The 71,911-nt window shown below is 46.5% G+C and overlaps 2 protein-coding genes across 4 annotated transcripts; both read right to left on the bottom strand.

Moving 5' to 3' along the window:
• Nucleotides 1-12,320: 12,320 nt before the first annotated feature.
• LOC117849444 (scarecrow-like protein 34) lies at nt 12,321-15,134 on the bottom strand. Its single transcript, XM_034731001.2, has one exon. The coding sequence runs from the start codon at nt 15,004-15,006 to the stop codon at nt 12,811-12,813; it is 2,196 nt and encodes a 731-aa protein (XP_034586892.1). The 5' UTR covers nt 15,007-15,134; the 3' UTR covers nt 12,321-12,810.
• A 14,132-nt stretch (nt 15,135-29,266) lies between these two features.
• Nucleotides 29,267-35,607, bottom strand: LOC117850421 (uncharacterized). 3 transcript variants are annotated; one of them, XR_011897850.1, is made up of 9 exons: nt 35,448-35,607; nt 33,871-34,176; nt 33,694-33,787; nt 33,032-33,150; nt 32,853-32,957; nt 31,753-31,812; nt 31,185-31,270; nt 30,019-30,160; nt 29,267-29,501 (listed from the first exon to the last, which is right to left on the bottom strand). XR_011897850.1 is itself a non-coding variant. In XM_034732248.2 (8 exons), exons 2-7 carry the CDS (start codon nt 34,174-34,176, stop codon nt 31,211-31,213), a joined length of 744 nt encoding a protein of 247 aa, XP_034588139.1. In that variant the 5' UTR covers nt 35,448-35,607; the 3' UTR covers nt 29,267-29,501; nt 31,185-31,210. The 3 variants fall into 3 exon arrangements, 1 of the variants encoding a protein (XP_034588139.1); XR_004639257.2 differs by lacking the exon at nt 30,019-30,160 and adding an exon at nt 30,352-30,429; XM_034732248.2 differs by lacking the exon at nt 30,019-30,160.
• Between the last annotated feature and the right edge of the window lie 36,304 nt (nt 35,608-71,911).

The raw sequence follows: 71,911 nt of genomic DNA on the forward strand, positions 1-71,911 counted from the left end.
AGAGGACATGGTTGAAGTTAGCCACACCACATGATGCAAGTTGAGTAACAAATATGATGAAGAAACTTACCGTGATGTCGAAGTTGACGTCCCTCGATCGCAGGTACGTCTATGTGATAGACGCGGTCTCCGTCAGTGGCTGACTCGGAACGTACGTGACCCCCGTCTTGGTCCTCGGCAAGAACCACCAAAGGTACGCTGCGAATGCGTCATTGTCGTGCGCACGGTCCTCCTGCACCACCTCATCTAAAGCGGCCGTCCACATCTCAACCCACTGAATCATCCTCGGAGCCCACTAGATCCCGTTTTTCCTTCGGCTCATGCTCAATCCACTGTGAGAAGCTCTTGATGGACCTTCCCCGTCTTCGCCTGACAGTCGAACCATTGAGTCCCACATCCTCCAGAGAAATAGGGTGGTCCGCCTCGCTATTCACTAGCCTCTTGCTTAGTTCTTCGGACTGTTTCTTTGTAAAGTCGTCAAGTTTCTTCCATAGTAGGTTGAATTTTCTCTCCTGATTCTGGTTGCATAGACACTTGAACATTGTCATAAGGGACTTGTTCTTGAATTACCTATGAAAGTTTGCACCCATATGCCTTATGCACCACCTGCTCTTCAAGTCTAGCCATATCGCCAACCTGAAACGCTCCTAACTTCCATTCTGTAGGTCTTCGTTGCTTGTAGAATACCTTTGTGCCGATCATGAATGACGCAAACCCCCTCCACGTCCTTCACAATCATGTTCTTCACCCTCTCCAGGAACCAATACCAGCTTTCTCCAGACTCCTTCTCCACAAATATGATCGCAAGCGGCAACAATCACCTGATTGTTGCCGTCGCACCCAATAGCTGTCAATATTGTTCCTTTATACCTTCCAGTCAGAAATGTGCCACCAATGCAAATGACTGGTCGACATCGTTGGAAAGCCTCAATGCAAGGATCCAAGGCTAGGAATAACCACTGCAGGACCTGTTTCCTTGGAAACTGAGCACATGGATACGCTTTCACGTCGTAGAAACTTCCTAGGTTCCTCTGGCATATGGTGTGCAATAGGATGGAGAGGTTGTCATATGATGCTTTGAACGTATCCCACTTCATCTCCAGTACCTTTTGCTTCGCTCGGTAAGTTTTGCTGTAGCTAATCTTATACTTGAACTTTTCCTCTATGGCACAAACAATGGACTTGGGCTCGAAGATAGGATTCTGCACTATATGAGGATACATGTATTGAGCAACAAAATCAGCAGTGAGGTTGCGGTGTGTTCCTTCCAATTCATCCAGCAAGTATTGATGCTCAACCACTCTATTCACCTCCCAGTAATCCTTCCACTTCCCCTTATACGCGTGCACCCTGAACGGGCAACCATTTCTCACACAGCGGACATCATACACCGCCGGGTTGCTCTTCTCCACCCTGAACTAATGCTACAAAGATAAAGTAGACCGTCTCTTCATAGTTGCCTTCACCTCATCCCCACTAGGGTACAAAGCACCCACGTATACCTCATTCTCCCTATACTCCCAAGGGATATTTTCCCCTACATTGACCTGTAGGGTGGAATGGTCATAAGTTGACCAGTTCCGTGGGATAGGGTAAGCATCTTCCTCATTCGACGAGTCATCATCCATGGCACCATTGGCCTACTCTCCTAACCTCTGCACCAGCTCAACTAGCTCAGCAATTTCTTCCCCCTCATCAGCCTTCCCATTTGGCTAACGGGCTGCAATATCATCCTCTGCATCTCCCCCTTTTGCCCCATCATTATCAAGTTCTTCATTTGCCCCATCAGTACTCTCCACATCTTCCTCCACTTCAATTTCAGCACCTCCCACTTTTTCTTCTATCTGACTGTTAGATCCAGCCTTCGTGATAGTTGAACATACCATACGAGCGGTAAACCGTGCCTCGTGCAACCCTTTACATAAGCTCGGTAGCTCAAGGTTCCTTCAAACAGGAGCAGCTCCCAAAAGTTTATGTCGGTCCATCTCTTCACTACAGCCCTCACAGACACATCCACTTGATCTCTATCAACACCGAAATCCTTACCAAGCCACCTGCATATGCCCCCCAAGTTCTCTCTCTTACTCTTGGTAAATACTTGCAGAAATATGGAAATTCACTCAAATCTACCCCTTCTGGACCATATCTAACCTCCCCCGGACCATAAAAGACTTAGAAATATAAACTATCCGACATACCTACCAACATACACAAAACAAGCAGTCCAAATTACTCTCAATAACTTAAATCAGTTAACTAGAACGGCACCTTCATTTCAATAAACGGTGGAATCATTTTATTCTATCATCCACATTAACAGCTATTTAAGAGTAAACCAACCTTACGAACTAAATCATAGGCATCTACCCAGGACAATATACGCGACAAGCACAAAGGTTCTCATTAAATCTAATAATTCTAACTACCCCTATAACAACTACATTGTCAATACCTAAACAAAATATAACCATAGCAATGCAAATAATATTCATCTAAATTTAATATACATAAATCAACAAACTAAATTTACTGAACTAAATATCTAAGCTAAATCCACTATACTAACTAAGCTACATTTTCCTATGTCTAAAATCCGCTAGATTTTTTCTAAGTTTCAGATGCACTAAACTAACTACTAGATCTATATACTTTTACATCTATCCACTACACTATCTACATTAACTAACCTACGGGATTTAAAAAAATACCTGAAAGGAAGCGACGATCGAAACTTCAATCTCCCCCTCACCCTCCCCCTCCTCCTCCCCCTTCTCTCCTCTCCTTTCCCTCGGTCTCCCGCTGGCTCCCTCGCTCCATCTAGTGCTGGTGCTTGGGGCGCGGAAGCACGCGCTATTTATAATGGGAAGCCCCGCCGGCTCATCCGGCGGTAAGGATGTGATGGAACCGTCCAAATTAACTTGGCTAAAGTACACTTAAGCTGCTTAACACGCGATCATGTACTTTAAACAAATCAACTTAGTCATCCGTCGGATTTCATCCGATAAACCACGTATCTCAGGATCGAGAAAGCAAGACTCGCACGAAGGCGAGTGGTTACAGAGATTACAATAGTCCATCTCAATTAAGCAAGTGCATTAAGTTATTACAACCTCAAGTTCAAAATTCAAGGAAAGTTTGCAGAGTTCTCAAAATAACAGAAATAAATAAGCGGAAGCTAAAAGTCGTTGCAGGATATCATGACGAAGCCGATCATGACATCAATGATCCCGATCCTTGCCGTCCGAGGAGGGATCTCACTCAACCGTCCAACCAGGAGGAAGTTGAAGAGGCCAAGTGCCACTTGCAGCAAGCTCAGAGGCATCAACCTCACCTGAAAAGATGTGCCACAACAAGGCTGAGAGACTACGCTCAACAAGACTTAACCGACCGATGGTGCTACTCCACCAACACCTAGACATGCAAGCTTTTTGGCTCTGGGGTTTTATTTTTGCCAAAAGCGACTAGTGTAGGTCCTTACTTTCAACATTTTAGCCACAAGTTCTATTGTTGTTTTACCATTCTAAGTTAGCAACTATACTAAACCAAGCATAGTTTCCACGCAATTAGTACAAGTAACCATATTAGATCATCATCATCTTTTATTCTTACTCAGTGTAGCATAGCGATCAAGCAGTCCCAAACTGTGAGAGGTAGACGAATCAATTCAAATTTCTTAACCATGCATGGCAAACCTAATCTCACGATATCCGCGTACTGCGAAGGGTCGCTTCATTTGTCAGCCGTCCCCATCGATTCCCAGACCCGTGTCGGCCCACTTCCCTTGGTACAAGGCTCCATAGACCCGGCCTCTGCCGCTCTATGACCGCACTTGTCACCACATGCAGCCACAAGGGAACTCCGTTCCAGAGATAGTGGACGATCCGCTTACGTTCCGGTTTAATCAAGTACTAAGATTCCCCATCCCATACTAGGTATGAGATTAGTACTTTCAACACTTGATCACGAACACTATCACATTTCGACCTTAGTCCAATTTCATGTAGATAGACGGGGCAATCCCCCGACCACCAAAATAGTTCACAGAGCCCTGCCCCGTCCAGCGTCCTTATAGTTGTAACAAAAGGAAAGCAAACAACTCATATAACTCGCGAGTGACAGTCAATCACTCGACTTTTACTGAGTGCTATTAAGTATTGCAACTACTCAGCCTATCATACTACTCCCTCCATCCCAAATTATAAGTCATTCCAAGAATCTTGGAGAGTCAAAGTATCTCAAGTTTGACCAAATTTATATGCTAATATAATAACATTTATGATATTAACTAAGTATCATTAGATTTTTTTATCAATTATATTTTCATGGTATACTTATTTTATGTCATAAATCTTTATAATTTTCTCTATAATTTTGGTCAAACTTGAAATGCTTTGACTCTCCAAGATTCTTGGAACGACTTATAATTTGGAATGGAGGGAGTAGTGTTCAGATCAAAGGGCACTAATTCATGCATCTTCGGTTCCAAACAATTCCTAAAAATGTAAATGCACAATCAAGCAACCAAATATATTGCAAGTAGTTAAAGATAGGAATTTATGCTCCGGGACTTGCCTTCACACGAGGAGTTAGCGAACTGTTCCTCGGCTTGCTCCGGTATGGGCTCGGCTCCGACTTGCTGCTGATCGGCTACAGCTTCTTCTGGCACCGGGTGAAGCTCGTATGTCCTGTCAGCGAGGTTCAGCTCTATACGAAATGCACATGCATGAAGTTTAATTTCCAAGCTTTCTCATAGGATGCAAAACATGAATTAGCACTGAAGTAGAAATTACATCATGACCACATTCCCCTAAACAAGATGCTACACCTTCTTTATCTACAAAAAGTAAGGTGTGTTGTGGTACAAAATCTGGGGTTGATTTGATGGTAATTGTATCCATATATGCACATAACTTTATTAAACTTTAGGTCGGAAAGTTATTCTATTTCTGAATGTTCTTTTGTACCTCTTCCAAAAAAGACTATTACCTTTACTTAAGATTCCTTCTTCCATTTAATTTGGTTCATATCCCAAATTTTATTTCAATCTTCAAATAGTAAGCTATGAAGCCACAAATTTAACAAAAAATAGCTTTGTCATAGATAAGCTACTGCATAAATTTGAGGTCCATTGGAGGTGCATAAAAAGAATTATAATTACTTCATTACCCCAAGGTAGCATATGCTTAAATATTTTTAAAACAGAAACCATAACGAATTTGGGGATGAAATTTTAACAGTAGGTCCCGAGATGAAATAAAGCCTTTGGTGAATTTTTCATAATTTTTAGTGAAGGGCATCTCTTTTCCATACATGTACCCTATTTATTCTTCCCTAAAAAGGAAAGTGGTTTTCTCTCTGCTTCTGATCAGGTTACACATTTTTCCTACAAACTACACTACACCACTGACTTATTCCAAATAGTTTCACATTTTTATCATCTTTGGTTTAATTATTGTGCAAAAAGACAAAAGCAACCTTAGATTTCCATGATAAAACTAAAATAGAGATTTAAACATCTGAGCTAGGCTCCACATCATTTTTATAACCTTCCATTCTCTGAAACAAACACTTGAGAGTTGGATTCACTATTTTAGCATTTTTCTACAATTTATGATGATTTAAATGGCTTTAACAAGGATTAAAATATATAACATTAATCCTAGCAGCGACACGTGCCAAAAGTATTTTTATTAGAAACTACACTTTATACTAAGTCTAGAAAAATTGGTTTGACATTTTTTTGAATTTTCTATGAGTTTTGGTGAATTTCCAAATTTAAATACATTTTCTACCAATTATAAAAGAAAAACCTCAGCAAACTTACGGTCTAGCCCCTAGGTCTATAGGTTAAAGATGCAGAGGTCCCTAACTTTTAGCGCTAAGGCCCCTAGAAGAAGGGAAAAGACACAAGTGTGTCCCTGGCGGCGCACCCGGCGGCGGTCCGGCCAAATTCCGACAATGCGTCGGCCAATCCAGGGCAAGGAGTTGCGGGGGAGGTGCGGGGCTTACCGGAAGTTGATTGGCAGCAGTTGGAAGCGCGGAGAAGGTCGGGTGGGGGTGGAACGGTGACGGGCGACGAGCGGTAGGGACGGCGTTAGGCAGCGGGGGTTCCGGCGGCGTTAGGGCCTGGAGGCGGCGACGGGCGAGAGCCTGAGCTTCGCGAGGTGGCAGTGAAGCTGGTGGTGGTGTTGGTGAGGTGCGGGGCAATACGAAAGAGGGAGCTCCATGGAGAGGGTGCGGAGCGGAGAGTAAGAGCAGGGGAGCGTGGCGAGGTTCGAGGGCAAGCGGGGAAGGGGGCACAGGCGGCGTTGCGCCTCCATTTATAGGGCCGGGGTGGAGCGGCGAGCGAGGTGGAGTCGCGGCGCTGGCGGACGGGACTAGAGGGCGTCGGGGTGCTACGACGGCCATTAATGGCGGCGGCGCCATTGGTGGACAGAGGAGGAAGAGTGGCGCAGCAGGCGATGCGAGCATGTGTCGGGCGGAGCGAGCGTGTGCAGCTATATCGGCTTTGCCGGGCTGCGTCACTAGCGAGGCGGGGTGGGGCGATCGCGGTCGGGCGGCGGTTGGCGGAGACGGTGCTGCCGAGCAGGCGTCCGCGGGGGCGCGCGTGCCCTCGAGCGGAGCGGGGTGGCGCAGGACAACAGAGTGACCGCGCGCTCACGAGCCGCGGGGCACGCGAGGCGTCTCCCTACCGCGGCCGGAGACCGGGCGGAGGCGCTGCGCGGGTGAGTGGCGTCCACGCGGTGAGCGGTGAATGGAGCGCAGCGCGCGCGTGCTCTAGCGTGCTCTGGCCGAGGGATCCGCGGGATCGTTTGGCTGGGTCGGTCTTCAAGCGCCTAGATCTCCCTTTATAAAAGTTGTAGTCCTCAGATCCAAGTTCAACTTTCATAATTGAACTGAGTTCAAATTCACAGCAGATTTGAAGATACAAAGCTTCAAAGTTTGGAGGAACGTCGGATTTCAGACTTAGGCAAAAACGGCGGTTTGGCTGATTTTTGGATTTTTGGCTGACTTGAGACCAAAATTTGAAAAGCTTCTGATGCGAATTAGACTAGAGTCCAATTGACAAAGTTGTTGTATAAACTTAGTTCTCAAACTCTTATAAAGGTTTTTTGATGTTCTGTTCAACTTTTGAGAGATAAGCTCACGCCAAAATGCCTGGTTGAGCTGCTTCCAGACTTAGGGGGTGTTTGGGAGGAGGGGGCTAAACTTTAGCCCTGCCACATCGGATATTCGGATACTAATTAGAAGGACTAAACATAAGCTAATTACAAAACTAATTGCAGAACCCCTAGGCTAAATCGCGAGATGAATCTATTAAACCTAATTAATCCATCATTAGTGAATGGTTACTGTAGCACCACATTATCAAATCATGGACTAATTAGACGTAATAGATTCGTCTCATGATTTAACCTAGGGGTCGTGTAATTAGTTTTGTAATTAATCTAGGTTTAATACTCCTAATTAGTGTCCAAACATTCGATGTGACGGGGGCTAAAATTTAGGCCCCCTATTCTCAAACACCCCCTTAGCCTAGATTGCTGATTGAAGGCTGGGTTGACCGTAGCTGACTTTGACCGGGGTTTTGAAAGCCTTCTGTGCGGATTTAGACCTCACTCCTTTAGTCAAAGTTGTTAAGGACTTGAAGCTTTAAAACTTTTGTACAGAGCTCAGCTTGAGTTTATTTTGGAAAAATCTAGGTAAACAACTCCAAAGTTGGGGCTTTACTTCTTTTTCTTAAATGGACATAGTTGGAACTTCAAGTTTTTTTTAGGTCTTCTGCTCAGATTCAAACAAAACACCAAAAATAAAAGTTGTTAGAAAATTTGAGTTCTACAACTCTTATTGGACAGATTTTTAAGTTCTTAAGCAAAAATTTGAGTTAAGGCTGAAATAGTGGTTTAGCTTGTGAGGGCAAAAGTGTCTTTTTACATGTCTTCACACCTGCCAATTGTTCTTCTTTATACTCTAATGGCTTTATTTAAGATTAAACATGGTTTAATTAGGCTAGGTTGTTACAAAGGGATGCCTCCCGCCATAGCGCCCTTACCACCAGATGAAACGGCAAAACTTCCTCGAAACCAGCGCTATTCGAATCCGTGGACGGCCCGTGGCGCTAAGAACCCTTACCGCACCGCCGTTTCAACAGGCGTTAAGTACCTACCGCCGTTTGGTCCGGCAGCATAGGTCCATTTTTGCAAATTTTTTGTTTGACTATTTATTGCTGCAAAATCGTAAAAAAAATATAAAAATTATCTCATAGATGATTTTATGCATTGACACGTAATCTTGAGACGACTTAACAAACAACCTGTACGATGGGTTGTCTTTTTAAGTTGTCTCATAATTCCTTAATTTGTGTATAGAAAAAAAGAAATACTATGAGTTGCATGTAACCACAACTCGTACAATGGTGGGATAGTCGTCTTATGGTACTAAAATCTAGCCTATGAGGCGCTTGTTTCGCGAAACAACGATCCCTTTCTCTTTCCTTATCCTTTCTCCTCCATATGAGAAAAAATCCTGCGTGGCATTGCATGAGACGACCTATGCGACTGTTGAAGTGTAGCGATGTACTCGCTCTAATTGGCAGGGCCTACTGTGTATTTGAAAATGTGAGACACGGTTGAGTCGGTTTGACTTACTAAACTAAGCTTGGAGACGTGGCTCATGTAAGAGCCTGCCGTAGGATGAGAAGAGGGCCCACATTCAGCAGTTGCTCAAAAAAGTATACTGCACTCTCATAATTAATTTCACTCCATCCAAAAAAAAATTAGCCTCATTCGTTGAACTATCATGTCAATGGTGCACGGACGCATAGGCTTCAAGTTATCAGACAGAGTCTGGCGATCTTAACAGGGCTAGCTTGCAAGCACTGGTTGGCTGACCTCTTCTTCCACATGAACCAGCATCATCGAGATCAGAAAGACTCTATCGGATAACTTGAAGCCTGCATTTCGTAGCTTAACAACTGTGACGTCCATACCGAGAAGAATTCTCGTATTCTTCGAGAGGAAGTCTATTTAAACTCCGGATAGACCTTAATCCTTTTAGGGAATATAATGGCGCCCGAATATCAGGCATAACAATTTGTAGATTATGTTATACTGAATCGGAACCATGGATTCATAGATTAACCTTTACTATTGATTTGTGTGTGTCATGAGTACTACACCATAAGTGAAATATCAAAGTTTAGTTTAGTAAATCAAACCGAGTCAACCGTGTCTCACATTTTCAAATACATAGGCCCTGCCTTTCTCTGATCTTCTTATACGACAAACTTCATATGCTCACCAACTTAAATTAAACCGAGCTCTGTCAACTTCTGGAAGTCGCATTCTTGCACAAGAAGCCTGTCTAAACCTGTACTGTCATACAATCTCACAAGTCAAAAAGCCTCGTATCCTGTCGGGACAGTTTTCTCTGAATGCCACCGTCAGCCATTTTAGTAACCTCACCAGGTCAGGGGTCAGCCCATCTGGTCTCCCAGGCCCCCAGTTAGAATAATCTCTGACTGTCATCATATTCGTTTTGGTCTCCAATTGATAACTCGGAAAAATCACACACAAGATCGCCATCCCAACTGCATGTGTTTGTCTTGCGTGAAGATTCCCATCGATACGGATTAACCCGTGGATCGTCAGCTTGGGGTCAAAGTCAAACCACTTGTTTTCTCCCAGTCGAGGATCAGTGGCAGGTTCTCTGATAACTTTTGCTCATCTTCTGCAGGTAACTTTTGCTCTGAAGTCTGAACTCTGATCGTTTCAGGCCTCTCCAGCTCAGTGCCATGTGTGAGGAGATATTCCCATAATCTTGCCCAGGATTTTTTTTTCAGGTATCCTAACGCTGTACTAGTATAACAAACCTGACACCCTTCCTACTTATATTGTATGTAAAAGAAGAAAAACTGGATACTTTGACCAATTAAACCTTCTGATCTGTCTATGATTAATTTGTTGAAGGTTCCATATGCAGACTAAAATTGATGGACTTCTATCTTGTGTAGTCAGACCCCTTTATTTTGGCACTTATATTCCAGGATCAGACAGGTTCTCTGAATGTCCCATACTCCCATGCTGCTCATGTTTTGTATCACTGACCCTTGGTCTTCTTTGGGTGGTTTCAGGTCTCAGCAGCTCAGTGCCATGTGCAAGGATCTTCAATGATATCCTCTCAATCCCATCCTGTATTTTCAAGGGCTGTGTTCAGCAGTTCAGGTGCGCTCCTGCTCTGTCCGTATCCGTATCTGGTAGTGTCCATTCTTTTGTTCCGAAGATATATGTTTAATACTGACATAACAAACCTGAATCCTGAATACTTTGACGAGTTCCAACTTTGTGAGCTTGTGCATGGCCGCTGCATGTTCAGCCACACCTAAAGTGGGTGTCGGGATGATCGGAGCGATGACGTCACGCATGGGATCATCACAGATCTCCTGATTAGGAGTGGAAACTGCATGTCTTCCTCAGTGCAGGAGTAATACCATTCAGTGACAGTATTCAGCATGAGGAAGAAGAAACGTCCTCGTCACACTGACACTGCCTGAACTGACAACAGGTGAACACAGTTGATTGTACAACTGATGAGTGCATCCTGATAGCAGGTGCAGTCTGATAACTGAACAATTCCAAGAATGTGATTTTTGGGGGAAAATATCTTATTTCTTTACAACACTAATATGTAGATGAAAACAATTGATCTATTGAACATGGATTATCATTCCCATGTGCAGAACAGCACTAGGCCAGACATCACTGCATATGCAGCATGAACGGGCAAAGGCGCTTGTTTGTACAGAAACAGAGCGGTGTCCTGGTAATTGCCTAGTAGGTGTAGCCTGATTACTGAAGAATTCCTGCGCAGGCAAGCTTGCGGCAGCCCATGTGTATCTTAGTTTAATTACGTTAGCTTTCTTTATCTGAGTTAATGAGGTGTTTATTAATCTATATAATAGAACCTATTGTAAGCTTGAACTTCTTCTCCCTTAAAATGATACGGCAGTGCTCCTGCCTTAATGTTCAAAAAAATTACTGAGCAATTCCAACCACAAATCAGAAAATATCCTAATTTCCGCACTGCATCAAACCAATGTGTGGGCTGCAAAAGTACATGATTCACTGAACATTAATCGTGTTTGGATGATAACACTTGGACAGTTGGACATCTGGATTCTGGAAAGAGCTCTCATGTACTCCCTCCGTCGCAAATTATAGGTCGTTTTGGCATTTCTCGATTCATAACTTTTACTACACATATAGCTATAATATATATTTAACTGCATAACAAAAATTATGAATCTAAAAATGCTAAAACGACTTATAATTTGGACCAAGGGAATACGAAACAGCATAGACAGACAACCAGGCCTCGTCACTTTTATCATACGATGCTATAGTCTGACCCGGTGCATTAGAACCGGACACAGAGCAACAACTGATCGACTGGATTGATCACAATAACAACTGATGCTGCAGCGAACGTAATCCAGACCATGATCGGAGTCCAAATTCTGCGTAGCATTTAGAAGAAACACGACTAAATTCTACATAGCATTTAGAAGAAACACGACTACTCATGCTTTGTATTTCTATTCATTGGTCGTCTTTGGTCAGGTTCAGGTCTCATCAGCTCAGTGCCATGTGCAACGATTTCCACAGATATTCTCGCAATCCCGTCCTGCATTAGGTACACTCTTGCTCTGTCAATATCTAGCACTATTATTTTTTTTTCTCAATTAATATATAATATTGTTATGGTATCGTACAGCAAACATGACACCTGGCTACTGCTTTTGACGAATTCCTACTTTGTGAGCTGTGAATGCGCTTAACCCGGTGCTGGGATTTGCAGATACATGGAATCATCACAAATCTCCTGATTAAAGCTGATAGCAGGCGTTTCTTCCTACATTCAGTGGAGTAGTATCATTCAATGTCAAATTTCGTGACAAAACGTCGTTGTCAAAGCCACACAGGATTGGAACAGACAAAAAAAGAACGGTAGCCTGTTTTGCTGAACTCACAGGTTGCACAGGTGAAGAGACTGGATGGATGAGTCCTGCACAGATCCTGAAAATGTAGCGCTAACACTTGTTTGTACAACAGATGATGGCATCCTGATGCTAGGCACATAATCTGACCAATGAACCATTCCAAGAATTCGCTGCTGCCACACAATTCGCGATATATCATTATGCCTTTACCACAACCCAGCATGTAGGCATCCTGAAAACATTTGATGCACTGAACATGAATCGTGTATGAATGTGTAGCACATGCCCATCAGGAAAGAGCGCCTATGTACAGAACACCATCTAGACAAAAACACAGGCTTCATCGCTTTATCATACAAGGCCATTGTCTGACACAATGCAGCAAGCACCGGATACAGAGCAACCCATTACAACCTGATCAACTGACTGGATTGATCACAACTCGCAAGTGATGCTGCAGCCAACATGATCCAGCGGGACCCTAAGTCTAAATTCTACTAAATAGCATTAAGCAGAAACATAATGGACATCTATTTCACATTACATCAAACCACGGATTTCTGCATGCCTTCTGCCATCTGATCCCCCACATCTTCTGTTAACCATGTTCCTCAGAACCTGAATCGGATGAATGAGCAAAACAATCTACCCATGGAAAGAACAGGTCCATGTTGAATTCTGATTAGGCGTACCTTGGGTAAGGAACCCACTGAACCATGGTTATTCACTGGGCCATACAGAACAGAGTCACTAGATATATCTAGATGACATACCTAAACCTACATATGTAGATAACTGAGTGAAAAAAACAGCTAAAAATAAGAGCCAGCATCATCATTTGCCACCCATGTCGAGATGGCATAGAGGATGCGGCCCTTCCATCCCTGCAGAAGCCAATTGTGATCAATATCGATCACAAAGTCCTTGTGGTAGCAACCATCGACCTTGTCTCGCACTACCTGCACGACATCAGGGTTCAATGGCAGCTGCTTCAAGCCTGCTCGCTGATTCCGCACCTGCCATTGCTTGTATGTCTCAGGGCGCTCCACCCGATCTGTACCCTCACACGCAATGACATTCAGGGCGGCCCTCCCAAAGATGTTCTGCTCAATCAGCATCCTCTGGTTGCTATCTCTTGGGGTGGTTGTGTCCAGAACATCAAACAGGGCCGAGTAATAGAACAGAGCCTCCCGGAACCTTGTCACAAAGAACGGTGCACTGAAGGAGCCATTTACGATTGCATGGATGAAGGCATGAGGCCTCATCTTCCTGATGTTATTGAGAACAATATCCCTTGGGCTTTCAATCAAAACACTCTCATCCATCAAGTTCTTAAACTGGTATAAGCAGTTCACAATGAGCACCTCCTCTGGATCAAGGTTCAGATCCTCGGCACGGATGGTCTCCATCTTGGATGCTGCAATCACCTGGTACTTGAATGGCACGCCAAACTCTTGGGCATACTTGCTGAGCCGGCGCCCTGTCTCCTCAATGCGCTGAGTTGGGCGGAACCCAGGCTGCGGAAGGTCAATGCCTGTAATCCTCACCTCTGGAGGCCCACCCTCCCTGCATGCTATCCTTCGCAGGAAGCATGGCCACTGGAAGCCATAATGTATGCCATAATCCACGATATGTATCTTCTTCTTACCCAGGGAGGCATTGTAGATGGTTTGGTTCGAGAAGATGAAAACCACCTTCTTGAAGCAGATGGCGGCCATGTACAGCTGGTACGCCTGGAGTATGTCGACGGCGGAAGTGCGCTTGGCCATGAGCGACTGATACACCATGCTGCCCGTGCCGGCGAGCCGCGCCTGCAGGCCCTCGGCGAAGCAGTGCGCCAGGCGCTGCGTGGCGTCCCCCTGCGGACTGGCATGCTGCTTGATCTGCTTGAGCAGCTCAGTTGCGTTGCGGCGGTCGTCACTAGCGACGGCCTGCGCGCAGTGGATGAGCAGCGTGCGAAGGTCCACCACCTCCCTCCCGCCGCGGCGCCCTCCTCCCTTGGCCTTGGCCTTGCCGTTTCCGTTGACAGCCTCCTTCTTGGCGGCCTCCTCCTGCATGGCGATCCGCAGCTTCTCCATCTGCTCGACGCACATCTCGTGGGAGGTGATCATGTACTTGTCGAAGACGTCCCGGTCGTCGCCGTCCCCCTGCAGCGCGCTCTGCTTGCTGCTCCGGCGGTCCATCTCCAGGTCCTCCTCGTCGTCGTAGAACCGGTTCTTACGGCCGCGACCCCCCACGCCGCCGCCGCCTCCAGGCACCGCATCAAGCGCCGCCACGGCCACCACCTCCTCCTTCACGGCCACCGCTGCGGCGACTGGGGCGGAGCCGTTGAATCCGGCAGCCGCGAACTTGTTCTCGGTGGGGAGGACGAACCTCTTGGCGTCCTCGGGCGGGTCGAGGTCGATGACGAGCTTGTCCTGGCTGGGGAGGAACTTGTTGGCCTCCTCCATGCCCTTGAGGAAGGCGGAGCTCATGAGGTCGGAGTTGGCGCCGTCGCTGAAGAAGGCGGCAGGGTCGAGGTCGAAGCCGTTGAACTGGGCGCCGGGGGCCGAGGCGTAGGAGTCGACCGCCGCGGGGGTGAGGGGCGCGTTGGCGGCGTCGGAGGAGCAGGAGGAGGCGGGGTGGGAGACGCTGGCGCCGCTGTGGGTCGCGGAAGGGGAGGTGGAGGTGTCGTCGGAGAGGATGTCGAGGAAGGGCTGCTGCGCCTGGAGCAGCGCCGGGTGGTCGGGGTACTCGTAGAAGAACTTGTCGTCGATGTCCTCCTCCATGAGCATGCGGGAGATGAAGGGGAGCACCATGTCCTCCGGCGACGCCGCCGCCCCGGCCCCACCGTTAGGTTGGGGGTAAGACGGCTGCGGCTGAGGCTGAGGCTGAGGCTGCTCGTGATGCGGGGTGGGCGGGAGGTCGAGGTAGGCGGAGGGGGAGGTGGGGCCGAGGTCGGAGAGGTAGAAGGAGAGGTCGTCGGCGATGGCGCCGGGGGATGGGGAGGGGTCGTAGGAGGAGCCCATGGCGGCGGCGGAGGGAACGGGTGGTGGGTGAGAGGAGTGGATGAGGACGAGGAGGGTTTAGCGGCTGGCTTTGTAGGGGAGGGGCGGGGAGGGGAGCGAGCGGGCGACGAAGGTTCGGGGAAGGCGGCGGCGGCGGAAATGGATTGGGGGATTGAGAGGAGATGGTGGAGTGGAGGAGGAGACGGGGGAAAGGGGGATCGGGAGCCGGGTGGCCCCAGGCGGTGGGCCCGGTCGGCTGGGCTGGACCGGGCCCGGCGGCGACTTTCCCCTGGCTCTCTCTCTATCGGTTTGACGGTTTCCACCGTGTCATAGCTCAGAGGCTGCCTGCGACTGCAAGTGATGGGAGGCTCGGTAGTGTATCCCGGGGGTGCAGAAGAGTTTAATTTCTGTTTTTCCTTGTTGTAAAACGATAATAATTGGTAGGAAAATAATGTACTTCTATTTTCGATAGCTCAGTCATCCGATGGATCGCTACGAACACGACAAACTTGAGTGTCACACATGGTGTACGCATACGACGAGTGCGTTCTCGATAAGGGTTTGACCTTTTCCACGCATAATCGGTTGTGGCTCCTGACGGATCAAATCGTTCGCGGTGAGTTGTCGCAAGCGAAACGTGTGAGTGTGGTTGCATCCCATTTCCTCACCGCTCTCCAGCTGCTAGCCGCCTTGCCAAACTCCCTTTCAAACCAACGGCTCAAATCTCACCCGCCTCCATGTTTGATTTTTTTTTATACCGTTCGTTTTGTTTTCCATTGGTAATATTGGTAAACGCAAAAGGAAACGATGGAGGTTGCATGTGAGCATGGCCGATCGAAGGAGACCATTGTAGAGAAGTTGGGCGATAGTTTGTTACGCGTCGCGTACGTGCTGCACCCATGAGCCCAGCCCAGATCCGACACTAAACGATTAATGTACAGGAAGCCGTTGAAGCGAGCCTAGAAGGCACAGAGAAGGTTGCCTGGCATGGCATCATCGTCGTAAGCGGCATGGGGTGGACCCTGATGACCGTGCAGCCGTTAGGGACAATAATGGGGGTGCACGTATCCGAGCAAGCACGTACAAACAGGCAAGCGCCTTCCACGTCAGCGTCGCCCGTTTATACTTGGCACGCATGGAGGTGGAGCCGCTCGTGGGTGGTCGATCGGAGAAGATCGTATCCCTAACGAAAGGGCCGGCACTACTGTGCTCGGTATCCTGGACATGTCCTGTGGATCGGATCATTGAGTGCATGCAGGACCATTTTTATTCCAAAACTGAAAAAAGAATAGAGAGTGCAGGACCATGTCGTCTTATACGTGTACAGCTTGCAACGTCCAGCCATGGATGATTTAGCTAGCCTTTCTCTCAAGCACGCTCAGCATTACTAAATTACACAAACGTGCATACACACACACACACACACACACACACACACACACACACACACACACACATATATATATATATATATATATATATATATATATATATAAACAATATACAATACATGTTGATCGATCATCTTAAACGTCATATATTTAAGAATGAACTTGGTAGGCATGACATCGTATCCACAAGGGATAAATTCAGCACCGTGCATACACTACTGTACACAGATGCACATGCCGTCGGTTCTCCTGAGCAAGGTACCTGCAGCTCATTCTTGAACCGACACAACCATCCTCCATCGATCCCTAGCGATATATAGGACTCTGTAGTTGCCTAGTTGGCAAGTGCTTCCAGAAGGATGCCCAACATCTTTTTTATTTTTTAGTCCTTTTTATGAAAGATTCTCACAAATACGTCCCTGACGGAACTAATTCTAAAAATGAACCCTTAGCTTGGCGCCATCCACGCTGGCGCCAAGCTTACACATCTCAGCACCAGCCATCCTAGCGCCCATGCGCAGCTGCTGACGTGGATGCCGACGTGGTGGGGGCTTGGCGCCGTAGACCTTGACGCCGAGCAATTTACCTTTCGAACGAGTTTCGAATAAAACAAGTATAATTATTCCGAGGAGTGTGCAACAAACTATGCTTTAGTTCAACTAGTTAGGACGTGAGCTTCTTATCCTAAAGACCTGAGTTCAAACCCCTGAATCTTTTTTCCTACATTTTACTTTTTTTAGCTAATCGGTGCTAATAAGAGTTCTGTATAAAAATGATTTTCTACGTAAGTCTGCAAGGAGATTACTCATTGCTAGCTGTACCATTTCCGCGGGGCACGTAGCTGTTGATCGACATGGTCCAGGCGCTTAGTTCGTACGGAGTACATTTTTGTTACGACCAGCGTAGAGTCTTGGTTATCAGCATCGGTTTTATTCAGGCTTCAAAATTTGAAATGAAATATGGACCGCGCTGATCAACAGTTCAAAACCGCGTACCTAGGCTTAGGCTTACCTGTCTCAAAAATAGTAAGAGGTGAAGAACTGACCCGATCTTTTTTTTTGGCGCGGTTGATCTCAGACATGGGTAACGAACTATAAATCCATCATGCATGTTGATTAAAAAAAATAAAATGTAGGAAAAAAATTCAACACAAGAGTTTGAACTCAGTCTTTAGGATAAGAAGCCCACATCCTAACCAGTTGAACTAGAGCATAGTTTGTTGCAAACTCCTCGGAATAATTATATTTGTTTCGTTCGAAACTTGTTCGAAAGGTAAATTGCTCGGCGCCAAGGTGTACGGCGCCAAACTTGGCGCCAAGATCTACTGGCGCCAAGCCCCTGACACGTCGGTATCCGCTTCAGCAGCTGCGCATGGACCTTGGTGCCAGAATGGCTGGCGCCGAGACGTGTAAGCTTGGCGCCAGCGTGAATGGCGCCAAGCTAAGGGTCCATTTTTGGAATTGGTTCCGCCAGGGGCGTATTTGTGAGAATCTTTCACAAAAAGGGCTAAAAAATAAAAAATTTGGGGATGCCTACATGTGGCGCGCGAGAGCTCACGCGAAAATGTGTTATCCATGTTAAGGTGGTGTTTGGATATGAGGTGCTAAACTTTAGCAGGGTCACATCGGATGTTTGGATGCTAATTAGGAGGACTAAACATGAGTTAATTACAAAACTAATTGCACAGATGAAGTCTAATTCGTGAGACGAATCTATTAAGACTAATTAATCCATCATTAGCAAATGATTACTGTAGCACCACATTGCCAAATCATGGACTAATTAGGCTTAATAGATTCATCTCGTGAATCAGACTCCATCTGTGCAATTAGTTTTGTAATTAGACTATGTTTAATACTCCTAATTAGTATCCAAACATCCGATGTGATAGGTGCTAAAGTTTAGCAGGGGAGAAAAAGTGGCCCGAAGCTGTTTCGACAACGCATTTATATGCGGGCGCTCGGACAGTCATCATCATACCGAGTCCTTTATTAATTTAATCACATTCAACTTGGCCTTTTTTTTAGAGAAATTACACTTAATCCGCATCGATCCTCAGGATCCTTGGGCCCACCACCAACCAAACACCGCACTTCATTTTTGGGATTCTTATAAGGTGAGATTTAATATGTAACTCATACTTTTAGGCCTTTGGATATGGACTTAAATCGAAATATCTATGCGAGTATCTTTTTCTTTAACTATATTTGTAAAGTGATTTAGATTTTTCTTTTTACTAAGGGACATTTTGCAATAAAAATTCACGTGTGTGTCTTTAACATATTCCTATTTAAGCTAGAATTATTTTTCCTTTTTTGCTTTGACTTTCAGAGACATCCAATGGTCAAGGGTGATAAATAAAAACTTATAGAGATAAGCAAAACCTAAGAAAGGCTTTCACGGAATAAACCATAATAGCACAAATAAGAAAAAACGCTTTCTTATCACTATGAAATATCTCGAAGAAAACGAACCATATGCAGTGGCTGTATATATTGCATTGTGATGTAGAGGCCGGAATATTGAACTATTCCTTTATCTAAAAAAGTGAAAAAAGTATATAGTGGGGTTCGATCCAAACATTTCGTTGAAGAACAACTTTAATATACTCCCTCCGTCCCAAAAAGAATGCAACTCTCACTTCTCGAGGAGTCAAACAGTTTCAAGGTTGACCAAATTTATACAAAAAAATACTAACATTCATGTCTCCAAAAAGATTTAGTATAGTACATGATTAATTTATTGATATTTATTTTGTAGATTAATTTATTGGTATTTATCTTGTACCATAAATGTTAGTACTATTTCGTATAAATTTGATCAAATCTAAAATTAGTTGACTTCTTAGGAAGCGAAAGTTGCATTCTTTTTTGGGAGAGGGAGCAAAGATACGTATAAATAAATTATATGTAATACAGCGCAGAAGAATCTAGCATCTTTGCTTCAGTGTGCCAAGTGGTTATTGGCCTGTCGATTTCGCGGCCCGGAAGACGCATATGCCTCCAAACGACGTGGTAGGGGTCGAGAGGATTGTACGTGCACTTTTTCCAGGGTAAAAGGTTGTCAAACTGATGGCATCCGTTTTTTGTCCGTGGCCACTGGCCAACCCAGCTTTCGCCTGTAGCTTTCGCCTTTCGGGGTGCAAGTGCAAGCTTTTAGATTAGTTGCCGACGAGAGGCGGCTGCTACGGCCACGTAAAAACATCATGGACTTTTATATGCTTGTTTGTGTTTTCGAGTTGAAATGACTGTTTGTGATGAAATTAAGTCCAAATTACCATATTATGCGCTCATCATCAGCTGTACATGATGTACTGTATGCTAAATCTTTTCAGAAATCTAATAGATGTATTTCGAACTACTTTTCGTGAGTTTATTAAATTCCCCGCCAGACAGATCGAGCAGGAGCCGCCACACCACATGTGTCCCGAAACCCATGGAAACGAGAGACCAAACTAGACAGCAAAATCAGCCATCAATCACCTACAGTCCTTGCGCAAGAAATGGCAGTTACGAGGGGTGGTCCATGCATCATCTCTTCTGAACTCTGATGAGGCCTTTTGACATGGACACCATAGGAAAAAAAGGGGAGAGTAATCACGCACTTACCGCAGAATTTTATCGTCTCCCATCCGCTTAGGTTAGATAAGCACCACCTACTGGTGGGCACCTACGTACTACTGCTTCTACGAAAGAGACTCTATCTAGCTAGGCAAAAAAACAAAGCAGTATGCTCGACGATTCACTCACTGTCACGTGACGCCGAGCTGTGTGTCTAGCTAGCCATGCAGTAGCCACCTTACGTCTGGACCCCTGCTGCCTGCTCGTAGCTTTATGCCACCTCTTGGTGCTCCCTGCTCCGCATAGGAACACCGTTGAATTCAACGATGATCGCATCACGTGGAATCGAAGGCGCCCGGGGATGATGATGGCGACAGGTTAGTCCACTGCACCCTCCGTTTTTTTTTGGTTTAAATGAAATCTCGATATCGTCGTCTACGATTTCTAAGACTTGCAAATTAAATCTGCTCGTCGGCATATCCTACCCACTCCGCTTGTGATCCAACCTTCAATTTGGTGGCCTGATGATTACGGTAAAAATCTCCGATACGATCGATATGAAATCTCCAGAGTCTGGAAAGTTTCAAGCGTAGTGAAGGTTAGCCTGACTGACATGTGGGGCCCGTGAAAGCCATGCTTGGAGGACTGGAACGAAATATCTGGTGGCGGCAAGGTGAATAGGTGATGGAAAACGGATAGGAAGATTACGCTGCTGCAGATGCCCACCACTACAAGACATGGACTCGAAAAAGATCCGCCATGCAGAAGCTACCAGGAGGCGCGGGATTGACTGGGCCTGTGGGATCCAGGAACTGCAGCAGAGAGCGTGACACCGTGACAGGGAAAAACAAATGTGGCAGTCCGTGTAAACATCGCGCCCTGTCACGATCGTCGGAAGCAAGCAACCAACGTAAAAAGAGCATGTGGTCAATTCAGACAGGCAGGAGCGTAACATCCTAATTTTCAACTTTTGCAACTTAAGGAGCCGATTGGATACAACCTACTAAACTTTAGGAGGATCACATCGGATGTTCGAACACTAATAAGAAATACTAAACATGAGCTAATTATAAAACTAACTGCATAACCCATATACTAATTCGCGAGACGAATTAATCCATCATTAGCAAATGGTTACTGTAGCACCACATTGTCAGATCATAGACTAATTAGGCTTAATAGATTCGTCTCGCGAATTAGACTTCATCTGTGCAATTAGTTTTGTAATTAGACTATATTTAATACTCCTAATTAGTATCCAAACATCCGATGGGATAGGTATTTAAAGTTTAAAGTTTAGGGGGTGTATAATACCCCCTTAATAAAATTTATTAGAATTTAATTGCTTGTGTTTAAGGATTTAATGTTTTCTAAGATTTTATTTAATTTTCTAGACATTTAAATGTTTTTCTAAAATTTAATTAATGAACCATAGGAGTTCATTGTTGTATTTCATGCTGGTGCATTTTGATTTTTGTTTGTTTGAATTCAAATTTATATTTAAATTCATTTGTTTGAATCCCTTTTAAACAATAGGGAAATCTTTCATTTTTTCTCTCTTTCTCTTTCTTCTTTTGGCCACGTTTCCTTTCGGCCCGACTTCAACAGCAGCGGCTCGCAGGCCAGACCATCCTAGCAGCAGCCTGCTTCCTCCGCCAGCCAATTCCCGCAGCCACCTCCGCAGCCCAGCAGCGCCGGCCGCTCATTCACTCGATGATAGGCATGCCCGCTTGTCATCCCCCTCCTTCCGCGCGCCCGCGCCCGAGCCGAACTCAAGCTCGAGTTTGTGCCGCGCGCGCCTCCGCCTCCGATGCGTGGCCTGCACGCCTAGGCCGCGCCCTCAGGCTTTATAAACCGCGCCACCACCTCGCCCTGAAGCCCTTTACCGAACCCTAAACCCCGTGCCCAGCTCCAGCACCGCCACCGCACACCCGCAACCCTAGCCTAGCACCGCCGCGCTCGTTTTTCACCGCCACCGCCTTCCCGTCGACGAGATCACCGCCCGAAGCACCGCGAGAAGGTGAGGAAGCTGCCCGTGAAGATCCCATTGTAACGACCTCGGTTAAAATCCTTCACGTTAATCTTAATCCGAGTCCCTGATCCCCTATCTCAGCTTTACTAAGTCTAAGTGCTCAACCTCCAGTTCAGTCCCGACCCCTGTGATCCGACCCCTCGCCGTTTCCCCCCAGTTCCGACCCCGCCGACCCCAACTCGCCCGCCAGATCTTTCTAAGTCCTCCCACAACGCCTCCCCTCAATCTGAGCAAGTGGACCACCGAGACTGACCGGTGGACCCACGAGATCTTTCTCCCAGATCTCCCGCAACAGGCGCACTCGAGTTGCATGCCCGCTTCAGAGTTCCCTTGCCGCGTGGCTCAACTTCTCCGACGCCCGCCGCTCCGCCTCGTCGCCGGCCACGACTGGATGGATTCTCGCGCCCCCTTTCCCAATCGCAGCGGAAGCTCCTCTGCTACCCTTTCTGCAGCACCTCGCCGCCCGCGCCCATCATCACCTCGCTAAACCCCTGGCTGCAGAGCCCGATGCCGCCCGTCTTTTCCGTCGCCCCTCCACAGTCGCGCCGCCCCGGTCCGCGCTACGCGACGATTCCTCCTCCACCAACCCAGACCGCGGCAGCGACAGCTCCTTTCCCCGCCCTGTCAGAGCTCCGCCCCCAACAATCTGTTGCTCCGCGCTCGCCCGCGCGACAGCAGCCGCCTGTCTTCTCACCTGTGCGCCCTCGTTTCTAGCGCCATTTTCCCGGTCACTTCCATCAAATCCACCGCACGACGATGCCCGCCTTCGCCAAATCCCAACCACCGGCAAAACCGCGCCTGCGCCGCCATGTCATCGGTGCCCAATAACTGCCGGTGTCATCCTCGAAGTTCTGCTCCACCGCCCTCGTCGCTCAATCGCCGCCCCGGCAGCGCACTCCATTGTTTCTTCCCCGGTCCTTGCGCCGCTCCAACCTTCTCCCTTCCGCGCAGCTATAAAAAGGAATGCCGGAGCCCCGCCGGAGTTCCCCTTCGTCATCGCTGCCCTCCCGCCTTGCTCCCTGTTCGTGCTCACAGCGCCACCGCCTAAGTTCTGAGGAACTCTCCTCTCCGCTCCACACCGCTCTCTCAATCCACCTAGCCTCTTGCTCCTCCGTGCTGCGCAAATGCTTGCTTGTGGTTCACAAGAAGCACCGCTGCCGCCGGAACCCACCGGACCTTGCCGCTGTCCCAAGCCTTAGCCTTTCCGCTCGAGTCTGCTCTTTCCCGACCCCAAGCCCCATCTATAAGACGAAGGTAAGCTACCGACCCTTTGTTCATCTCGTCCGACCCCTCCTATCTGCCCGACCCTGGTTCCGTCTCGCCCGACCCTGTCTGTTCCGCCGACCTTTCTCCACCTCGCCCGAGGGCTCGGCTGTATCTTTTTCCTTGAACCGAGGGTGTATGTGTAAAATTTGGGGACTTTTCAGCGTTAAGTCTAAGGACCCCTAGCACATCTATTCCTCTAGATTAAGGGTCTGATCATAAGTTCCTTCCCATCCAACCTTTATATCTTGATCTCCACCAACTCAAGCGAACCTTCCCACGCTCCTGTAACTTGCCGCAAGTTTCTGGGCTCAAACTTGCAAGTTTGTTGTTGAAATAACCGTCTAAAATGCTAACCAATGCATTGCATTCGTGTAGAGCTGCGCCTCGCCGACGACTTCTACGAGCTGCACCCGGCGTCGGAAGACGAAGGTGTAGCCGAGCTCCTGCCTTCAGAAGCCGAAGCCGCCCAAGCGGAAGAGCAGCTCCCTTCCTTCTCGCGTGAAGGCAAGCCCCGAATGCATGAATCCCCTGTGTTTTACCAAACTTGCGCATGCCTTCTTGATCATGCTTGTGCATTTACGTATAGGAGTTGTTTGGAACCATAGATGCATGACTTAGTTTTTTCCATGATCTGAACACTAGCTGTTGGACCGAGTAGATGCTTTGCTTAAATAGGAAATGGTAAAAGCCGAGTGATTTCCTGTCACTCGCGAGTTGCAGGAGTTGGTTGTTCCTCTTCTGTTACAACTATAAGGACGATGGACGGGACAGGGTTCTGGTTAACTCTTTGGTGGTCGGTTGATTGCCCCGTCTGTCTATGAAACTTGCTAAGGCCCGACAGTGGTGATGTTCGTGATCAAGTGTTTGAAAGTACTAATCTCATACCTAGTATGGGATGGGGAAGCCTAGTACCTGATTGAACTAGGGCATAGCTTATACCCCTGCTGTCCCTGGAACAAGGTTCCCATGGTGCATCATGTGGGTGCAAGTGCGGTCATAGTACGGTAGAGGCCGGGACTGTGGAGCATTGCATGCCAAAGGAAGTTTGGACCTGACACGTGCCTGGGAATTGATGGGGACGACCGACACAGGAAGCGACCTTTGTGGTGCACGGATGTCGTGAGATTAGGTTTGCCATGCATGGTTAAGAAACCCGAATCGATTCGTCTGCCTCTCACAGTTTGAGACTGCTTGATCGCTATGTCACCTTGAGTAATAAAGGAATCTGATGATGACATGGTCTTGATGATGATGTATCTACCTTTTGGTTGGTTCTATGTTTGCTTAAAGTAAGTTGCTAACTTAGATTGGGTAATGAACTTAGAACCTGAGCTAAAACTTGAAAGTAGGGATACACCTAGCGCTTTTGGCAAACAAACCCCTCAGCCAAAAAGCCTTGCATGTCTAGAAGTGGTGGAGTAGCGTACTCCCTGTCGGTTAAGTCTTGTTGAGCTTAGTAGCTCAGCCTTGTTGTGGCTCTTCTTTTTCAGGTGAAGTTGCTGCCTCTGAGCCATCCTCTGTTGGCACTTGGCCGCCCCAACTCCCTCTGGGTTGGACGGTTGAGTGGGATCCCTTCTCGGACGGCGAGGAGAGGGATCATTGACGTCCCGGTTGGCCTCACCAAGGATGTCCGACCCCGACGAAGTAGCTTCCGCATGCTGTTTTACCTTCTGTTATTTTTCTTCTAAAATTTGTAAAACTCTGATGTTTATTTTGGAAGTAATCTAAATGGTTAATTTGTTAACTCAGTGGACTTGTTGTATTCTCTGGAACCGCTCACCTTCGTGTGAGTTTGCTATTCGGTCCTGTTCAAGTGGTTAAATTGGATGAAATCCGACGGCACTTCGTGTTTACTTGGTTAAGGTATGAGTGTCGCATATCAGGCGGCTTAATCATGTTTAGTCAAGCAAATTCGAAGTGGATCTGCCACACCCATGCACTCCCGTGCCTTCTTTCACGCGCACGAGCTCGCCGGAGTTGCTGCCGCCGCGCCGAGCGACCTCTTCGAGCCGCGTGTCGCTGTCACCACCTAAACTACTGCGAGAATCGCCTAGATCGGTTCACCGTAACCCCAGCTTCGCCCCGAGCCAATCCCCATAAAAAATCGTGAACCGCCGCTCGAGCTACGCTCGATTCCGGCGAGGTTTCCTGCAGCGTTGCCGCTCGCTGCTACATTTGCCGCTGCCCGTGCACTACCGTAGCCGCCAACCGTGCGATCGAGCGCCGACAGCCCAGATCAGATCTGACCCCGGTCAATACCGATCAACCCGAGCCGCTCGCGCCGCTTTTGCAAAGCCACTGCTTTTCTCTCTTTTTGCACCCGAGGTCATGTACAGTTCAAAAGTAATTGATTTAGATCATTTTTCTTCTGTTTAGACCCCTGCTCTTTGATAAAATCCCGCTCGCCATCCTAGATCTATTTATATGTTTAATTAGTTTTTAGCGTTTGATTTCTGTAAGTTTAGCCCCTCAAAGTTTAGTTTTCTTGCAGTTAAGCTCTTGAACCTTGTTTAGTTCATATCTTTAGCGTTTTAAATCCGTCTTAAGCGATTCTTACGCCTATGAGTTCGTGTTGACGCATAGATTAGTTTTATGGTCCTGTTTACTCTGTTGCTACTGTTTGATGTAATATTTTCTTATTTTAGTCCTTTGCTTGCTTGTATGTACTTGCTTGATACGCATAGAAGGATCGCAGTTCAAGGAATTTGAAGAGCAAAGCTTTGAAGACTTTGAGTAGTAAGAGCAAGTTCAGGAAGGCAAGTCGTGCCCTTGATCACAATTTGATCCTATGCAATATTTACTTTCATGTTCAATACACATATGATATGCACTTTAAGTATATAAACATGATGAGTCCTATTTAAGGTGTGCCTAGTTTCATCCCTACACCTTGATCAACCTGGGTTTGGGTAGTTCTTGCTTAGTTGCTCTAACTGGGTATAGTGGTATTAATGGACCAATGATTTCCATTAATACAAGATCACCATGCTTAATCGGAATATGGAGAACTACTCAGGAAAACAGTATAACCATAAGAACTACATGGCTCTGGTCTTGGCTAATTAATTAGAGACTCTAGTTTGAAGTAATCTTACCAAAAGGGCAAGAGGGGGGATTGAGTTGTTGTATAGCCTGTCCTCTTATGAAGTAAGCTTTGCTAAGATACTATGCCCACTAGGGAGGTTTATGCTCGCCAGACACCGAAACCTTAGCGGCTTACCACTTATTAGGGAATCTTTGTAATGACCTCGTAGCGTCCCTATGCAATCACACCTCGGAAGTGTGGTATTGTGCCTGACCCGCACAACATGGTTGGATCTAAAGTTCTTTTGAACTTTTACGCAACTTGTGAGTAAAGATGTACAACCTTTGCAGAGTGTAAAACTGTTATAACAGCTGTGCTCACGGTCAAGAGCGGCCTGTACCCTCACGTGATTAATTTATTGAAAGTTGAATTAAATTGATGTTATTTATTGATGTTATCTTTATTTATGTTCATGTTTAATGTAGGTGGTATAAATTTATACTTAGTAATTGCTAATAAAACTTGACCAACCAATTAAAATGTTGAATGCTATTAAACCATAACCTATCCTTATATAACCTTACACTACACATTTCCCACGCTTGCTGAGTACCAATACTCATCCTTGTTAAAACCGCTGCTCAGACCAAGTCAACTTTTAGGAGGTTCTTAAAGACTTCGAGGAGTTTTAGGCGTACATGTGCCCCCAGTCAACTGGCTGTGGAGTCATCGTCATCTTTGAAGTTCCGCTGCTAGAATAAAGATTCGTTTTGCTATTCGAATTAAAGACTTTCGGTCATATAATAAATTTAATACTCTCTTTACGTTTTGACACTATCTATGGTATTTACTAAAGTCATTGCATGTGTGAAACTTGATCCTGGTGTACATATAATTTATTCATCTAGTTTTGCCTTTAGGTGTGACAACGAGGAGCTAGCATCAAGAATACAAAATTGCTTTTGTTTTACCTTTTTGTACGAGGTGATTTGGTGACAATGGGTGGGTTCGGAGCTTTCACCGGTCAGAGCACAAAACTGAAATCACTACCAACTCGTAATAATAGTTGTTTATATGCTTGTAACTATAAAAAAAGCAATTCTTGGAAGCAGTCTCTGTAATTCTTGGAAAACAATCCAGAGCCTTACGACTAGTAAAAGATACGCAATGTCAACATGAAAATGCAAAGGTTTAGAAGCAATATATAATACACTAGGTCATGTTTAGTTCCCTCCAAACTCCCAATTTTGACACTATGCAAAAAGAAGATTCCCCATCACATCAAACTTACGGTACATGCATGGAGTATTAAATGTAGACGAAATCAAAAACTAATTGCACAGTTTTGTTGTACTTTGCGAGACGAATCTTTTGAGCCTAATTAGTCAATATTTGGACAATAATTTACAAATACAAACGAAATGCTACAGTTGCGCATTTATGGTAAGATGCCAATTTTGCCACTTCCAAATTGAGAAGTAAACAAGGTCTAGAAGAAAAGGAACACTTTTATTTTGTTGCCACCCACATCGGTCAAGGCACGCATATAAACACCGGAGGATTAGCAGTCAAGAGGGAACCAATAACAATTCCATTGGCTCCGGGGGTCAAACTTGCAATTTGTGCACATGCCATATACATCTGCTGCCCACGGGATAGTAGCTTAGAAAAAGTTTGGTGACCATGGGCCATGGCCACCTACGATGATCAACGGCGACGCCGCGACGGGAACAAGAAAGCTACGATTTTGACTTGCTAAACATTCCGATTCCATAAAAATGTACTTACCAGCAAGTGGGGGAAACATTAAGCATATGAGTCCTCAGCAAGCAGCAAAAAAAAAAAATACAAAGATCGACGACAGAAATTGCATGACAGTGACTCGATTCCAATTACTTTATCTGATCACCAAGCACTCGTGTTTTCTAATCCCAGTTCTGAACGCTTCTTTTCTTCCCTTTCAGCTATACTACAATACATCCCTATTACTTGAAGGCAATGTACTCCTCTCCTGCCCAATCAGGAACCCAGGACACATCCTTATACCACAAGCAAGGACAACACTAGTCCTCTACTCCTACCTCTCTTTCTTAATTCTTGGAGAACAATCCGGAGTCTTACCAACAACTAAATGTCAACGTGAATGAAACAGAGGTGATGCCGGGAAAGTAACATCTCAGTTCCTGTTGCTAGTCAAGGCAGAGCCAGAGGTGTGCAAACATTGTTGCATCAGCTACATTATCCCAAAGATTCAGTCAACAGGGATCCAATAATGCCAGTGCATCCAGTCAAAGGATCAAGTCACTTTAACTGTTGTAGACCACTAGACTGTGTGCTATCTGCCCACAGGATAGCCTAGAAAAATGGAAAAGACGCTTGGACGTTTGGTGACCCTCGTCATGGTCCATGGCTGCAAGGAGATCAGCAGCAACAACAAGGCTACAGATTTGACTTCTGCTGGCCAGACAGAGCCTATAAATTTGGTCAAAGGAAGCAAAGGGCAGGGAAAACTAGGCATCGGAATCAGAAAGAACAAGTAGGCCTGAAGAAGGATTGGGTGCCACTTGTTCTGTTGTTCAGGCTATCCGATGCACTGAAGCAAATATTATTGTAAAAGATACTGTTAAATGCCAAAAACACTTTAGAAGCAAACAAAGAAAAAGGTTGCTGCATTGGAATTAAGCAACAGAATAGCCATCTCCAACAGTAAACAGTAGAAATCTTAGTATCGTTCTTCAGTATCTGGTATTGAAATCAATCACCAGTTGCAAGGTAGAGACTTGGTTCCACTAATTTTATCTGATTGTTGTATTGGCAACCTAGCTACAGAATACCCATCCCCATGGTAAACAGTAAAATTCTTATACACGAATCAGTATCTGATATCGACATCACCAGTTGCAAGGTAGTGACTTGGTTTCAGTTATTATAGCTGATAACCAAGCAGATCCTTTTCTAGTTGCAATATCGAATGATTTCCTTTTCAACTATATGTCTTTTGTGCGCAGAAAGTGGAATTCCAGGTTTGATTATAGAAAGCGGCAAAAAATAGCAAGCCATCACCATCTATTATTGGACGAGGCGAAACATAAGACAATAACATAGTTACAAGTATCCTGAGCTATACATATAGCCACCGGGAAAATGCTCGCATGATCCCACTACTATCGACAGCAACCACGAGGACGATGCTGATAGCCACCAAAGGGATCAATCGGCACCAAGTCATATCTTCACCAATCCTAAAATCAACAGATAATAGGAAATAAACTTTATCACCATCTGCTTCAAATATGCCAAGCTACAGGTAGCTAGTGATAGTGATCGCAGGCGCCTGGGAAACCGTCTGATTTCCCATGACCAGCTTAGCCTAGATCATGTGCACTACGATAAAGACAACGTACAAGTAAGATCTGCCCAGTTAAAATGAGACCAGATGCCTTCTGATGGCACTAGTGACTGCTCTGGGTGGCTGCTAGAATTTATTGATTTTATATTAACTCTGATTATGGTGCCATATGATGGGGAACAGGCCAAAAGGTAACATAATTCATGAACCACTATGTACTTAAACTATGCTAGATAGGACAAAAAGCAATGCAGCCATAACCACCAAATCAATAAATTATGTTATGATGTGTTGGGTCCATTTTTCTACCCCTACTCAGGACAAGGACCCCAAAAGATAGCATGACATGATATCACGAACCCAGGAGATCAATATCGACGAGTGGTCCTTCCAAAAAAAAAGGAAAATACCGTGAAGTGTGAACACAGGGTGGAGAAAACGGTACAAAAGCCAAGCAGTCAGCCTTGACTAGAAGCAGATACCACCTTTTTTGCCAGGCAACCGGCAAGCAGCTAATCTTTTGTCCGTGTAAAGAAATTATTACCCACCTTCCTGTGGTTAGAAGAAACAGCTAGATGATGAGGTTCAATGAACCACATGTTGGAACTATACTTCATTGGATTAGGATAAACGGACAGAAACACCTGTTACCAATACCCACCGAAACATTCCAAAAACTTTTGACAAAGCAGTAAAATTACAGGCCTGTGAATGATGCATGGCATCATTGAAAAAGGGCATACCATATTGTGATGCCTCAAAATCAATGCGAAGAGGGGGCATCTCGCTTTTCTTTCCTTTTTTACTTTAATACTTTCTTTCTGAAAATACCATGAGGTCATATTTTAATTTCATAAAACAAATGGCATGATTTGAACTCTGTATACATTGGCTGTAAAGCCAGCATCTGGGTCAAGAAAAGCATCACCAACCAACAGAGTGATCACCAATTTGGGAACGCTGTAGATTTTCAGGTGGTCATAGCGGTTTCATTAACCAAAGTTGAGCTTTGGCTGATATTTAGAGAACAGGTGGTAGGGTTGGGTTGATTACTACATGGTTCGACAGATTTTTGTGTAAACAGCATAGTTTTATTGCTTATTATGAAAACAAAAAAGGGGGGAAACATGAAGCTATTAACTTAGTGACTTCTGCACAAATGGGCCTTTTCCAGTAAAATTCTTGCTTTGCACAGCTACAAGATTGTGACCAAAAAACATACCGGGAGCCAACGACAGTGACCCTATTGAAACATGGTACAGAATGCTTGTCAGTGCTATGCTGGTATGTTGTGGAAATTAATTATCATCAGGAAAATAAACCAGGCTTTATCTAGTATGTGTTAGAGATTCCACTTGGATGGTTTTGGTCAATGGTCCGATATCAAAACAATCAAACAAATTTCATGCAACTGGGCTGAGCCACGCAGTCAGCTGCAGAAGCTATGATGGAACACACAGGTGAAACAGACATTGAGGACCAGAACTACAGAAGATGAATACATGACACTAGAAGTCCCGGATACTTCAGGATAGTGAAAGTAGGAAAGAAGCCAGCCTAACTAAGCTTAGCATACCTGTCAAGTGTCAAATATACATTGAATCAACTGGATCTGGTCTTCGTCTTGGAAGTTTCAATCCCTTGTACCATTGCTTGCATTTTCTGAGTCAAAAGAACATTCATGTTACAAGCGAGGAGACCAACACCAGTAAAAATTGAACGCCTAAGTGACCAATAAAGACATCCCACTCCAAAAAGAAATAAAGATGATAGATGTGGACCTACATCACTGCAACACTAAATGGTACTGGAATTTTGGTTAATAGCTTTAACTCTGAGCTAAAGGTTTGCAGCTCTGAATACTGAAGTTCATTAAAGGACCTACATCTATAAACTCTGAGATCAATCCTGTATTCAGCTACAATTTGATGGCAGCACAAGCTCCTAAGTTTTAACCATTAAATTATAGGTCTGAAGTTCTTGGGCCTTCTGAAGCTTTCTATACATCATTTACAGCTACCGACACCACCTACCTACAATTCTACATTACTCGCTACATTTCTTAGTCGTGCAATAATTATCAATAAAAAGGGAGTGTTGAAAGAATTTCTTAAAGCAATGCAAAGCGTTTCTACGACTGTCACCTTTACAGAGATTTCGACTTCATCAAGCTTCTCTAGTATCAAATCCCCAAGTGGAGGCTCCTGAAATATCAATGTATATACTTATAAAATTTTAGATAGCACGGAGAGCTTACGAAAACAGTCTAGGTAACCACAAATCAGGAGCTTGGTTTTAATAGATAAATGCAAACTTAACATATTTGATCCTAGTATACTGTTAGAAAAATAGTATTACACTAGATATTCAGACATATCTATTTATGAGTAGGTGTAGAGAAAACAGTACTAAAGTCAAGGTTGAAGTCGTAACCAACAAGAAATTCAAAATACAATGGCAGTGCTTTCCATTGCAAGTAGTGACTGATTTTTGTTATAATTGTTGAAAATAGAGAACATCGCATTATTTGATCTTAACATGAGAAATATGCATCTATACTACCAACAGAGCCAGATGATGCATAAGGTTATGCTGACGAACTTATAATCCAGGTTCAATGGTTGACTGAATGTAATATCAACATTGTCATGAATACCGCATGAGGACTTGTCATGTACAGAAAATACTGTTCATGCACTGTTCTGTAGTGTAATCAGTACCAGTGTGATAACTGGAAATCCCAAATATTTGAGTATTATGGTTGTTAGAGATAACTGCCTAGTTATCTGTTTCCTAGTTATCTATTTCTATGTATTTGAAGATATTTCTTAGCTGTGAAGTGAGTCATCCCTATGAAAGGATAGCATTGTATCCTGGATTCCTTGTTTCATTAAGGAAATAAATTAGCAAAAGCTTCTCAACTCTTGAGTTTCTTCCTCTCCCTGGCCTGCACCTTCTCCTCTAAGCTCAATACTTTCAAGCCATTGCTATCAATACCTCACTACAGCGTTCACCCACATCAAATACATCAGAACAACGCAATATCACGCATCAGAACAAGTTCCTTAAGCACAGTTCACAAGCATTTTGGAAACCAAATGCCGTTTAGTAACTGTAGCTGGTATGAGTATAGTATATTTGGCAAGTTTGATATGCCAATATGTAATAGCTCAATAACTTTAATAAAACAATGTTCAATTTTCAGTGTTAAAGACTAAATGAAACAAGACAGCTGTAGACATACCCAAGCACTAGCTATAGGATTCAAACTTGTGCTCTGTTGGCCATCAGATGGAGCTTTCCTGCTGAAATTCAGGTTCCTTGTGTTCAAAAGATGGACTAGAACAGCCTGAATAAGTACATCCAAGATTTAATTTCAGCAAAAACTCAAGATAAACTGAGGCCAACTAAATATTGAAATACCTTCCTGAAATCATGTGGATGAGAAACCCCAGTTATTTTTACATCATCACTAGCAGGCTTTCTAACACCAACATTCTCAATTCTGATAGAATATATCCCAAAAAAGGATTCAAGATAACCTACAGAAATCATGTGGTAATAACTGAGCTATTTGCAGCAAACATTGCTTCTCTCTTATAATGAACAAACTATTTGGCACAGCTTCTTGCAACAAAGGAGGGAGTTTCTTTTCTGTAAAACTGTCAGACAAAATTGGCTTTTGGAAATAATCTCAGAAAGATAGATATGGAAAAGGATATGAATATGATTTTCCCTAAAAAAGGGATATGAATATGCTGTAGCCAAGTTCTAGTAAGAGCAATTGACTAGTATAACATAGCCTATCCCCAACCCAAGTCAAGATCTTACAGTCTGGATTTTAAAGCTTTATAGCATCCTCCAGTTTTCATTCTTTAAAGTTACACATACACCTGAACATTTATAGATGAGAACTGGAAAAAAGCGCTGGAAACATTTTCTTCCAAAACACCAACCACAGTACATAGAACTATTAATTCTTTATGCAGTTATCACCATCCAAATATATGAACTGTGAGTCAAAAGCAGATGAAATTTTCGTTACTGATAACTGACAATTTTGTTCAGCATGGCATCAGACTCACCTTGCTCAACAACAACATCAGAAATTGAAGGGAGGATAACATATTTCTCCTTCTTGAAAACCCCAAAACAAGGAAAAGCAACAGGCTTGTTTACCTGGATTATGATCAACCTGTTAAATAGACCAATAACATGAATATAAAACCAAAGAGTAGTTTACCCATTCTGCATATAAATACCTTATAAACAATGGCATGTGGTGTCAAATATAATTTCCTTGAGCGGAAGTCCCTCCGACATACATATATCCGAATAGGTAAGTAAAGTAGCATGAGCACTCCTACTCCCCAAGCTAAGACTAGTAAAACAGATAAAAGAATCCACTGAGCAATTTGATACTTGACGAAATTATCTTCCATTTCTGCAAATGATGCATCATGGAGGACCTCATCCTCAATACTTATGTTATAGTCATTTGAAGATGAACCAGCCAATAAAAGTCTTTCTAATGCATCTACTTGCACTCTTTCATCTGGCGATCCCATCTATCATTCATAAGCATTGTTAAAGTCAATATATCTTAAGTTTAAAGAACACAATGCAAGACAAGTGTAAAGAACAAGTTGCTAACAATAATAAAGATTAAAGCATTTTTATTGGGATTATTCGAATAAAGCTGCGATATGTGACTATGTGAGCACAATAGCAAGGCAGTCATCCATCAATACTATGTGGTGTTAAAATAAAGATATGTTCAGGTCCTAAAACAAGGGCTAAGTTTACATTTGCAGAATATGTACTTGATGATACAATCATACAAATGATACCAGGTCAAGCAAAAGTTTACATCTAAACAAACTGCAACTATTAAACACCATCTCATATCGCAGTACGAAAAATAAGCTGCAGCAAAGTTATCCATACAGACAACCTAACAAATTTCAGCTCTACATAGCACTGAAGAAATAGAAGTCAGTAGGAAGCTAGACCTAAGTTAACCAAAAGACAGTAAACAGCCAAATCAAAGTACTAAACCAAGCATGTCTCCAACCACCGTTCGATTAAATTTCGACAGAATCAATAGAACAGCCAAAAGGAAATCCGGCAAACGGATCAGCGTAAGAACAAATAATATCAACGAAAGAAATACTGCTCCTCCCAGATACGACTGGGAGTGAGGCACAACACAATTGCAAGGCTACCAGCAATAAAAGTGGAACCGCACACTATAAACAGACTAAGTCACACCATTCAACTCATGACTGCACACTACCGATTATCCATGCCATCAACCCAAGCAGAATTTATAAAAAACAACTAAAGCCAGAAGAATATAAACTACTGAAACTCTGAAAGAACAGAAGCCTGTCGACAGTTGAACTTAAAATTAACTGACAACAGTAAACGGGCAAATGGAAGTAGGAGACAAGCATTTTTCTCTGGTCACAATTTGCATAAATTTGGACGGAGCCTTGAACGGACAAAAAGGAAATTCAGCACATGGAAACGGTATAAGAGCAGACTGTATCAACAAAAGAGTTACAGCTCGTCACAGTCACAGACAGTACCTGGCTACGTCTGGATAGCAAGGGGCAAACGCAATCGCGCCGCTACCAGTAACAGAACTCCGAACTGGAACCTCTAAACAGACTGTAAGTAACAGCAATCGACTCACTACCGCGCTCAGAGCGCATGGAACGGGTACGGAACAGAGCAAAATTTTTAGAAGCTATCACGGCCCGCACCGGATTGGGGTCTACTGGTGTCGTCACCGGCAGCAAAAAATGAGCAGGAATCGGAGCAAGATAGGGTTTACCGGAGCTGGAACCGCGACGGAAGCGGAAGAGAGCGCGCGCGGGGCGAGGCCGCCGGGGAATTTTGGCGAGCGAGGGCGAGAAGGTTTCGAGAGAGAAGGGAAGCGAATTCCAGGAGAAATGGTCGCCGACTTACGCTTTCGTAGTATGCAAACGTAAACAAGGAATGCGCGTTCATGAAGACTTGGCGCGTTTCTTGCTGCATAACTGCAGGGGGACTAGGCCCCCCAGTGCCGGCCCTGCAAGGGTGCTGGAGGTGCGATGGCCTAGGGCTCACGGGAGGGAGGGGCCTAGCCCAGGACCCGAGGTATACAGGCATACAACAGGTCAGTAGCGCGTCCGCGTACGGCATACAGAAAGATCCCTGACCGGCCCTTTAGACGTGCGACAAAGTCACAGAGAACAGAGAGTCAAACTATTAGAGAGACCCCCGGCTGGCCCTTTAGACCTTTACTTTAGGCCCTTCAGAACGTGCGACAGAGAGTCAGAGACCCAGGTAACAGACTAATAGAGGGTCAAAGGCCCTTTAGGCTTTAGACCTACGGGATCTCGGGACTTTGACGTGTGCATCGCCGGCCGAATGCGAATCGCCGCCATGCGACTGGAGTCTGGATAGTTTGCTCCCACGTCAGCGCCTCGGCGACTCGGCACATCCACTTCCAAGTTCCGCTTCGTCGAATCATCGTCTCGTCCCGTCGACTCATCATCTTGGACTCACAGCACTGAAGCGTCCCCACATAAGTAGAGACTAAATGTGATCCAATTATTAGTCCCAGGAGGCTGATAACACATTTATTCAACAGATAGTTCAGAAACCGTACAACTCTCGAAGGAGCGGGCGGGCAAGCCACACCCAAAGTAAATTAAAATCCAAGTTGCAGTCCAGTCGGACTCCGGGCTGCAATCGGAACTATGCGTCAGCGGAAGCATCCTGCAAAAGGGCCAACACCGCAGGCAGTGTTGGGTGCAGACGCAACATCCTACTCGAAATCCTCGGCGACGTAGTCCGGATCCTCCTCTGAAGCAACAAAACAGGGGTGAGTACAAAGGTACTCAACAAGTCCAACCCCATCCACGGAAGGGGATACAGCAAGAATATGCACAGGATATAACAAGGATAGGGTTAAGGTTCATTTGCAATAAAGCTAGATTTTTGACACATGCAGGGGTTCATTTCAAAGGATTTTCGCAAGGCATTTTCTTTAGTAACCGAAACATTAAGTGGGGTTGATCCTACACAAAGGATCCAAGTTTTATTGCTACCGGACTTCCCGTTCGCCGTAGCGCACGACACAACTGCCGGACACTTCCAAAATCCAATACACGCCATAAAAACCAACCATCCCCAAATGCTAGTTATGTGACCAAGCCGTAACTCATCCAATGCCATGGACACGACTACCCGGATAGGTTTTAACTCTGCAGAGGTTGTACACTTTTTCCACAAGTAGGGTACCGCAGCACGATCACCTTAGTGCTGGTGCGGATCCTAACAAAGCCATTACCCACCTTAGCCAAAATTGACTAGTCAACACGGAAGCACCCAAGGGGTTAACGACACATCCAGGAGGCCAGAACCGGGACCTAAGTCACCAAGAGCTTAATCCTTTTCCATGGGCTCCCGTTGCTCACCAGCACACCTGAAGCCTAGCCGTTTAGCTAGTGGGATTTATGCTAAGCCGTTGCCCATACAACGGTCGAGTGGTTGCACGATGGTTGAATTAGGCAAGATGACACATCAACTCGGTCCTTAACCATGACAAGATGGATATCTCCCAACATTGTTCAACCACTAAGGTACGAGCTCAACTTTCCGGCATTTCACACAAGAAACACCCATCCATCTCATCTATGCACCACTTCTCTTTACACCCAAAAAACCCATTTCCTCAGTTGAACACACTCACACATTTATAAACAAGTGTAGTCATGATTGAATAGGAGTAACGAGTTCCTAAGCATTCTAGCAGTATTTATCATCTAAACAGAGCAACTCATATTTAGAGACAAATATAGGACAACAAGGAGTAACCATAACAATCAAGGGGTGACTATCCAACCATGTCTTGCGATAATTAAATATGCATCAAAGGGTGAGGTTGGACTTGCCGTTCTCAAAGCCCTCCGGGAGCTCCTGCTCGCGGTACTGGTCCTCGGGCTCGAGCTCACGATCGAACTCCTCCTCATGCTCCTCCTCGGGTACTCCGCGATCTACGGCACACACAAACGAGCATACAATAAATAAAAAGGAAATAAAGTTTTACCCATTGAGCTCCTAACAGGGAATGCGAACGGAAAATAGGTAGGAGAGGTATTTTTATGACATTTGGATATGCCTCGGCGGGGATATATGAGAGGAGGTTGTGGTCGAATTTGGGATCAATTGGAGGATGTTTGGCACATGAAATGACGGGTTAAAGGGGTGGTAGGGGCTTAAATTAAGGTTTAGGACTAAACCGCGAGAACCAAGGACCTATTTGTAATTATTGTGAAAAGTGGAAGGGCTCATCTGTGAGAATTCTTGGAGAAAGGTGGAAGGGCCGGATTGTAAATAAAGGAAAGTAGAGGGACGGATCGAAATTGAAGGAGTTTCTTCTTCTTCTTCCTTTGGCCGGTTACACGAAGTGGAGGGGATGGCCGGCGGTGGCCGGCTGGCCGGCCAGGCCTTGCCGGCGGTGGGCCCCGACGGTGGGGAAGGGCAGGGGGAGGTATGTAGGCCCCATTTTGCCACTCACCTTGGAGATTTGGAGTAGGGAGGGAGGGGCGGCCGATGAGGGAGTTGGGGGTGGCGGTGCACGGGCGGCGGCACTACTGGCGGCGACGGTTGGTGAGGCGGCGACTTGGTACAGGGAGGTGGTGGCGGGGTGGTCGGGCCTTGGCCCTCTTTTTATAGGCGGCGGGAGGAGCGGCGTGCGGCCGGGTGATGATGGCGGCCGGAACTTTGGCCGATGGCGTGCCGGAGTGGAGGAGCTCGTGGAAGGCGTGGGGCTCGGTCGACAAGGGGCACAGGTATCGGTGTTTTAGAACGACAACCCGCCTAGGGGTTACCCTAGGTGGTCTTTTGTGCGGTAAGGGTTGTCGAGAATCAAGGAATCAATGGTGACGCAAGGAACACGATTTAGACAGGTTCGGGCCGCTAGATCGCGTAATACCCTACGTCATGTGTGTTGGTTTGTATTGGTGTCGAGAGAGATAGATCGATGTCTTTGAGGGGGGTCCCTGCCCGGCCTTATATACGCGGGAGGGCAGGGTTACAAGTCTGAGTCCTAGTCGGGTACTATTACAGAGTTCTACTCGGTATTGGCCCGAGTAGTTTTCCATAAACATACAAGACTAGTCCGAGAAGGATACGCCCATCCTTATTCTGACCTTGTCCGAGTACGTCCCTTGGTGGGCCGTCCAAGGCCTACTCGTGGACCTGGGGTGTATGCCCGACAAGCTCCCGAGTACTTTATAGTCGTGCGCCACAGTCTTGGGCATTGCAGGTGCCATCCGAGTAGCTTGGTCGTAGAGGTTGCAGTTTGAAGTGCTTGTGTACTGTCGCGTGGCTGGAAGGTACTCTTTTTGCTTTCTTCGAGTTGTCTCCGTTCCCGAGTAATTTTATATGATAGTGCAATGTCAATCGTACTCCATATGGAGTAGCCCCCGAGCCTTAGGTTGAGTCGAAGAGCCAGGCTTAGGGTCAAACCAGCTTTTGTCCATTTTACCCTTGGAGATCTTGAAAAGAAAAAACTGACCAACGGGTACGGTACCCGCAACCCCCGAGCACTTAGGCAATTTCTGTCGTTGAAGTGGTCAGCAGTCCGTTGAATAGAGTAGCCGTTAGGTGTATAAGGTGATTGATACGCGATTAATCTGTCCGTTGCGCAACTGAGCGTGGAAACCGGAGCCGGCGGAGATAAAACTGGAACGCCCCCTTTCGGTTGCTGTTACGCCGTACGGTAATCAGATCCCTTTTTCTTTCTCCTCTGCGCCTCCACTCTGCATTTTGCCGTCGTGAGAGCCGCCGCCACCGCCACTGCCGCCTGAGAAAGATTCGAGTGTCGAGCCGCTTCTACCTTGAGGTTTAGTCCGTCGAATGCGCACCAAGAAGATGGGATAGAAACCCGAGAAGATCCAGGGCAAGGCTTCGGCGACGGGCAAGATCAAATCCAAGAAGGGGAAGGAGCTGGTGCTGCCGGCGCCGAAGGTGGGGCTAATGGGATAAATTGCACCTCCGCCGCCTGGGGCAACCTGGCAACACTCGGTGATGAAGGAGGAAGCTATCCAGGCGCTAGTTGATGCGAAGCTCCTTCAGCCGAAGGAGATTCTTGAGTGGCGCCCTGCGTTTCCCAATGCGTGGCAGTTTGAGGAACGTCCTGCCGAGACGGTGATGCTTGCACACTTTGTGGAAAGGGGATTGGCGGTGCCCACCTCCGACTTCTTCAGAGGTATTCTTGAGTACTATAAACTCTAGCTCGTCCACTTGAATCCCAATGGTGTACTGCACATGTCTATTTTCGTACACCTGTGCGAAGTTTACCTCGGAGTACCTCCAAGTCTCGAGTTATTTAGAAAGCTGTTCCGTTGTAAGCCTCAGCCGAGTGCTCAGCGGACAGAAGTCATTGGAGGCACCGGGTTCCAGCTTAGGAACTCGGGCGCGTATATTGAGTATAATCTGACCGACTCCCATGGGGAGTGGAAGAAAAGGTGGTTCTACATCGGGAACCATGAACCCCACTTGCCTGTGGTGACTGGTCACGCGCCTAAGCATGCGGAGAGCTGGGTGAGCGAGCCCGAGGACACCTCTGAGCTCGATCACCTGATGCAGCAGATCACTGAGTTGAAGGCACTCGGTTTGACTAGGATCAACGTGGCGGCCAGCTTCCTGAAGAGAAGGGTCCAGCCGCTCTAACAACGTGCTCACTCAGGAGGTGAGTACGTAGGTCTGAAGGATCGATCGCGTATGTCTGATGAGGACATATCCGATGATGACGTAGAGGCGCTGCTGGCTAAGTTTTTTAGGAACTATCAGGGAGTACCAGTAATCCCTGCAGCCCTTCGTCAGTATGATGCCTGGTACGAGCCAGAAGTGGTAAGTGTTTGCTCCTGACTTGTTCTTCTTTGACTTTTAATTCTTGTTGCTGATACCGATTTGTTGTTTGAAGTCTCGAGTTCTTGCCGGCTACTTGGCGCAGTTAGAAGAAGAGTCGGAGGCTGTCGTCGAGGAGTCGGAGGACGAGCCTTCTCCTCCTGTTAAAAGATGCATAGTTGTCCGCAAGATGTCTGCGGCTAAGTCTGCTTCAACCCCTGAGAAGTCTCGGGGTACCAAGGTATGTAGTCGGTAACTTGTTTGTTACTGGTGGATTTGAACTTGTTATTGATGTGGAGAATCTTGTCTTGGTTCGTGAAGGCTGTGAATACGACGCTTGGTGAAGATGAGGCTGTTTTTGAGGAAATGGCCGTGACCGATCCAGAAGTCGGTGATGTGGTTGTTGACATGGCGCCGGAGAGGGTACCATCCACAGAAACTGGGGTAGCCCCCGAGTTAACCGCGTCAACTCCATCGGACATCATGTCGCCTATTGCTGACCAGGCGGTTTTGGGGCTGCCTGCTGGAGCAGCGGGTACAGTGAAGGAGGTGTCGTTAGTACTCGCTACTGGTTCTTTGCTGTCCAATGTGATCGCCAGTGGTAAGCGTTGTCCCCTCTGGTTGTATTCGTTCGAGTAGTATTGTACTCTTAACTTCGGTGTTGTAGGCCTTGGCGAGAAGACAGCACCGGTCGATATTCCCACGACGCCTAGTACTCGGCCGCCTGCCACCGAGAAGAAGCGTGTGCGACTTCCGCCACATTCAACCCGGTGAGCTTCCTTGTCTTTTGAATGACGTTGAATTGTCTTGAAATCATGTAGTGACGCTTTTTGGGTGCAGAGATGCAGAGGAGACTATCCCTGTAGAGACACGGATAGTGCCGGATCCCGCAACTACAACATCTGTTCCTTTGGAGGACTTGACTGTTGACGAGGTACCCGAAGTTGACGCTGGCCGTCTTGGAGCTACTATGTCGATGCTTCAAGACATGATTCGCTTGGTGGAGGTTCCTGCCGCTGCATCGGGCTCAAGAGGTGCTGCTTTATCGTCATCTACTGGTGGATCGCTGGCCGTAGTAGATGTTAGAGAAGCCAAACAAACGACTGCTCCAGGTAAGTGCCTGTAGTCTGTTTATTGTAGTCGTAGTCGGTAGCTGACACGATGAATGTTGTAGGTGCTACTCTGGGTACGAATCCTCATCTTGTGGAGAGTACTCAAAGGGCAGTACTTAGCCTGCCTTCTGATTTGGAGTTCCAGAGAGCCATCGATGTTTTCCGTAGCTTCCAGGTAGATTTCCTTGTTGATTTTGTTGTATGACCCGAGTAGTCGTGAGGCTTGAAACTTATCACACCATACTTGGATGCTTTCAGGAAAGAAGCCATCAGCTGGAGCAGGAATGTGCCCGACTGACAGAAGCTCTTCGGGTTCATGAAGTCGGGGCGAAGTCCTTTGCCGTGGAACGCGCGGATCACGTGGTTCTGCAAGAAAAACTGGAGAGCCGCTACAAGTCCTTGAACAAGAAGTATCAAGGTAAGTATTTCGACTACTCTGGGTGTATCCAATTGTGGTTGGCTGTGGCCTGAGTTCTTTGCTTTGTAGAGCTCAAGAAGCAGGAGGCGGCTGCAAGGAGCCAAGTCATCGATTGGAGAAACGCTCATGACCGAGTGGCAGATGAAGCCGAACATCTTCAGGCCGCGCTTACAGAAGCACAGGCTGCTTGCGAGCATCAGCGGGACCGAAAGATGCAGAATGGCATGATGCTTGCCATGGCTATGGTGGCATGTAGAGATCATGCCCAGACCTTGGGAAGACTTCGGGGCGAACTCCGAGAGCTGTCTGGAGCGGCCGAAGTCTTGGTGAATGCCATAGCCCCCGTGGAGGAAGGCGCAGGACCGCAATCGCTAGTAGAGCGACTAAGAGCTGCCCTGAGTAAAGTAGCAGGACTTTGCAAGACTGTTTGCAAACAGGTTCTTGCAGTTGTGAAGTCCTACTAGCTGAGGGCAGACTTGGCGGCAGCTGGAGATGGCGTAGCTCGCAACTGCACAGAGAAAGCATATGCGCAGTACCTCGAGGAAGCGGATCCTATTGCGGCCAAGATGTCGGAGTTTGTCTCCCTAGAAGAGCTTTGAGCTTTTGTGTGTACTCTTGTTCTTGTACCAAATACGTTGATACTTTTGAATATCAAGCCTTTGGATTTTGAAGTTCATTGTCTTGCGAAGAGTAGTTTTACTCCACTTTGTCCAATCCAGAGTACTGGAGTTGGCTGGGCCCGACCCTCTAGGGAGGAGAGTCGTCCCGCCTGACCTTGAGTCTTGGGGTCGGCTAAGCCTGACCCCTTCGATGGTGAAAACTCCGCCTCGCCCGACCCTGGGTCCTGGGTCGGAGTAGTCGAAGCCCCCGAGATGTAGGCCATGCTTGGCTTGTACTAGTCCCGAGAGTCGAGTAGTCGTAATGCTGTTTGAGTACTCATCTTTTGAGGGACACAGGTGTACTGTACTCTTTTGTCCGTTGTGGCATGAGTGCAGTCACATGGGCAGAGTCAGGATTCGTCAGACTCATTGATCACGGGTGCATAGTAACTCTTGAGCAGGTGGTAGTTGGGGCTTTCGGCTATAAATAGGGCCATCTGGTGGGCGAACCAACTCAAGTTCCTGAGTAGCGATGGATTGCCTTCGGTTGCTTCTGTTTGAGTGTAGAGAGCCATCAAAGAGTGCACCGGTGCTAGAAGATTCCTCGTAGATTGAGGCCACCTTCCCTTCACAGACTCCTGCGCTCGTAGGGATAGCCGCGATGCTAGAAGAATCCTCGTACGAGGTTTCATCGCACGCCTCATCTTGCAGCTCGTGATCCAGTGGGGTACGCGTTGGAGCTCGCGAGTGATGGGTGATGAGTGCCGCGGTCTTTATCCTGCTCTGAAAGGGGTGGAGGTGCGGTCGTAGAGTAGATGGGCTCCGCAAGGCTAGCAAAAGAGCAGCCTTGGTTCCCTCTAGGCGCGTCGTGCCGGTTTCGTCGTTGCCGCTGTCAAGGCAGTGGCGATGCTGGAGTTCCTGGCATTGCCTTGGGTAGGGTACCTCGGCATGGCTGCGTTTTGCGCAGCTTCCTTGCGTGTGGGCCCTTCCTCTTGTGGTCGGCAGACCTGAGTGGCCTTGTGATATAGTAAAAGCCTGAGGCTTAAATGCAGCCCGCCAGTAGGCAGTTGCTTGTAGGCTTCGTGAATTCCAAGTACTTGTACTCGTATGTAACTTGATGTACTCTTCTTTCAGTAAAGATTGATACGAAGATTTTTGTACCGGGGCAATGATCCTTGTGCTAGAAAACTCATGAAGCTGAGATATCTTAAAGTCAGTAGTCGGCCAGTTGGCCCGAGTAGCTGCCTTGAAGCGATTACTCGGGTGCTGCTATGGGTAGTAGCGACAGAGATGTTCGATATTCCAAGAATTTGGCACTTGTTCTCCTGAGAGCTCTTGGAGTCTGTAAGATCCGGGTCCTATAACCTTTGATATAATGTAAGGACCTTCCCACGGTGAATTGAGTTTATGCAATCCTGACGTGTCTTGGATACGCTTAAGGACCATATCGCCCGAGTTGAAGGATCTTTCCTTGACGTTGCGGTTGTGATAACGTCTTAAACCGGCAAGGTATCTGGCAGATTGCACTAGTGCTACGCATCTTGTTTCTTCTAAGCTGTCTATGTCTGTTCGTCGTGTTTCTTTCGCAAGTTCTTCGTCGTATTGTTCAACGGATGGTGATTGCCACATGATGTCGGCGGGTAGTATGGCTTCCGAGCCATATACCAGAAAATAGGGTGATAGTCCCGTAGTCTTGCATGGCTGGGTACGTAGGCCCCACAAGGCATTGGGTAACTCTTTGAGCCATCTGCCACCTTTGGTGTTGCCGACGTCATGTAGTCATTTTTTCAGAGCGTCGAGTATCATGCCATTGGCACGCTCGACTTGTCCGTTGGCTCGTGGGTGAGCAACCGAGACGTAGCGGACGTCGATGCCACTGTTCTCGCAATATTCCCAAAAGTCGTGATTATTGAAGTTTGACCCGAGGTCTGTGATGATCCTATTGGGAAAACCGTAGCGGTGTACGATTTCATCCAAGAAGTCGAGGACTCGGTCTGCCTTGGGGCAAGTGACCGGTTTGACTTCGATCCATTTGGTGAATTTGTCGATTGCCACGAGTACCCTGTTGAATCCTCCTAGCGCAGTTGGTAACGGACCTATCATGTCGAGCCCCCAGCAGACAAATGGCCATGTTGGAGGTATTGTGACTAGCTTGTAGGCCGGCACATGTTGCTATTTTGTGAAGAATTGACAACCTTTGCATTTCTGAACTAGTTGTTTGGCGTCGGCCAAAGCCATTGGCCAGTAGAAGCCCGCTCTGAAAGCCTTGCCAACTAGTGTCCTTGAAGATGCGTGGTTGCCGCAGATTCCTCTGTGAATCTCTTCTAGGATTTCTTGGCCATCTTCTCTGGTGACGCACTTCATGAGTACTCCAGATGATGCACCTTTCCTGTAGAGCTTGTCTATGACTAGAACGTAATTCTTTACTCGTCGGGAGATTTGCTCAGCTTTATTCTTGTCGGATTGTAGCTGGTAATCTTTGATGTAGTCGATGAAGGGTGTCCTCCAGTCGACTTCTATCATCATGATTTCTCGGGAGACGTCAGCAGTCGGGACTATTGGTGGTGTGACTTGTTCAGGTATGGACGGCTTGCGTAGTTCGTGTACGAAAATTCCTACTGGAACTTCTGCACGAGTTGAGCCCATTTTGGATAAGACGTCGGCGGTAATGTTGTTGTCGCGGACGATGTGATGAAACTCCAAGCCTGAGAACTTGTTTTCGATTTTACGGACTTCTTTGCAATAAGCATCCATGTTGTCCTTGTTTCGGTCTCACTCATCATTGACCTGGTTTATGACGACTAGGGAGTCGCCGTACACCAGTAGTCGTTTGATGCCGAGGGAGATTGCGAGGCGAAGGCCGTGTAGCAGTGCTTCGTACTCGGCTTCGTTATTAGATGCTTCCCAGAATATCTGCAGCACGTACTTGAGCTGATCTCCTTTGGGGGAGATGAGTAAGACACCTGCGCCGGTCCCCTCGAGTTTGAGGGATCCGTCGAAGTACATTACCCAATGTTCTGGTCATTCGACTGGAGTTGGAACCTGATTTTCAGTCCACTCAGCTATAAAGTCGACCAAAGCCTGAGACTTGATGGCTGTCCTTGGCTTGAAGTTCAAAGTGAGAGCTCCGAGTTCGACTGCCCACTTAGAGATTCGACCCGTGGCATCTCTGTTATGGAGAATTTTGTCGAGCGGGAAATCGAAGATGACTGTGATGTTGTGCTCTTGGAAGTAATGCCGCAGCTTCCGGGAAGTGAGCAGAATAGCGTATAAGAGTTTTTGTATCGGTGGATACCGAGTTTTGGAGTCCGAGAGTACTTCACTGATGAAGTAGACAGGTCGTTGGACCTTGTAAGCGTGGCCCGGTTCAGACCATTCGACTACTATTACCGTGCTGACGACATGAGTAGTAGCGGAGATGTATAGGACCAAGTCTTCGTTCAACGAGGGAGCGATGAGTACAGGAGGCTTTGACAGAAAGTCTTTGAGTTGTGTTAATGCCTTATCTGCCTCTTCCGTCCATTTGAACTTGTCCTGGCGTTTGAGAAGCTTGAAGAAGGGTAGTCCCCATTCTCCAAGTCTCGAGATGAACCGGTTGAGAGCGGCCATGCAGCCTGTGAGTTTCTGCACATCCTTAATGCTGGCTGGTGCCTGCATATTTGTGAGGGCAGATATTTTCTCCGGGTTGGCCTCAATGCCGCGATGGCTAATGATGAACCCGAGTAATTTGCCGGAAGGTACTCCAAAGACGCACTTAGTAGGATTGAGTTTCCATCGAAAAGCGCGAAGACTGGAGAAAGTTTCTTCCAAATCCGCAATGAGTTCCTCCTGGTTTCTTGTTTTGACGACGACGTCGTCGACATAAGCTTCGACATTACGATGAAGTTGCTTTTCGAAGCACATCTGTATAGCCCTTTGATAAGTTGCTCCTGCATTTTTTAGTCCGAAGGACATTGTTTTGTAGTAGAAAGCTCCAAAGGGCGTGATGAATGCTATTTTGGCTTGATCTTCTTCTTTGAGGCTTATCTGGTGATAGCCAGAGTAGCAGTCGAGAAAACATAGCAAAGCGCACCCGGTGGTGGAGTCAACCACTTGATCGATCCTGGGTAGCCCAAAAGGATCTTTCGGGCAGTGTTTGTCAAGGTCGGTGTAGTCGACACACATTCTCCATTCGTTGTTTTTCTTACGAACAAGCACAGAATTGGCGAGCCAGTAAGGATGAAAGACTTCTTTGATGAATCCTGCCGCGAGTAGCTTGGCTAGCTCTTTTTTGATTGCTTCTCGTCTGTCCTGAGCGAACCGGCGTAATCGTTGCCGTTTTGGAGTAACTTGGGGATCGACGTTGAGAGAATGCTCGATCAGTTCCTTGGGCACACCTGTCATGTCAGCCGGCTTCCAAGCGAAGATATCATGGTTAGCCCGAAGGAAACTGACGAGCGCGAATTCCTATTTAGGATCTAGCCCCGTTCCGATCAGGGCTGTCTTAGAAGGATCACCGATCTGGAGGTCGACTGATTTGAAGTCTTGCTCAGTGGCAGGTTTCACCTTTGTGGAGCCCGACTTGTTTTTCGGGATCTCTAGTTCAGTGGGATGGAGTTTCTTTGAAGCTATGAAGACTTGCTGCATGGGACTAGGAGATTGAGTAGTCGCAGCAATTTCCACGGCTTCGGTGTCACACTCGTAGGATCTCCGGAGATCTCCTCGTAGCGTGAGCTCCCCTTTGGGGCCTGGCATTTTGAGTACCAGGTAGACATAATGTGGTATGGCCATAAACTTGGCGAGTGCTGGCCGTCCGAGTATGGCATGATAAGATATCTCGAAGTCGGCGACCTCGAATCTGATGTACTCGGTGTGGTAATGTTCCTTAGTTCCGATGGTGACTGGAAGGACAACTTGTCCCAGTGGTATAGCCGCGTTTCCGGGCACAATGCCGTAGAAAGGCGAATCCGTTGGGGTAAGCATTTCAGTGATGTCGAGGCACATTTTCCTTAATGTCTTGGCGAAGATAACGTTGAGGCCGCTTCCGCCATCGATGAGTACTTTGGTTAACTTTGAACCTGCCACAACTGGATCCAGGACTAGTGGGAAACGGCCTGGTTCTAAAAATTTTATCCATTGATCTTTTCTGCTGAAAGAAATTGGAACTTCCGACCATTTTAATGGTGTGGGGCCTGTCGGCTCGATGGCCATGATCTCCCTGAGTACGAGTTTGTTAGCTTGCTTGGATGCGGTGCCTGGAATGCCGCCGAAAATGACGTTGATGGTTTTTGAAACTGTTTGGAAATCGCCGTCCTCATTTTCGTCGTTGCGGGCCTTATTTTTACCCTTCTCCCTGTTTTTGGTGTACTCTTCAGGAGTTGGTGGTGCGGGTAAGTCTTGCATGACTCGGCGCATGCTATAACAGTCTATTGCGGAATGCTTGCTAGTCGGATGCCATGGGCACTGCTTTTTGAGTAGCTCTGTGAAGGTTGGCCTTTCGTCGTTTCTGCGGTGTCCCTTTTTTCCGGAGCTGGTCATGGCGGCAACGGTGTTGTCGGGCTTTCTTTTGCGATTGTGATTACCCGGATAGGATTTTCGAGCATCGTTATGCCGAGTTCTATCTGTTTCATTGTTGTGGTTGTTGTCGCGTCCGCGGTTACGGTGGGAACCGAACCGTTCTCGCTCTTTGTCCTCTTCATCAGCCCACTGTTGCACCATGACTTTGAGTTCTTTGACATCAGCTGGTCGTCGGCGACCGAAGTCTTGGTATGTTCGTCGATCATAGAGTCCATTTTGGAAGCACTCAATGACGTCTGCTTCGGAGATGTCCACTATGGTAGCCTTCTTTTCGAAGAACCATCGCAGATAGTCACGTAAGGTATCGCCCTCTTTCTGCTTAATTTGTCTTAAGTTGATTTTGTTGCCTGGTCTAGCCATCGAGCCTGCGAAGTTGTTGGTGAAGGCCTTTGTCAAGTCTGCCCAAGAATCAATGGACTTGGGTTTGAGTGACTCAAGCCAGGTCAGTGGCGCGGGCTCCATGCATATGGGGAAATGAATGATTTTGGTGTCGTTATTGCCCCCGGCTGCTTGGACGGCTAGCGAGTAACAGCGTAGCCATTGAACTGGGTCTTGCTTGCCGTCGTATTTGGTAATTCCAGTTGGCTTGAACTTTTCGGGTAATTTTATTTTCATTACCCGGTTTGTGAAAGCAGGAAAATGGTTGTAGCTGTCGACTTCTCGTTCGCGCCGACTGTTGAGAATTTCTCGCAAATCGCTGAAGTTGGACATCTCGCGAATCTTCCGAGTGGGGCGGATACTTTTAACCGAGTTGGTGCAGCTGACCTCACCAACGTCTTTCTGTCGAGTAGGAGCTTTGTGCTTGCTTGGACCTTGGCTATGTTGCCGGGGTTGGTTGATTGCATCGTCATTTTGTGGAGCGGCATTTTTATCTGCAGCTCCCTTGCTACCTTCTTGATGAGATGTGATACGAGGAACGGACGGGATTGGTGATTCTTTGTCGAGTAGCTTGTAAGCTTGCTCCACGAGTTGTGCAATTAGTCCATTGCCGCGCTGCACGAGTTGAGCTGTGGCTACGTTATCCTTATCCCGAGGCATCAATGTCATCAAAAGGTTGATTGAAGCGATAGCCGCGAGTGGAGTATTGTGCTCCTGAGCCTAGACTGCATTGAAAGCCCTTTCAAGATTTGTAATAGGAATATTTGTAGCCATCGACTGTCGTCGCTCAGCTCAAGTGGCATTGCGCGCCCTTCGTTGGTTGCGCTGCTCGGAAGTTTCACCGTGCGGGGCGTCAGCAGTAGACTCATCTTCGGAAATGTTGTCGATTTGTGCTAATCGTCTGGGGGTTCTGTTCTGGCTAGTACCCGGGTTGTTATTCTGAGTAATAACAAGTATCTCCCTATCCGGGTAGTAGCTTCCGGAGCTTGATGTTGCAATCTCTGTGTAACTTTATTCGCGGTTGGAAGTAAGTGGAACGCCTTCTTGATATGGTAGGTTGTCTATATGGGCGACAAGGCGGGAGTCGTAGTCGCGATCGAGAAGAAAGGGTCGCAATCCCGGCTAGTGGACGAATCTGCCTTGAGATGTCGAAGTTATTACCAACCCTTGGGCTGGACCAGATAACGGTATCACTGGTGAGTAGGATGAGTCGGAGTCAACATCTTCGTCATGCCTGAGTTCGACTCGTGTTTGGGCAAGAAAACCTTGGTGAACTTTGGTTGCGTTGCGGAGTCTGTACGGGAACCGCGTTGAAGTCGAAACCGATTTGGATGCTGACCGGGGCCGTCGAATCCGAAGCGAGTCCGGCCCTGAGTCCTGGGGTCGGCTGAGCCCAACCCTTTGGAGGAGTAGCTCCACCTCGCCCGACCCCGAGTGAAGCTCCACCTCGCCCGACCCTGAGTCCTGGGGTCGGGAGCGCCCGACCCCTGAGCGGAAGGTTGGAGTAGTCTGAGGCGAAGTCGAATCCGATGCGTAGTCGAACTCAAACTTGTTGACTTCGAAATCTTGATTTTTTCTGGCCAAATCTTCTGGTTTCTTTTCCTGAATGTTGATGATCTGGCATCGGAACGATCCCGAGCTTTCAGCGACACAAAGCCAGGATCCAAAAACGAAGGTGGCGCCGGCTTCGACGAAGAAGACGGGCCTGATGATGATCTTTGCCATTGAGTTCGTGCTGAGAAACTCGACGAGCTCCCCTACCTGGCGCGCCAGCTGTCGGTGTTTTAGACCGGCAACCCGCCTAGGGGGTACCCTAGGTGGTCTTTTGTGCGGTAAGGGTCGTCGAGAATCAAGGAATCATGGGTGACGCAAGGAACATGATTTAGACAGGTTCGGGCCACTAGATCGCGTAATACCCTAGGTCCTGTGTGTTGGTTTGTATTGATGTTGAGAGAGATAGATCGATGTCTTTGAGGGGGTCCCTGCCCGGCCTTATATACGCGGGAGGGCAGGGTTACAAGTCTGAGTCCTAGTCGGGTACTATTATAGAGTTCTACTCGGTATTGGCCCAAGTAGTTTTCCATAAATATACAAGACTAGTCCGAGAAGGATACGCCCATCCTTGTTCTGACCTTGTCCGAGTACATCCCTTGGTGGGGCGTCCAAGGCCTACTCGTGGACCTGGGGTGTATGCCCGATAACAGGGAGTCCACCGAGGTGATGGCCGGCATGACGTGCGGTGGGACGGCGGTGACCGACAGACGGCGACGCGACGCGTTCAGCCAAGCGCCAGGCACCAAGGCGTGAGCAGACATGGGCGGGCGGGCGCAGGCGACGCGGTGCGGGAGCGGGCGGCGTGGGTGTGGGGTCGGCGTGGCGCGGGCCCAGCGTGCGTGCGTGCGCGCATGCCTCGGGGCGCGCAGGGGCAGGGGCGCACGGGCAGTGCCACGGGGAGGAGCTAGGCGCCAGGTGCCGGAGAGAAGAAAAGGAGGCGGGGAAAAAGAGAGGAGAGAGAGGGAGGAGGAAGAAAGAGAAGGAAGAAGGAGAAGGGAAAAGGAAGAAAGAAAAAGGAGGAAAAAGGAGAGGAAAAAGAAAAGGAGGGAGACGGCGGAAATTGCAGGATTTGACGGCACGCGCGATGGATTTGACAGGCACGCGGCGAAAAATACGGGGAACGGAAAACGAGGGTTGACGACGTCGGGCCGGAACGGCGGGTCCGACGGGAAAGAAAAGATTTGTCGAGGCTCAATGGTCGGAAAAAAATTTGGAATGCATTTTTAACGGGTGATTTAAATTGGTGATTTTTACAGGTGTTACAAGCACCACACATAGCAAGGGAGCAATCACGTCCTAGGTATTTTTTTCCTTGATCGTTTTTTAATCTAACTTAATTACTTCGGACTTGTAGTATTTGGTACTCATATAATATAGTTGTGTTTTTCTTCTAATTTAGGTGTTAGAGTCTTAGAATGTTACCTAAGAAATATTTGTTGGGGACTCAGAAAAGAAAACGGAAAAGAGTAGAAAATCAATTTATTGAATCTTAAAAAGGTGTTATACATAAGTTTTTTCCAGTTTCAAGCAGTGTTATGCCTGATGATAATCCTGTAGATGCACTTGATATTGAAGAACAAGGGCAGCAACAAGTTAATGATAATTTAAGTGAACAAGTTGATGATATTGATGATACTACAGAGAATGAAAATTTACAGCCTTCCTCTCAACTTGAAAATTCAATTGATGATGTGCAAGAAACTTCTATTCATGATGTCTTTGATCCTAGAACTTGGGGAAATCTTGTAATAAGGGTAGAGATATATTCATTGAAAAGGGGCCGGTGAGAGAATTGAATCTTGAGTTCCCTGCAGATGCTCTTAATAGACATTTTTTATATGCTTACTACTCCAGAAAGTTAAGCTATGGTGAGGTGGTTGATAGAGAATGGTTCGTTTATTCTAAACATGTAGATAAAGTTTTTTTGTTTTTTGCTGCAAATTGTTCAAATCAAGTTAGAGCAAAAGTTTGCTAACACATGATGGACTGAGGGACTGGAAACATCTTAGTCTTAGACTCAAGCAACATGAGAATTGTGTTGAGCATATAACAAACATGAATACTTGGAATGAACTTAGGCTAAGGTTGAGCAAAACTAAAACAATTGATGATGATTTGCAATGGGAAATTGCAAAGGAGAGAGAGAGCATTGGAGACAAGTTTTAGTAAGAATTGTTTCTGCTGTCAAGTTCATTGCTAAACATAATATGGCTTTTTGAGGGAAAAATGAGAAACTATATCAAGATAGCAATGGTAACTTTCTGGGCACAGTTGAAATGATGGGTGAATTTTATCCCTTGATGCAAGACCATATTAGGCGGATTCAAAATAGTGAGATTCATCATCATTATCTTGGGCATAAAATTCAGAATGAGATGATTTCTCTTCTTGCAGATTGTGTGAAGCAAACTATACTAAAGATCATCAAGGATGCCAAGTATTTTTCTGTGATTTTAGATTGTACTCCAGATGTGAGCCATGAAGAACAGATGACTCTAAGGTGATGTTTGGATCCTGGAGCTAAAGTTTAATCCGTGACACATCGGATATTCGGATGCTAATTAGGAGGACTAAACATGAGCTAATTACAAAACTAATTGTAGAACCCCTAGGCTAAATCGCAAGACGAATCTATTAAGCCTAATTAATCCATCATTAGCGAATGTTTACTATAGCACCATATTGTCAAATCATGGACTAATTAGGCTTAATAGATTCATCTCGCCATTTAGCCTAGGGGTTGTAAAATTATTTTTGTAATTAGGCTATGTTTAATACTCCTAATTAGTGTCCAAACATTTGATGTGACATGGGCTAAAATTTAGCTCGGGGATCCAAACACCCCCTAATTATTCGGTGTGTCAATGTGTTGAGGAATGTTCCAAGGGTAGAGGAGTTCTTCCTAGAGTTCTTGAAGGTAGGTAGATGACACATTAGGATTGGGTCTTTTTAATGAGTTAAAGAATATATTGGCCTCTCTTGATTTGAATATTGATAATGTGAGAGGACAAGGCTATGATAATGGTTCAAATATGAAGGGTACTCACCAAGATGTTCAGAAGTGCTTGCTTGAAATTAATCGAAAAGCACTATACATGCCGTGTGCATGTCATAGTCTGAATCTTACTCTTTGTGATATGGGAAAAATCTTGCAGGTAAACTATTATTTCTATTATACATTGTTTTCATATAATATGCCATGATTTGGGAAAAGTTTGAAACTTATATTTGTTAAATCTTGCAGGCAAGCTCTTTCTTTTTTTTTTCTCATCCAACGTATATACCCATTGTTTGCAAAATCTACCAAAAGGTGGAAGAATTTGGTGGACAATGTCCCAGGATTGATAGTTAAGTCATGGTCTAATACACGCTGGGAAAGTCGAATAAAAAGTGTTGAAGTTATCAGATTCCAAACTTCTCAAATAAGATCAGCTTTAATAGCGCTAGAGAAGGCTTCAACTGATGACCCAATGGCAGTTAGTGAATGTCAATCTTTGGTGAGTGCACTAGAGAATTTTGAATTTTTAGTTGGTTTAGTTATTTGGCACGATATTTTATTCTCTATAAATAATGTGAGCAAAAAGTTGCAATCTAAAATTGTGAGTATAGATGATACTCTCAAACATATTGAAGGTGTCATATCATATTTTAAGAAGTATAGAGATGAAGGTTTCACTTCTAGTATGAATACAACAAAAAATATTGCATCTGAAATGGATATAGAGCCAAAATTTTGTACGAAATATCAAGGAAAGAGAAAGAAATATTTTGATGAACAAGATGATCAAGATGAGGAAATACAATGGTCTACCGTGGACTCATTTAGAGTAGAGTACTTCAATGTTATGATCGATGCTGCAATTGCTTCATTGACTAGTAGATTTGAACAGATGAAAAAATTTGATAACGTTTTTGGGTTCTTGTTCAACTCAAAAAATTTGAAATCTTTGGATGAAGCTGATCTTTGGCTGCACTGCAAGAATTTTGTGAAAACATTTTCTCAAGATAACTCATCCGATGTTGAGATCAATTGTTTTTTTCAGAATTAAAGGTGCTACAAGTGACTTTTTCAGATTCTTTGATGTCATCGCTTGAGATTCTGGAGTTTGTTATGGCTGCAGATTGCTATCCAAATATTTCAGTTGCCTATTGAATCCTTAACTGTACCTGTGACTGTAGCTTCGGCTGAAAGAAGTTTTTCAAAATTGAAGTTGTTGAAGAACTATTTGAGATCAACTATGTCACAAGAAATGTTAAATAGATTGGCTATTTGCACCATCGAGAGGGATATCTTGGACACTATTGATCTCAATACCATCCTTGATGATTTTGCATCAAGAAACGCCCGAAGAACTATCTTTTTACGAGAAGCAATGAATATTATGGAGTTATATTCTTTCTTAAGGTAATCACATTAGTTTTAGTCTACATTGTTTCTCAATAATTATCAAACATGTTAAATTAAAAACATATCACTGGATTTGTTTTCGTATTGAAAAAATTAGCGCTTATATATTATAAGATTTATATATAGTCTAGAGGACCTATCGCGACAAGTTCGCCAGAGGACCCTCAAAATCTTAGGACCGGCACTGTAGGGCCCCTGGCCAGATATTTTCCAGCGAAAAATTTAAATTTGACCAAATTTTGAGAAAAAATTTGCACTATCGGTCCCTAACGAAAAAAATAAGTTTCTGGTTCCGCCCTACTTGTAGCCATTTGAGGCCTAAAAAGACTTGTAACCATTTGATTGAACAACCTGTTAGCAACTTTCTGCATAACTTGTATGCCGGATTTGAGCCCCTTGTGTGTTAAAGGCTGATGGGCTACTAGCATGTTAAATATTTTCGTCTCTGTATAGACGTTGGTAAGATGATATAATGGCATTATTGAGACAACTAAGTTACTAGCATGCTTCATCGCATTTCCTGAATGTAATCCCAAAGTGATGCAGCTTTGAAAAACTTTACCTAGCTACTTCGTGCCTTGATCGAGGCACAGGTACGAACCAAACTCTGAACGAGCTTGTCCATCTTTTTTTCCTAGTACATTTGTTGGTTTCATGCAAGTTCAAAACCACACAGTAAAGATCAATAAACAAAGCTAATAGGAACTTTTCCTTCAAAAAGGTCATCCCTTTTACAGGGAGGACGAATCCCATTTTTTAGTCAGCCGGAAGCTATTTTACATACCTAATATACACTTGCTTAACCACTATATTTTTAAAAGATGTTATATACGAGAGTCTTCTTAGGTAGACGTGTTCAACTCGGCTTCGTCTTCTGGATCAGTCTATCGCACCTCCCAACTCGAACCCTCGCAGAGACCTATCCTGCACTTCGCTTTAGGGCTTGTTTAGTTGAGGCTCGAATTTGGCTTTGTACAGTATTTGGGCCTCCTTTTGGGACTTTTGAACTAAACGGCCTGCCAAACTTCGATCCAAAATCGGCCTTTAGGATGGCCCGATTTCGGCCCAAACTTCGCAACCTTATCCAGCGGCAGATGACCGGCCGCACTCCCAACCCTAGCACCGCCCGCAGTCACGCTCCCTCTCCCCCGTGCCGCTCGCCTCTCCCTCGCCGCTCTCCCCCTCCCCGCCGCTCTCCCCCTCCCCCGCGCTGCTCGCCCTCTCCCCCGCCGGTGTCCTCTCCCCCGCCGCTCTCCCTCTCCCCCCTGCCCGCGCCGCTCGCCCTCTCCCCCACCGGTGTCCTCTCCACCGCCGCTATCCCCCTCGCCCGCGCCGCTCTCGTCTCCCCCGCCAGTCTCCTCCTCCCCCGCAGATCTCCCCCTCACCCGCACCGGTCGCCCTCTTCCCCGCCGGTGTACTCTTCCCCGCCGCTCTCCCCCCTCGCCTGCGCCGCTCGCCTCTCCCCTGCCGCTCTCGTCTCCCCCGCCGCTCTCCCTCTCCCCCACCTAGATCTGTCCCCCTCGGCCGCTATCCCGCTCCCCTGCTAGGCTATCGCTGCATCCGCTCCAATCGACCTTTCCACCTCCAGATCCAGGACGTACTCGGTCCGTTGCACCGCGTCCGGTACCGGGTGCACCGTTGTTGACCCAGGCGGCGACGATGGACCACTTCAACGACGAAAGGGATGGCGCGGAGTTCAACGCCAGCGGATCCAGACTCCCCGCGGGCTGCACCGCCGGCGGATCCGGCAACCCCGCTCCCTTCAACGCCGGCGGATACGGAGATGGCTCTTCGGGTTTGGACTTCGGCAACGTCCCCGACTACGACGCCAGCCACCGCACCAAGAACTTGTTCTCCCTAGCGCCGCCGGGCTCAAGAAGCGGTGCGTACAACCCCTTCTCCTCCGTGCCACAGCAGACCCTGTCGTCCACCTTGCCCACCCCAAGCCAGCTGGGCATGTCCGGCCTCAACCTCAATGCAACCTCCGGGTGGCCGAACATGAACGACTACGAAGGCATCCTTCGCTCTGGCGACCGAGTGGGAGGAGGCGGCAGCAGCCGGGGCGGCCCTCCCGGCGAAGAGGCTTTCGGCAGCGGTGGCCAGGCCATGGCTCCCTTGCCTCATCAGCGGCGTCCTACGGCCAGGGCCCGTGGTTCCCGGCGTCGTGGCGCGGCTCAAGCAGTGGAAGCTGAGAACAATCTGGTACTTGTTCCCACTCCCACTCCCCCTCTTTACTTCCATGATCTGGATATGTGGTGGCGCATACATTTATCCCTAGTGTGCATGAAATGTATTGCTTAGTCATGGTTACTGTCAATAGGAGTTCATGCATTGCTTGTTCAATTACATTTATCCCTGGTGTGCATGAAATGTATTGCTTAGTCATGGTTACTGTCAATAGTGGTTCATGCATTGCTTGTTCAATTACATTTATCCTTGGTGTGCATGAAATGTATTGCTTAGTCATGGTTACTGTCAATAGGAGTTCATGCATTGCTTGTTCAATTGCATTGTGCACAGAATGAGCCAAGCAGGGCCAAGTGGACCTAAGAGGATACACAGGTGTTTTGTGAGCTTTACTGCCAACAAATTGAGTTGGGTAACTGCAAGAGTGGCAACATGAGCAAGTGGGGCTGGAAAGATGTTCAGGAGAAGTTCCTAGCGGCGACTGGCAAGTTCAGGAACAGTGAGCAGTTTGGTTACAAGTACAGGCAGTTGAAGTTGCTGTGGCAGTTCATCCAAGATCTGCGGACAAAGTGCACAGGCTTGGGGCACCGAGAAGATGGCTCTGTGATTGCTAGTGATAAGTGGTGGCAGACCAATTGCAAGGTTAGTGATATGTGAACACCTCATATGTACTCCTTTCCTTCCTGTCGTAGGTACTGAATGTTTGTGTGCTGTTATTTGCAATGCAGGGGCACGCCGACTGGTATGATCTGAAGGATGGATGGCCAGAATACATTGACGAGCTGGACCGCATGTTCTGTGGAGTAGCAGTGACTGGAGATACCTCCTTTGTTCCTGGGGTCAGCCGGCAGATCAACTTCATCAGCAGCGGCGAAGAAGATGTTGCTGATGCGGACTGTGCCACCCCTCGCAGCTGTGCCACCCCAGTCAGCAGTGGGAGCAAGAGGAGCTCAAGCAGCATCCGCAGCACTGCTACAAGCCCCAGCAAGAAGAACAAGGGCGGTGTTGTTCGGAACATGAACAGCAACATGACAAGGTTCAACTCCAGTTACGATCATAGGACATCAATTATCCAAAGGGCCTTGGAGGATAAGATGAAGGAGGTTGAAGATGTGATGGACAAGAAGCGGCAGCGAGAGGATGCTAGGAAGCAAGAACAGAAACTAGTGACAGATTCAGCGACAGAGCTTGGAGTGCACCTGATGGAAGGACAACTCTGGAACGGTGTCGTCAAGACCTGCATGCATGATGACCTACGCAACATCTTCCTGTGCACACCTGTTGAAGCAAGGCTGTCAACGATCAAGCAATATGCCTCTATGGTGTAAACCAGACCCTATGTCTTTTGTGTGTGCTTGGCATGTCTTTTGTGTGCTAGTCATGTCTTGTTGTTAAATTAAGTTGTGTTGGTATTGTTTATGTTGTGATGATGAACATTTGATGAACTGTGTTGGCAAATTCTATATTAACAGCATGGTTGTTCATTAGAGCAGTTTGGTTATTACTTGTTAAAGTTATTGCCTCTGTCTTCAGATGGGTGTTGTTTGACTGAAGGTAGCAGCAATTAGTACTGTGGCTACCAATTCATTTCTACTAACTGTTGTTGTGTTCTTTTGGAATGCGCAGGATGTTGCTGCTCATTTTGGTGCCCAAGTTGAAGATTCAGTGGAAGAGGAGGTCAAGGACCAGGAGGAGGAGGAGAAGTTGCTGGCCGAGTGGTGGGAACTATTCTGGACATTGGTGGTAGAAGACGATGATGAAGCACCATTTATCTATGGTACGTATGGATATGCTATTCATATGGACAAGTATTGCAACAGAGGACCGTATAGGAATCCACCATTGACTGGGGAGCAATGGGTAGTTAACAAGCTTGCCAATGAAACATCCTGCTACACCATGTTTAGGGTGACCCCACACATGTTTTATAGGCTGCATGACTTGTTGACATCTGAGTATGGGCTGACAGCATCAAATAAATCTAGCACTATTGAGGCTTTAGGATTGTTCCTTTGGATATGTGGGGCACCACAATCTGTTAGGCAAGCAGAGGACAGATTTGAGAGGTCACTAGCCACTGTGCATAGCCTATTCTACAAAGTCCTCAATTGTCTGGTAGACCTATCTGCCGACATCATTAAACCTAGGGATCCAGAGTTTAGAACAATGCATCCTAGGCTGCAAAACAATCGGTTCTACCCTGAATTCAAGGGTTGCATAGGAGCAATAGATGGCACTCACATTCCTGTAGTTGTGCCAAGTGCAAAGTTTATGCAGCACATATGTAGGAAGGGCAAGACAACCCAGAATGTCATGGCCGCTTGTGACTTGGATATGGTTTTCACATTTGTGCTTACTGGGTGGCCGGGTTCAGTGCATGACATGAGGGTGTTTGACGATGCAATGACAACTTACAGCGACAAGTTCCCAAAGCCACCTAGAGGTACACACAACTGTTTCTAGGTCACTAGTGTTTTCTAATACAACCATTGTAAACTTACAGGTATCTACTGTTCCTATAGAGAAATACTACTTGGTGGACTCGGGGTATGCAAACCGCACCGGCTTCCTGGCTCCTTACCGCCAGACCAAGTATCACATCCAAGACTTTCAAAACGCGCCAGAACCACAAGGTATGAAGGAGATATTCAACTTTGCACATTCATCTCTTAGAAATGTGATCGAAAGGGCGTATGGAGTGTTGAAAATGAAGTGGCGCATATTGTTGGACATCCCGGCCTATCCACCAGAAACACAGACATGGATTATATGTGCATGCATGGCGTTGCACAACTTCATTAGGATTAATGGTGACTTTGATAGTCACTTTGGTATAGTGGACAGCAACATTAACTATGTGCCGGTTGAAGGCACTCAGGATCAGCCGGAAACAGTGCCTGCGCCGGAGAGTGCGGACATGGCAAGCATGAATGCATTCCGAGACATGCTTGCTGAACATTTGTTTGCTAGGTCTTGAATAATTTGTGTTTGAGGACATGTAATTGTTTATGTACTTTGTGATTAGGTGTAACAATTTTCGGTGTTGTGAATCTGTAATAATTTGTGGTGCACTTGAGAATATTTTTCTTGAAGTTTTGTTGTTGAAACAGTAATGAATTGTGTTGTCATTTGGCCTGGTTCAGTGTATTTTTTTGGAGGACAACAGGTCATGTTGAATTGTTAGATGATAAAACAGGACATTGCAAACTTTGTGAAGTCCTAAGTTGGGACCTCCAAAATTTGGCCAGAGGGGCCAATTTTTTAGCTGAACAGTAACTCCCAAGTTGGACCTCCCAACTTGGGCAACTAAACATGGCAGAGTTCCTTCGCAAAGCTTCAGCGAAACTGTCGGTTATCGAAGGTTGTTCCTCTCCTTATGATGCAGATTCTGTCTTGGCAACAAACCTTGGAACTTGCCTCGATGGACTCGGGTACCTACAGCACAACAACCAAGCAAATAGACGCTTGCTGTTATCTGTTAAAAGGATCGATGGTTATTTATGAGCAGTTCAAGGTCTCTAGAAATCTCCCGTAAGCCTCGAGCTGGATTTCCTGTTCTTAAGTTAGCGAGGGTCCGGGCGACCATAGCATCGCAACTGATAACATGCGAGGGTAAGTTTGGCAAGTGCTGTCCCCGCGATCGACGCTCGAGGGTGTCCATCCTTTTTTACGATCCCAACAACATTCATGACATTTATAGATGTTTTGAAATTATATGTGGATGGACAATCAAGCTTAACAACAACATTAAAGCCTTTCAATTCCAAATATACTATAACAAGCTAGAGTTGAAACTTAATAGGAGCCACTAGGCATGTACATAGCGGTTTTCCATACACTAGCATTCAAGTAAATTCTTGTATATTCCATCCTTTCAAGTTTATTGTTTTTATCTCATCCTCACGTCAATTTCAGCCTTGCTATGCCTCTCCTCACATTATTATCGTATCTTAGGATTCCACTATGCACTTGTGCCTCTTGAGGCCTCTGTTAAACATATTCAAACCATGTTGACTTTTCTTCAATTGGTGCTACCCCTAACCTATCACGTATATCATCATTCCAGATTTGGTCCCTAATTGTATGATAATAAATCCAATGCAACAATCATGCTTAATAAATTTTGAAAATTGCACATTCAAATTCTCTTGCACCTATCGTTGCATAGGTCAAAGTACACCTATATACATTGATGATTGCACGTGACAATCTTCAACCAACTTGGATCTCAGTTACTATTTAAAATACACCTCCCTATATGCTTAAGTGATCACATCCGGGTAAAGTATATGACAAGCATAATAAGTAATCAAGATTGGAATGGGCATAGTTTGTATCCCATAGGTTATAATCCTGTGAGGATAGCTAAAATAGTTTAATACATCATATATGGTTTACTTATGGAGTTGGAGCGAAAACAGAGTTTGCTTGTTAATTATTTGAATTAAACCTCAAGCATTTATAGGTGGCACTGAACTGTCTCACAAAAAAAATCATATTGAACCATAACAAGTAGCTTTGTTTGAAATTGTATCATTCATCGACAACACTTGAAAGCTCCGATAAACAAAAAAAAGGTTGGACGACACGTCCCAATTAGGGTTGAGAAACTTCACTTTTTTCTAGTATTTGGAGATTCTTAAACAGGAGGGGGCTCCCCAGCATCCACCCTAGTGCCTTCGTGAGCGGGCCTTGCCATGTACACAACATGCCTTGCTTGCGTTACTGAATCCGGGTCGTGGCTATGGCTCCTCTTCTCAACTCACCAATCACCATGCATACATATCTTGTCGCACTCGGTAAGCGGTGATCCACGCAATTATAATGCTAGAATTTGTTGGTGTAGTAATTTACTAATACAAATTGCTATTCTCTCCGAGTGCAGCTTGTTTAGTTTTATCTGAAGTCAAATTTTTTTATTTTTAATCGAATTTATAAGAACATGTAAGTACCTTTCGTAACAAATAAATATACTATCATAATATATTTTATGGTATATTTAATAACCAAAATAAATTGTGTATTGTAGATGTTGCATTTTTCTACGAATATGGTAAAAAAAATAAATAAGTTTGAATCAGACCAAAACGAAAAATAGGCTGCTAATGGTCCAGCAACCGAACCAAAGCTACCCCACACCGTAACATTATTACATGTCCTGCCAATCCATCCCAGCCCAGTTTGTCATCAGCATGTCATCAGCAGGAACCGAGCCAAACCTACTCCTTCCATCCCAAATTATAGATTATTTTGACTCTTCTAGATTTATAATTTTTACAATTTCATATAATGGAGAATGGAGGTTGTATGAAAGCACAATAAAGTAATAGCCTATACTCACAGTTACCCAAAAGGCCTATGCGTTTTTTAAGAGGCCCAAAAGAGCCCATGTATGACGTCGAGCCCCAAATCAAACAAGCAGCCGGCAGTCCTCCTGCTGCTACCTCTTCCACTCTTCGTGACGCCACCCCCGGCCCCCAGGTGGTGGGCCGGCCGTCGCCATCCCAGCCCCTTCGCGGATTGCCTCGCCTTGCAGGTGCACCAGCCCCTCCTCTTTCTCCCCGTCTCCCGCTTTTCCTGCGCGCCGTCAAGCTTGCCATGGCTGGCATGGGGAAACTAAAATCGAGCGGAGGAGGCAAAATCTACCGTGGAATTGAAGCTTTCTTGTCGCCTGAAAGGCTGCAAGCATGGGAATTAGGCGATGACCCCTGGCGTCCAGTTCCGGCCGCCCTAGACGCCTACTAGGCGACGCTGTGACAACTATGTCCTTGCATTGCCAATCATATGGACTCAACCTCGGCGGCGTGTCACAGGCTCGCCATTGATCATGCAGGGTTCTGGGATTCAGGCCAAATGGATCGAAATTCAGTGAAATTCGTCTATTTCGATCCGACCCGAGACAAAACCAAACCGGTCAAAAAAAATTCGGCCCCATTTGAATTTTTGATCTAACCCAACGTCGAAAGCAGCCCACAAACACCTCCCATGGGTATAAAAGCACAAGCCTATCCTGAAAACCCTAGAAATTTTATTTTTCTCTCTTCTCTCCTCCCTGCTGGCGGCGGCTGCTGTTCAAGCCATGGCCAACAGCAGGCACAGGCTTCGATCTCCCCCATCAGCCTCCTCTCAGTCCGCTCCTCTTCTTGTCTGATTCCGGCATCACCACCTCCGCTTGTTCCCCTCCGTTTCCTGTCCAATCTTTGGTTGTTGGATGGCTCGATCTGTTGCTGCTAGTGGTAGCTCCTGTGTTGGTGATGATGACAGGTCAAGAGCTTCAGCACAACAGCCGGCACCAGTGATCTTTTTCTTCGTTGATTGGTTGCAAGTACTTTTAGCTAGGTTCAATGCTTCATTTTTTTTTAAACGAGCTAGCAGGAGAGTTGTTGCTATATTCATAAAGAGGGAAGGTCCGACGGGCCAAAAATAAACGTACTATACAAGCTGTACACTCTCATCCCCAGGAATAGGGAGGCAAAACTCCACTATGACCACTACAAAAATACAGACGCAAAAACTAAGAGGAACTCCTGCAAGTGTTTAGCTCCCGCGGCAACCCACATTGCGGATTGGTCTTTGATGTCATCAGTCATCTGAGTAAGTGTCTTGTCCTTGTGTTGGAAAACCCTCCGATTCCTCTCTAGCCAAATCTCCCAAAGGACGAGAATAATCAATGTACGCAACCCTTTCCCACCGGCCACTGGTCGAGCCAGCATAGTTGTCCACCAGTTATGTACGGAGTCGTGCCTGTCCCATAGGCTTGGGTCAATGTTGGAGCAATGTGTCCATGTAATCAATGCAGCCCATATTGCTCATGTAAAGCTGCAGTCGGCGAAAAGGTGATATTCGGTCTCCTGCGCCGTGTTACAAAGAGTACAACTTGGGTTACTAGTCCATCCCCGATGTTGGAGTCTGTCCGTTGTCCATATTCTATCTTGTATCGCCAACCAGCTGAAGAATTTGCACTTCGGCGGTGCCCATGCTTTCCAAATTAGGTTCTCTAAATTAGTTGTCATGGATCCTATGAATTGTGCTCTGTAGGTCGATTGCGAACTGTATTTCCCGTTTGGCGTGAACTTCCATGTGATAGTGTCCGGAATATCCGGTGTAAGCTGCAGGCGGCTGGTCTCGACCCATAGTCGATAGTACTCAATAAAATATGTCACGGTAAAACCTTGATGTAGAAGATTTAAGTCTCTTATCCATGCGTGATTTGTCACTGCATCATATAACGTCATGTTCTTTCTTCTGGAAATATGATACAGGTTCAGCGCAATGTCCCTTGGCCTTTGTCCGCTTACCCAGCCGCTATCCCAGAAGGATATATTGCCATCTCCCACTGTAATTGTGGTTGCCGCCGCAAAGAGTTTGCGGTCCACTTGAGAGCAAGGGATGTCCTGGCCCTCCCAGGAAGGCCCTTCGTTCATCCAGTCCTGCCAAAGCCACCGTAGCCGTAGGGCCCTAGAGAATTTTCCAAGGTGTAACACTCCTAGTCCGCCTCCCTTCTTGGGCCTTGCTGATCGCGTCCAATTTACTTTGCATTTGCCGCCTGTGATCAGTTCCGTCCCTGCTCATAGAAATTTCCTCCCTTTAGCATCAATAATCTTCATTGTTTCTTTGGGTACTTTGAGGGCCGACAGCAAGTAAACGGGTTGAGCAGTTAGGACCGATTTAACCAATGTGAGCCTCCCAGCTATCGTCAAATTCCTTTCGCTCCAACTATTTAGTTTGGCCGCAACCTTATCTAGCAAGGGTTGGAAATCCACCGCTTTTAGTCGCACTGTGGATAGTGGTAGCCCTAGGTACTTGATTGGGAAGGCGCCCCTCCTTGCCGGTAGGTTTTCGAGAATCTCACTCAATTGCACACCTTCACAACAGATGGGGATGGCAGTTGATTTTCGAAAATTTGTTTTGAGTCCCGTTGCTTCTCCGAAGTTTTCCAGGATGTTAACTAGCGCATCGATTTCCTCTTTTCTTGGCGCTATAAATAGTGTTGCATCGTCCGCATACATTGAGATACAACATGAGGGTGCCCTTCCACGCAGTTTGGTAAGGATATTCATGTCAGTTGCCAATTGCAGAATTCTTTGTAGCAGATCTATCGCTATAACGAAGAGCAACGGTGCTAATGGGTCGCCTTGTCGCAAGCCTCGGTCGTGTTTTATTGGTGGGTTTGGGATGCCATTTAGGAAGACGCGTGCGGATAAAGTGGACAGAATGGCCGCAATCCAATCACACCAGTGGTTGGGGAATCCCAAGTTGCACAGGAGCAATAGTAAATAGTCCCATCGGATGGAGTCAAAGGCTTTGGCGATGTCCAATTTGAGGAAGACGGCCTGCACTTTGTTTCTACGATATCTTCTGACCTGCTTCGCACTGTCATAAAGTTGTCATGAATACTCCGCGTCTTGATGAACGCACTTTGGCATTTAGAGATGATTGTGTTCATGTGCAGTTGTAATCTAAGAGCCATAGCCTTCGTTATGATCTTGATAAACGAGTGGATGAGGCTTATTGGTCTGAAGTCCTGTACGGTGCTCGCCCCCTCTTTCTTTGGGATGAGGATTATGTTAGCTGTCTTAATTAGCTGGAGGCTGTTGCACCTTAGACCGTAGAACGCGTTTACTGTTGCCATTACATCATGTCTTATGGTGTCCCAGCATGATTTTAGGAATAGACCCGTAAATCCGTCTAAGCCTGGGGCTTTATTGTTTGGCATGCTATGAATGGCTTACTTGATTTCTTCTTCGGAGAACGGCGAGTCCAATGATGACAGATCATGCTGATTTAGGTGAAGGAGGTCCCAATTGAGGTCCACGGCACGTGGCTGGGGCTCCTGCAGGGCTGCTGTAAAAAAAACTTTGAATATCAGCCACTTTTTCTTTGTGTGTGCACGCCCAACCATTGTCTCTTTTAATCTTCTGGATGTAATTTTTCCACCTCCTAGAGTTGACTCGTCGGTGAAAGAAACGTGTATTAGCATCTCCGAGCTTAAGGTTGGAAATTCTGCTTGCTTGATTCTTACGCACCCGCTCAATTACCGCTAGCCCCATGGCCCTTAGCTTTAGGCGGCTCCGCAGGACCTGCTCGGCCTCTATAAGTTGTCATTGTTGTGCTATGTCGAATCTTAGAATCACATCCAAGGCCATATGCATCTGCATTCTCGCATCTGGTATGAGGTGGCCACTCCACTCTCTTAGTGCAACATCTATGGCGTGTGGCTTGTGATAAAGTCTGTGAAAAGGTTCGTGATGCGGAGAGTGCGTGTTCCACGCTTGTGCTACAATTTCCTTAAACCCCGGTAGCATGGTCCAGAAATTCTCAAACTTGAAGGATTTTGGTCGTCTGAGGCCCCTCTTGTTGGAGAGCAAGATAGGACAATGGTCGGATAGGAAAGTTGATGGGGCATGTAGAACGTGTGTGCAGAAAGCATTTTCCCATTCCGCATTTGTGAAAACTCTGTCAAGTCTAACAAGTGTTGGTTTTGTCTCTCATTGCTCCAAGTGAATTTCCTATTTTGGAGGTGGACCTCTCGTAGATCAGAGTCATCAAGAATTTCCTATTTTGGAGGTGGACCTCTCGTAGACCAGAGTCATCAAGTGCCTGTTTGAATAGGTTCATAAGCCTCAAGTTCAGCCTGTTATTGTTTTTGTCGCTCGCTTTGTACATGAGGTTAAAATCGCCAAGGACTAACCATTGAGAGCCAGGCGGGGGCTCCTGCACTTGTATTTTTACTAGGAATTGTGGTTTGTCATTAGATCGTGTTGGGCCGTATACAACGGAGAGCGTGAAGGAATTTTCCGTTTCATGCAATGCTACTGTTGTTGTTATATGATACTCCCTCCGTTCCAAATTATAAGTCATTCCAACTTTCTTGGAGAGTCAAAGCATCTCAAGTTTGATCAAATTTATACAATAAAGTGCTAACATTCATGATATCAAATAGGTACCATTGGTTTCTTCATTAAATATATTTTCATAGTATATCTATTCGGTGCCATAAACTTTTGTAATTTTCTCTATAATTTTGGTCAAACATAAAAATGTTTGACTCTCCAAGAAAGTTGGAATGACTTATAATTTGGAACGGAGGGAGTAAGTTCCTAGCACTATGTCTGTGAGCGTGACGTGAGAGTTGTTCCATAACAGAAGGATGTCGCCTCTGGTTCCATTAGGCCCCCCAGCCGACTTATACGAGTAGCTGTCAAGCCGGGAGCCTCCTAAGTAACTGGCCGTGTAGCTGTCAATATCGCTTAACTTTGTTTCTTGAAGGCACACAATGTGACAAAGGGCGGTGGAAATGGTCTCTCATACTGTATCTCTTCTCACTCTTTGATTTAAGCCTCTCACGTTCCAGCACAGGACTTCAAGATTCATGCGAGGTTTGTGAAACAATTGCTGCAGGGTGGCTTGCAACGCCAGTGGAGCAGGTAGCCCCACGCAGATAAGAAATGAGACACACAGGCAATCCATTCTTGATCAAAACACGAAGGGGTCGAGTTGCAGGCATAAGTGGAGCACCATAGCATTGTTCTGGTACTAAGGTTACATTCCAACTGAAAAGAAGCATAATAAAAGCGACGACTGAGGCGCATAGTGTAGCAATTACAGACATTGTAGTTAACATAGTAAATTGCAGGACACTGGGTGGTTGCTGCACTTGGATCAGAAGATCGCCTGAGGAGATGCTGCTGCTGCAGCGATGGTTCCTTCCTGGATATTGTTGGCGACTTCCCCTGGTCCTGCCTGGGCTATTTCACCTTGGATGTCTTCAATGGCGTCGCCTGCCACTCGGGCCATTGCATCGTCCAGCTCTTGAGCAGCAGAGTCATCAAGGTTGAATGTTGCCGTCAACGCCGCAATGACGTCTTGAGGCACCGGACCCTAGAACATGGCTAAGTAATCCTACAAAGTAGCCTCGATGGGCTGGAATTCATCAGTGAGTAGACCCAATTTGCAACATAGATTATGCTGCGCTCTTTGAATCGCCGGCATAGGCCTACGATTGGATAGTCTTGCACTGCGGCGTACCGTCGACATGTCGAAAACGCGTCTTGGGCCGCAGGATTTCGACGCCTTGTCTTGCTGCTGCTGGGTCTGGTCCTCCAAGCGTGACTCCGTTGGCAAGGGCTGAAGCAGCTGTGCCAACCTGGTGAAGAAGGCACTGGCTGCAGAAGTTGCCATGGGTGTGCTGTTGACATTCCTGGCGCTTTTTTCCGCTCCACTAGTGGTCTGCACCTGCTCAACATGGGGAGGGTTAGGGGGCAAGGATCCCTGTCAAACAGAGATGTCAGCGGTAGATCCTGGCTGAGGCTTTGTAGGTGCACCTGAAGGTTGTGCAGCACTGCCTCAACAGCCTAGACCGAGACTGGTTTAGAAGCAGCATCATGCAATCCATTCGCGCCATCTATGTTGTCGGGGGGAAAAGCGGCATCTGTTCATGAAAAGGAGAGTTAGAGGTGGTGTGGCGGCTGGGTGAGTTGTAATCAGCAACTACAGCCGGAGACGGGGGCGAAGGCTCCTGATTGCAGCCGAGAGTATGCGCCTGTATCGTAGTTTGGCCCTCCATGGCTGAGGTGTGGTCAGGTACTGCCAGGTCCTCCTTGAAGCGATTGAACACATGTGAAACCTTCATCATCAGCGGACTCATGTTGTCTTAGCACCGCTCCCCGAACCAGGCTTCATCCCCTTCGTGTGGAAGGTGGAGAGCATCGGCCAAGGCGGCCGCTTTGCTGATGTAATCGTACATGCTGGGTAGCTGGGCTGTGTCGTCGTTGATCTTCCCGGCATTCCTGCACAGATAATTTGTGGCTGCCTCCTTCAAATTGGATGCACGGTTAGTGAACAGAAATTGGAGTTCAGTTGCTCACGCATCGCGGAGGGGGCCAAACAGAGAGAGCTGCTGGGGCCTGGAGGTGCCGCTGGAGATGTACTGGTGCCGCCGTGCTCCCGCCACCCCAAGTCTAGCGCCTGGGCTGTAACAACTCTACCTTAATTAGGTGTAGTTAAACTTAAGAAAGTCATTAGCCACTAAGTAGAGGAGGTGAAAGGTCCAAATTGCCCCTAAAAAGTTCCTTTTGGAGTTAAATAGAAAACTTGAGTTTCTATATACCAACTTAAATCTATGTCCAAATAAGAGTTGTAAAACTTTTAATTTCAAACAAATTTTATTAATAACACTTTGGCTAATTTGGAGTGGGAGAAGGTCAAAAACAAGAATCAAATCAGGAGTACATCAAAATCCTGCAAATGACCAAGTCCTAGAATTCATGTTTTTCCTCAACTTTGCAACCTGTTATCTCACCATTCTATATCTAACCTCAAGTCAGACCTTTAATAGAAGTTCTAGTTCCTTGAGTGTGTTACAACTTTATTACACTTACCCAGGTCCAAATCACAACCAAACCTGCTCAAAAACTTGGTCAAAACCGTGTAAAACAGTCAACTCAGCCTCTTTGCATCCCAGCGCTGTCTGAAAAACATCCAGAGCACGTATCTTGGCAAGCCCGTTCCTCCTAAAAGCTGAACTGAACTCGAGAAAAGTCCCTAATAGAAATTGGAGTCCTAAGATCGAAGAACATTTCTTTCAATTACATCTTGGCCTGATTCAAATGGGAAGGTACTCAAAATCTGAGCCAAAGTCGGCCAAAATGCTGAAAACAGCAAAACCAAGATATCTGTCTAAGTCCCTGGAGGCCGGCGTTCTGCCGAACTTTGCAACTCCGTAGTTTCAAATCTATTTCGATTTTAAGAAAACTCCTTTTTTAAGTTTGGAGCTGGATGTTAGGTCTACATGTTTTACTTTTGGAGTTTCACGAGTTCTTTTGAAAAGTTTGGAGAAAAACACCTCCAAAACCGGCCCTTTCAGACTGCCCTGAGGCGCACCTCGCCCAGCGCGCGCCCGGCATGTTCGCCCGAGCGCCGCCCGCCGCGTGGCTCTCGCCCACTGGGGAGCTCGCCGACAGCCAACCGACGGCCACGATGGAACAACTCGCTCGCTGGGACGCCCAATGACCGTGCGACCCTATCCTTCCTCTGCCTGAGCATCTCCCTCGCCCAATGCCGCGCCGCACCTCTGCCGCTCCCCTCCGCCACGCCATGGCTTCTCGATGGCCGAGCTCCGCCTCCCCAATCCGCCGCTCGACGGTGACAGGACGACCCCCCGGCTTGCTCAATCGCTCCGCCAGACAAAGAAGATCTCGCACACCTCCTATCTCTCCCGTCCAATCATCGGAAGATCTTCGCATACGCCCGCGCCATCCCTCCGCCAGTGAGTGCCGCCGGCCAATAGCGCCACCCTGTTCTCCTCCCCCACTCGCCTCCGGCCACGTCCGCCGCCAGCATTGGCTCCGCCCTCGTCCTCCGCACCTCCTCGGCCCTATAAAAGGAGTCGATGCACCGCCTGCGCAGCTCCCCACACCCGCAAAGCTCCACCGCCTCCTCTTCTTTAAGCACCACCGCATCACCCTCCCGTGGAGCCCTTGTCTCCACCGCTCCACGCGCCTCACCACCTCAACCGCCAGCTCTGCTATCACCCCACGCTGCTACCCGAGTAGCTTGTTTCCCTCCCGGAGCCCCGCTGTCGTCGCAACTCCGTCGGGACTCCGCCGCCGAAGCCACCTCCCGTCACCAAGCTATTCTACCGCCGCTGAGCCCGCTCCGATGCCCCAATCGCCACCAATCCCTCCCCGGTGAGCTCCCGCGTCTCCCCCGCCTATTCTTGCCCTCGATTGACCCCAAGATTCGCCGGAATCGAGTCGAGCTCGCCGCCAGCCGCCGCAAGGGCCTCCCTGTGTTTTTTACCTTTTTCCAGGGACCTTAGTGCAAGAACTAAGGACCCCTGCGTGAATAAACCATAGAGACGAGGGTTAGATTGTAAGTTGTTTTCGGTTTATTGTTTTAAATCGGTAGAAAATAGGATAAACTTTGTAAATGCACCACAAATCATAGAAAAATCAGAAAAATGTCAAACCACTTTTGTTGGACTCAGTGAACTGTCTAGTTTCTTATAAAAATAATCTTTCCCATGTTACTATTGTAAATAATACCCTATAGTTTTATTTCTTGCTTAGGCCTTTCAAATCATAGTAAATCAAAGAAAAATGCTAAAAAGGTAAATCCAATTCTGAGGCCTATGTTTCAGTGAGTAGAAGCTCAGAAAAATACTTAGGGCCCTAGAGTAGAACTTTAAATTACTGTTTTAACCTTATATTTGAAATCTAGGGTTAAATCTTTCTTTTTGCATAAGTTTTAATCCAGAGCTGAGAAAAATATGCAACCACTTAGAGTAGCTTAGTTTTGGAGTTTAGTTCACAGGGAAAATATGAAACCTTGGTTGAAACTTGATGAAACCCACCTTCCTTTTTAGAGCAAGATAAATAGGAGTAAAATATGGGAAATAGATGTCCTTCTCTAAAAATCATGAAAATTCACCAATCTCTCTGTAACACACTTTCAATCCACTGTTAAAGTTTCACCCTCACAATCACTGTAGGTTTTGAGATTAAGGGCTTGTTTGGTACGGCTCCACTCCACAACTCCAACAACTCCAGCGAAAAAACCAGCCAAACACCCCAGCTCCAAAACTCTATGGAGCTGCCAACTCCGTGGAGCTGTAGTACAAATGGGGGTGGAGTTTTGGAGCACCTCTTTTGCTGCTCCAAAACCCCATCTTTTTAACCTCCTCGTGGAGTTGACGGGTAATTACCTACCATGCCAGTAGTTACACAAGAAAACACTTCGCTTCTATTCCTCCGAGAGCCCCCGCGCCTCATCCCAATCCCGTGCGCTGTTCCCCTGCGCCTCGTCCCGAGCCCAGCCGCCGGCCTCCCCCGCCGCCGGCCGCCGAGCCCCGCTGCAGGCTGCCCGAGGCCCGCCGCCGGCCGCCCCAGCCTCCCCCACCGCTGGCTGCCCGGGGCCCACTGCCGTCACCGGGCACATCTCCCTCCCGACGGCTCCATGCACCATTCCGTGAGCGCCAGGTTACTCTCCAGCTCATCCAGCACCGCGTGGCTGCCGACATCCGTGGATGTAGAAGTTCTCGAATGCCAGCTTGAAGTCCGAGATGTACGGCTTCACCTTCTTCATCTTGAGCAGCTTCCTCGCGGCTAGCGTCGCCACGAAGAGGAGCTGCTCCGACACTGGCAGCACCAGCGGACCCAGCATGGTGATGTTGGTCTTGAGCGC

The sequence above is a fragment of the Setaria viridis genome, chromosome 3 (assembly GCF_005286985.2).
Source record: "Setaria viridis chromosome 3, Setaria_viridis_v4.0, whole genome shotgun sequence".
Taxonomy (NCBI): domain Eukaryota; kingdom Viridiplantae; phylum Streptophyta; class Magnoliopsida; order Poales; family Poaceae; genus Setaria; species Setaria viridis.

What these genes read in the sequence shown, in the direction of transcription:
- LOC117849444 (XM_034731001.2), bottom strand. Translation starts at nt 15,006, where the DNA reads ATGGGCTCCTCCTACGACCCCTCCCCATCCCCCGGCGCCATCGCCGAC.
- LOC117850421 (XM_034732248.2), bottom strand. Translation starts at nt 34,176, where the DNA reads ATGGGATCGCCAGATGAAAGAGTGCAAGTAGATGCATTAGAAAGACTT. An exon ending in CACATGCCATTGTTTATAAG is followed by an intron (nt 33,788 to 33,870) that starts GTATTTATATGC and finishes ATCATAATCCAG; the next exon opens with GTAAACAAGCCTGTTGCTTT. An exon ending in ATCCTATAGCTAGTGCTTGG is followed by an intron (nt 31,813 to 32,852) that starts GTATGTCTACAG and finishes TTGATATTTCAG; the next exon opens with GAGCCTCCACTTGGGGATTT.